At 36.1% G+C, this 72,089-nt stretch overlaps 1 protein-coding gene and 2 long non-coding RNA genes across 12 annotated transcripts; 2 read left to right on the forward strand and 1 right to left on the reverse strand.

Moving 5' to 3' along the window:
- The first annotated feature begins 17,626 nt into the window (after positions 1 to 17,626).
- On the forward strand, positions 17,627 to 27,147 carry LOC136228620 (uncharacterized). 2 transcript variants are annotated; one of them, XR_010688769.1, is made up of 3 exons: positions 17,627 to 17,963; positions 18,055 to 18,184; positions 27,031 to 27,147. It is a non-coding gene; the product is annotated as an uncharacterized lncRNA (long non-coding RNA). The 2 variants fall into 2 exon arrangements; XR_010688768.1 differs by lacking the exon at positions 27,031 to 27,147 and adding an exon at positions 24,764 to 24,878.
- On the reverse strand, positions 19,458 to 23,800 carry LOC136228573 (uncharacterized). 9 transcript variants are annotated; one of them, XR_010688747.1, is made up of 6 exons: positions 23,489 to 23,800; positions 22,657 to 22,715; positions 22,475 to 22,565; positions 21,802 to 22,282; positions 21,289 to 21,397; positions 19,458 to 19,573 (listed from the first exon to the last, which is right to left on the reverse strand). It is a non-coding gene; the product is annotated as an uncharacterized lncRNA (long non-coding RNA). The 9 variants fall into 9 exon arrangements; XR_010688746.1 differs by adding an exon at positions 21,580 to 21,696 and having other exon boundaries at positions 22,475 to 22,715; XR_010688751.1 differs by adding an exon at positions 21,580 to 21,696 and having other exon boundaries at positions 21,289 to 21,405; positions 22,475 to 22,715.
- A 31,301-nt stretch (positions 27,148 to 58,448) lies between the features above and the next one.
- LOC136231140 (FBD-associated F-box protein At5g22730-like) lies at positions 58,449 to 63,747 on the forward strand. Its single transcript, XM_066020423.1, has 4 exons — positions 58,449 to 58,582; positions 59,753 to 60,697; positions 60,799 to 60,945; positions 63,260 to 63,747. The coding sequence occupies exons 1-4, from the start codon at positions 58,526 to 58,528 to the stop codon at positions 63,551 to 63,553; spliced, it is 1,443 nt and encodes a 480-aa protein (XP_065876495.1). The 5' UTR covers positions 58,449 to 58,525; the 3' UTR covers positions 63,554 to 63,747.
- Positions 63,748 to 72,089: the final 8,342 nt, after the last annotated feature.

Genomic DNA, 72,089 nt, shown 5'->3' on the forward strand with positions numbered 1-72,089 from the left:
CTGGAAATTCCCAGATTTCCAAAATCGGAAATCTGGGAATTTCTAGATTTTTGGAAATCTGGGAATTTCCAGATTTCTGGAAATTTCTAGAAATCTGGTTTTTTCAGATTTCCGATTTTGGAAATCTGAAATCGAAACAAAAAAAAAACAAAAAAAAAAGAGAAGAGAGAGAGAGAGGGGAAGAAGAAGAAGAAGAAGAGGAGGATGAGGAGGAGGAGGAGGAAGAAGAAGGAAGAAGAAAGAAAAAAGAAAAATAAAAAAAAATCATTTTTCCAACTTTACCCTTTGCCACGTCAACATTTTTAACGGTGTTAAGCCATTTTCCGTTTTTCGGGTAACGGCGTAAACCACGCTCCTTTTTTTTGGTAAAAACAAACTACGGGTTTTTTTTTGCGAAATCCATGAAACCACAGAGGTTTTTTTTTTGAATTTACCCTATAATCATTCAGTGCCATAAATCTAAAGGTAGCACTATTAGAAGCATATCCAATAAAAACGTATATCAAATTTTTTAGGCCATATGTTGGGTTTTCTAAAAGATGGAAAAGCAACTTTAGCAAGACAACCCCAAACCCTCAAAAAATTTAAATTAGGCGAAAACCCCTTCCAAAGCTCATAAGGAGTTTTGTCTAGTTTTTTTTTTATGAGGAACTCTATTTAAAATATAGCATGCAGACAAAACAGCATCCCCCCACATATTATCAGGCATACCAGAACTAATCAACATAGCATTCATCATTTCCTTAAGCGTTTTATTTTTCCTTTCAGCTACACCATTTTGTTGTGGTGTATATGGCACACTAGTTTCATGTATAATGCCATTTTCTTCACAAAAAAAGTTTTAAGGAAATTAGTTCTGTATTCTCCGCCTCTATCAGATCTAAGCCTTTTTATTTTTCTATCTAGCTTATTTTCTACTTCCATTTTATATTTTATAAACATACCTTCAGCCTCATCTTTTGATCTTAATAGATATATTTTGGTGTATCTAGAAAAGTCATCAACAAAGGTCATATACCATCTTTTAGTAACAGAATTCTTAAAGTCAGCCAGATCAGAATGAATCAATTCAAGCAATTCAGTACTTCTTTTAGTAACAGATGGAAAAGGCTTTTTAGCAAATTTAGCTTCTACACAAACAGAACATTTTCTTTCATGCTCAGAATTAATAACAATATCAATAACATGCATATGTTTCAACCTTTTAATAGAAGCATAATTCACATGTCCTAATCTACTATGCCAAACATCCAAAGACCCATAAATAAGCAGAACCAGAAGAACTTGCATTATTTCCAACAGAGTTAACATAAACAGTGTTCATAATAAAAAGTCCATCACGTAGGTACCCTTTCCCCAAAAAATTCTCATTCTTAGTAAGAATCACCTTATCAGCCTCAAAAGTAATTTTTAAACCATCATTATTCAATAAACTACTAGAGATAAGATTCCTACGAAGGGAAGACACATACAAAACATTATTCAATGACAAACTTTTTCCAGAAGTTAATTTAAGTAAGATCGTTCCTTTACCAACAACACCAGCAGTTGCGGTGTTACCCATGTAGACGCATTCTCCATCAGTAGCATCCTTAAAGTGTTGAAACAGCTCCCGGTTCGAACATAAGTGTTTGGTAGCTCCAGTATCCAGCACCTAGTCAGTTTTGTTTTCCACCAAATTCGATTCTACCACCACACAGCAGCAATGATTTCACCGTTCTCCACCAGATTGGATTGTACGATAGGCTTTGTGTTTGCATTTTGATTAGAATTCTGTTGGTCCTTCCTTTGGAAGCATTGAAATGCCATGTGCCTGGGTTTTCCACACACAAAGCATTCAACCTTTCGCTTTTGGACCTTTCCATGCTTGAAAAACTTATTTTGTTTGAAGCCTTTTTGGGACTTATTTGCATGTCCTTTTGATCTGTCTTTTGGAATCACAACAAATTCAACAACATTAGCATTAATAGAAATTGAAATAGAGGAAAGTTGCTTATCTTTCATTCTGTTTGCTTCTTCAGTTCGCATATGACTAACTAGCCCCTAGAGACTGAAGTCTTTCTTTTTGTGCTTCAGGTGGTTTCTGAAGTCACTCCAGGAAGGAGGAAACTTCTCCAGTAGAACCTTGACTTGAAGCATATCACACATACTCATCCCCTCACTGAGAACTTCAGCAATAAGGTTCTCATATTCATGAATCTTGTCAATGATCGATTTTTTATCAACCATCTGATAATGTAGCCACCTACCAACAACATACCTTCTTTTTCCAGCATCATCAGATCCATACTAATCTTTTCTTTATGAAACCCAAATTTCTTTCGCAGAATTTTTGTTCACAAATATATCAAACAGTGGGTTCGACATATGATTAAGGAGATGACCTCTAACTGTTTTGTTATCTTTTTCATACTTAGCAGACTGGTTATCATACTGTGGAATAATAAGTGACATAGCAGGACCGTTTGGGTCGACAGGGGGATCAGAGAGAACAACATAATCAAGGTCTAATTGTTAAAAAAATATAAATATTTTCCGAGACCATCTTTTGTAGTTGAGACCGTCTAAGGGCTCTAATTTAGAGAGACTGGGAATGTTTTTTGAAATTAGAGCAGACATGATGACCAATAGAAAATTTAATCGTTTTCAAATTGTAGAAACAAAAGAGAGAACATAACAACTTATCGGAACAGAATTGCTGCTGTGGACAAAACCACTAAGTTAAAAACGATTACGACAGACTCTGGTGCAATCTGGAAGTCCGATCATCAACCAAGGTTTAGATAGCAAGCATCGACCTAGTGCACTTTAGGCTGAAGCTTTGGAACAACAAAAGTTTAATGTCTAGAGAAGAAATAATATTTGAGAGCAAAAAAGAGAATCGGAAACCTGTGTGTACAGAACTGTGATGAAATCCCTTTTACTTTAGTTTTGAAAACGAACGTTGTAGTGGACGACATTTGTGAGAGAAAAACGTGGTTTGTTGAATAAAATTAGGGATAGTGGAGATGAGAATTCAACTGCTTGAGAATTAGTCAAAAGGGTTTAAAAATATTTAATAGCCAAATAAAAATCGGGTCAAGTCGGGTCGGGCGGGCACGCTAACGAACGAACGAGCGCGCGCGTTTCCACTGTCTCATAAGGCCCAACCCAATATCAACCCTTCAACTAACTCTCAAGTTTCCAATGTGGGATACAAAAAATTACAAAACAGAGGCAATGGCTAAAAAGTCATTTCACATAAAATTTCCAATAAATATATATATATAAGGATGACACTAATCCAAAAATTTGAGGTACTATTGGGAGTTCGATTGATAAATGTTTCGAAATTGTGTTTGTTGAAGGTTAATGATGAATATGTTGAAAATGATAAATACCTTATCACAAATCCTATAACGGTTCAAAACCTGGAAAAATGCTATCCAAATGATTAGAGGTGGTGGAAAAAAATTTGCAAATATATAAGAAAGATTGTTTGAAGGAGGCAGTGGCGGATCCAGGATTTGAGTAAGGAGGATAAAACTCTATGTAAAAAAATTTTAGACTAATGTTTGTAGCAAAGGGCAAAAATACCCCTGTCATGAGCAATTTTACTCCTAACGTCTAAAATTGTGCAATTTTACCCCTAATGTTTGTAGGCAAGAGCAATTTTACCCCTAACGTTGATAAACTGGATCAATTTCAGACACTATTATAACATACAGTCATTTTTTTCTTTATTTTGCACTAATTGCATATCAAATTGTTCTAAAAAAAGATATAATTTTTTTTATAATTTGATAATAAAATTGGAGATTAATATTTATAAATTCGGTGAATTTTTTGAATTTTTTTTGTCTAAATCGTACAAAAGACAATATATTTTTAATATTTTTTTATATCCCAACATATGTTTGTGATTTGTTACTGATAAAATAACGCATGTGTGAAGTGTAGATGACAAGATTCATGACCGAGTAGACAGTTTGATGAATTATTTCTCAAATTGACCCAATTTATCAACATTAGGGATAAAATTGTTTTTGGCTTTCAACATTAGAGATAAAATTGCACCATTTTAGACGTTAGGGTTAAAATTGCTCCTAACCCAAAATGTTAGAGGTATTTTTGCTCCTCACACTTCTTTTTGGACTAATTTTTTTTTAAGGGGGAATGCCCCTTTGACCCCTACATCCGTCCCTGTCCCTGAAAGGAGGAGTTGAAAGCAGTCGCCAAGTTTTATTTTACGTAGAAAATAAATGTGTCTAATATAAAAGATATCATTTCATGTAGAAAATAAATGTGTCTAATATGAAAGAAATTATTTCACGCAATCATAAAATGATTCTTAACAGAGAACCAATGATTCATCTGTATCATTTTTGTGTAGAAACCTTTATCAAGGTACTCAATTTTTCATCATTCCATCTAATAACGATATAATTAAAATACTAACATTTAACTTCATTATATTCTTATTTAATGATGCGAATATCCATCCAAGCAAGGACGGACTTATCTCCACATATCCTTATACTTGGCCACCGAATCCTCCCAACCGCATCTATAGACTCGGAATGACATTAGGCGGGATTCTTCCCTACTGAGTCCATGTTTTGAAGATCTATTCAACAGGTTGCATCAGCAAGCAAACGATACATTTCAAAGTGTTAGGGTTTGGTCTCAGTAAATACTTTTATCTCTGATGAGATAGCGGCAACTTCCAATGATCTAGTAGGACTGGAATCATCAATGGACAAGAAACATTCAATTAGAGAGTGCGAGTGAAAACAGAGGAATAAACGTGGTAGGCCATTTTTTACTGGTTAGTTTGGAAAATGTGAAAACAGATTTTTTTTACCGCGGAAGTAAACATGCATAATATCCATTTGGCTTTCCAAACTAAATCTTTAAAGTTAATTAGGACTTTAAATTATCAAAATCATCAATCAGGTCCTGAACTAAGCAAAAATCATTAAATTATTACTTTAAATCTCATTATGATGGTGATTAGTTATGGCTTATTTTCACATTTATAGATTATAGGGGATGAAGAGACTGAGGCCGGACATTCCAACTAGAATGGCAACCCGGGAACACAGCAACACAATGAACCATTTATAGACTATAGTCTTAATTACTGCAACATTTTTTATTTCTTTAGTGGGATCGATGGAATTGTTGCTGAATTTGGTAGAATTTCTAATCTGCTTTATATTTTACTTCTTGCTTGCTTGTATGGATTAGGGGCGGGATTGAAGATGCATTCCCGACTCCTTCCCTAATACTTGCAGGGATGGATATGGGAAATTCTCATTAACAAAATATAGGATAATGTACGTATGAAAGTTTAGGTTTTTCTTCTTCTTAACTCACAAACCTTAGACCCCTCTTTGTAAACTTTATGTTTGAGCCATTATGCTACATTATTTCAATGCTCTGCATATAGTTTTAGCAGTGAATAACTAAAACTGAAATTCATGGATACGGATACGGAAAACAAAAATAGAAATGGATACCGAAAAATACTATTTATAAATGTTAAAAATATAATAATATATTTAAAAAAACAAGAACCAAGAACAAGAAGCTCAATTGAGATTTAAGACACAATGCTTATAGAAGAAAGAAATATAAGTAAGTTCTTTAAATTGAAAAATACAATGAATATATTATGAGTCAAATAGGAGGTTTCAATTTTCCTAATCTTAGACTGGATAAGAAATCTATATATCTATATATAATATACAACAGTAACGATGGAGCTGAGGTGTCTCTTCCTCATTTTTTACTGATAAAAAATAATATATAATATATTAATTTTAATCTATATATTATTATATTTATATAATATAAAACAGTAACGATGGAGCTGAGGTGTCAACTCCTCGATTTTTGTTGATTAAAAATAATATTACTTTAATATTAATAGAAAATATTGATTAAAAATCTAAAATATATTATTATATTATATATATATAGTATAAAACAGTAACGATGGAACTGAGGTGTCAACTTCTCAAATTTTTGTTGATTAAAAATAATATTACTTTAATATTAATAGAAATATTGATTAAAAATCTAAAATTTAAAATAATAGATCACACAACAAATATGCCACTAATATTAAGCTAGAGTAATTATCTTTAAAGTATACCAATTTATCTATATTAATATTTTTTTTTTTGAAAAATCTATATTAATACTTATCTATACGAATTTATCAACATAATAAAAAGATAATATTAAGCTAATATTAATAAATTGGTATTTACAAACTAAATTATAAATCTCATATAATGTGTAATATATCTCCATACTTATCTTTATGAATGTGATAACTCTAATTTAATGTGCAATTATCCACTATGGCTGAATATTAAGATAGAGATGTGATAAAAATATTTTTGTTTATCAAAGAGTATATTTTTTTGTGATAACTCCAATTCAATGACCCCTTTTACTCCATAAACTCTAATTTAATGTGATAACTAGGGATGACAACGGGTATCGTACCCACGGGTATCCGGCACTACTCGACTCTAATGGGATTATCCGTACCCTGCATAAAAGGGTATGAGACGGGTATGGGATCAAAATCATTACCCGTTAGGGTAATGGGACGGGTATGGGAATACCCCCTAGGGTACCCGGTACCCATTACCCACTATAAAAATTTTATATATTAAAAAATATTATTGTTTTTAGATGTAAAATGTGAGATTTGAACCTAATTCTTTTGTTCTTCAACCATTGAGTAATATGACTAAACTATTTTATTCTTATTGATTAAGGTTCAATTTGTTCAATTTTTAGATGGATGATTTATTAAATTTATACTTTGTTAAATTTGTAATAATTTTTGTTTTATTTATTGATTCTTAACGGGTAAGGGTACCCGCGAATTAAATGGGACAGGTATGGAATGCAAAAAGTATACCCGTTAGGGTAATGGGACGGGTACGGGTAGTTAAAAAATAAACGAATAAAGGTTTGGGATTGACAATACCCGCGGATACCCTACCCATTGTCATCCGTAGTGATAACTCTAATTTAATAGTATGCCATTAACCACTCTCACCGAATATTGAGATATAGATGTGACAAAAATATTTTTTGATTCCATGATCTAATTTTTTAATACTTTCTCTTCTTCTGCTTATCCTATAAACTCTCACAAAGAAGTTGTAATTAAGCTAATAACAAGTTATATTTTTCAACTTTACAATTTCTTCTCCTTTTTTTTTTTTTTTGAGAAGCAATTTCTTCTCGTATTAGAACTCTAACTTCTCCTCTTTTAATTAGCTTCATTTCTAATTGTCCGAAAATAATTTGCACATTATGACTCAACCTCTCTTTCAGGTAAACTCTAGCTTTTCTCTCAACCACTCTCATAAACTATCACATTCATTCTAATTCAACCAAACTAAGTATGAACGGTTTGCTCGAATCAATGTGACTGTTATTTTATGTTGTTAATTTTGTGTGTTTTATTCTCTTTCAGATAAATTTTAGGAGGGTGTTTGTTTTAGCGTTTCGCAAGAGCGCTGGTTTTAGCTGTTTAGCTTTTGACAAAATTAACCTTATTTTTATTTATGTATTCTTAAAAAAGTTTGTAACCAGTGGAGCAAGAACTGAAGGCTTACGAACTACTGAAGTGGACCTAAAGCACCAGCAAAGGAAAGTGATTCTATGTAACCCATAAATTTATATAGTGATTTTTCAAATAAAATTTTGATAACCCGCGAAGCCCAAAACGGGTTATATTCATTTCGCAAGCCCAGCCCATATTAAAGCCCCATGGGCTAAGATCGGACGGGACCCGAATGAAGGAAGCGGGCGCAGCGAGTAAACCGCCCCGAATTCCTAAACGGAGCGCCAAGACTCCCACTCAGAACCACGTTCGTTGCCATGAAAACCACGAAAGGGACATGGCCTAAAAAGGGGTAACCGCCCTCAGAACGTGGTCCACTAAGGAGTAACCGCCCTCGGCGGTTACTCAAAAAACACTTATAAAAGGCCTTAAGAATAAGGGAGGAGGTACATTCACATTTTTTTCCACAAAGCTATTGCTAAATTATAGACTCATTCTTACAAAAACTGACTTGATCGTCGGAGAGTTTTCCCGGAGATCCTGTCTCCGGTTTTGTTTTGCAGGTAACTCCGGCAAAGGATATCAAAGCGGATCCAGCAAGTTATCATTGGTGCGGTGAACGTGGACCTTTTTTACCAACATTTGGTTAAAGGTACACGAAGAACATGTCAGAACCATCACGAACGACCGGCGTTACCACTAGATCAACCAGTATGAACTCCAGGGGACCACGGATTGCGAATTCGCAACCTGCAAGTGCACAGCCTGTGGTGCCTAGCTCATCGGGTCCTTCGGGACAATTGAGTCCCTTATTGGAAGTCCAAGTGCAAGCTGAGATGGAAATGTCCAATAGTGATTTTGTGCAGATGGCAGGATAAGTCTTGGCTTCGAACATGAGCCAGGCGGCTGGAGATCGAATGATTAATTTACTAACGGCCCTCGCCGAACACAATACCGCCGTGGCGGCTGCTCCTCAAGAACCTGTGGTTATCTTAACACAATCACCGACTATTCATGTCATACCTGTCCTTCCGCAGCCATCTCAGGAGCCCAATCAAGTGGGCCAGAGTAGTCGCACAAACCCACACAGCCACCCGAGCAACTACTCGCATCCAGATCTCATTACGACGATACATCCGACCTGGCAGCCATCCCAACCGTTGCCAGGAGTACAAGGCACTCTTCCGCAACAGCAAGTGGAACCTTTTCCTCACAGACATTCAGAGTTGATGACTCCTGGGCGGGAGCACACATGGAACTTTGATCCTATAACGGGACAGCGGTTAGTCCCCCAACAGGCACACGTCTCAACACCGATGGGCGGGTGGATGCCACCCAGAATTCACCAGCAGCGGATGGAAGAAGTCCGGCGAATACCCGATATTGACTTAGAAGATCAATTACGAAGCATGATGGAGCGAATGGGGTACTCGCCTAGGCCGAGAGCAGAGGTCCAGAGCGATTCACCTTTTGCCCCTTCGTTGCGGGAATTCATTCCAGATCACAGAATCAAAGCGCCTGCCATACCAAAATACTATGGGGATCCAAATTCTGACCCTGAGGCTCATGTCAGGAACTACCGAGAGTTAATGGATGTTGCAGGGGCAAGCGAAAGCATAATTTGCAGGTTATTCTCGACAACTTTGGGCGGTGCGGCATCTGATTGGTTTCGATCTTTACCGGCAGAATCTATTCACAATTGGCAACAATATAGTCGGGATTTCTATGCGAAGTTCGTGGGCTGTAAAGCGGCAGATGTGACAGATAGGCGACTGAAGGAGATCAAACAGAGAAACTATAATTCCCTAAGGGAATTTGTTGTCGCCTTTAACGATATCCTGGTGCGATTGCAGAACCCGGATATCGTGAGTATTCGCAACATCGTGGCGGATGGAACCACAGATTGGAGCATGCGGGAAGAAATCATCCGTAACAAACCACGCACTGTAGCCGAGCTCATGAAGATAGCAAATGAATTCATGGAAGTGGATGATGTCAACAGGGAACATAGGGCCCAAACTCGGCGAGAAAGAGATGCCGCACGAACCACTTCGGACAGTCGGCGTCAGACCCAGTCCAAAAGTAATTTTGTTCGAAGAGGTGATCGTCCCTTTCAAAGTGGAGGACATCACACACCACTAAACACGACTCGCCAAGAGGTGTTACTTTGGATCGAAAAGAGCCCCTTGAAGAAGGATGTGCGGTTCCCCGAGGTGAAAGGCCGAACCAGTTTGGGGCGCTATCCCAGTAAGTATTGCAGGTTCCACAGGTTGAATGGCCATGACACAGATGATTGCTACGAACTGAAGAAGGAAATAGAAAAACTGATCGAGAGAGGCAAGCTGAGTCAATTTGTAAGAAAAGAAACAGCTGATGAGAAAACAACGCTCCCGCATGAGGGAGAAACACGGCCAGAAAAGAAGCAGAAGAAAGGGGTGATAAACGTGATAGCAGGCGGAATCTACGAGCCTCCAACAAAAAGAACTCGCCGTGAACGGCGAAAGAGCAACACACATAGGGGGGATGCCCTCAATTACTCCTTTGCGAGAATCACGGAGCCACATGCGGATGCCCTGGTGATCACGATGGCCGTTGAAGGATGGGACGTCAAACGGGTCCTTATCGACACAGGCAGTTCTTGCAACGTCATTACCCGGACAGCATTCAACAAGTTGGAAATCAACGACGAGCGGGTGGAACACACCTTCATGGATGTAACTGGTTTTGGGGGTCAATCTTCCCAAACAAGTGGGCAGGTGGTGTTGGAGGCAGAAATGGGCGATAAGAATCTAAAATGGCGAGGTGATTTAGAATTCGCAATTGTTGATCTCCCACTGGCCTACAACATAATTCTGGGACGGCCATTCCTGTCGGAGACGGAGTCGCTCATCTCAATGAAGCATTTGACGTTACATTTGCCAACACACCAAGGGCGAGTCATAGTTGAAGGTGATCAACTTGTATCTCAACAGGCCTATACATTATCACTTGAACCAAAACCGGAAGAGGGGGATAAAGTCGAAGAGAAGCTGCCGGCGGAAGCATTGGGAGAAACGGAACTATTCGCCATCTCGAATGACAAGAACGTGCGAATAGCGGCTGGACTCTCAGAAGAAACAAAGAAAGCCATTACCGAGGTATTGGTCCAATGTGAGTCGGCATTTGCCGCCCCAAATGAAGTGCTAAAAGGAATAAGCCCAGATTTAGCAACCCATCGGTTGAATGTAGACAAAAGGGCAACCCCAGTGCGGCAAAAGAAGAGGGGACATGCTCCTGAGCGGCAAAAGGCGATTGAAAAAGCAGTAGCGGACTTGCTAAGGTCGGATGCGATTCGAGAAATCACCTATCCGGAATGGCTAGCCAATGTGGTGCTAGTCAAAAAGCCAAATGGAACGTACAGAATGTGCGTCGACTTCAAAGATCTGAATAAGGCATGTCCGAAGGATATGTATCCGCTTCCTAACATTGATATATTGGTAGATGGAACTGCAGGATATGAAGCCTTATCATTCACCGACGTGAAATCCAGTTACCATCAGATACCCATGGAGAAGGCGGATGAAATCAAAACATCGTTCATAACTCACCAGGCGACTTATTGCTTCAAGGTGATGCCCTTCGGATTGAAAAACGCGGGAGCAACATACCAGAGGATGATGAATAAGATATTTTCAGACAAATCCGGTGAGAACTTCTCGATCTATGTTGATGACATGATCATCAAAAGCAAGAAAATGCAAGACCACCCGCGGGATATCAAAGAAATCCTAGAAGTGTTGATCAAATATGGCCTCAAATTGAACCCAGAGAAATGCACATTCGGAGCAAGAGCGGGAAAGTTCCTGGGTTTCATTGTTAGCGGCAAAGGGGTTGAGGCGAATCCTGAGAAGGTTAAAGCAGTAATGGAGATGAAGACGCTAAGGAACATAAGGGAAGTACAGAGACTGAACGGGCGGTTGGTGGCATTAGGGCGATTCATATCATGCTCAGCTAGGCGATGTCTACCTTTCTACAATGCCATCAAAAAATCCAAGTCCTTTGAATGGACGTCGGATTGTCAAGAAGCATTTGAGGGGATAAAGCGATTACTATGTTATCCGCCCTTAATGAGCAGGCCGGAAGACGGAGAAGATTTGTTTCTTTATGTATCCGTCACCAGCATGGCGATATGCACTGTGATGGTGCGAGAAGAAGAAGGGCAACAATATCCAGTGTACTACGTGAGCAAAGTCCTGAAGGATGCAGAACTCCGGTATTCGAAGTTGGACAAAATGGCCCTCGCAGTGATAACCACGGCGGCTAGATTGAAACCATACTTCCAGGCGCATACTATCATTGTGAGAACTGGCATTCCAATGCGAAAGGTACTGCAGAAACCTGACGCATCCGGCCGGTTGATGGAATGGTCAATTCGCCTGGGCGAATTCGATATCCGCTATGAAGGAAGACCAGCGCTAAAGAGCCAAGCGCTCGCCGACTTCGTGAACGAATTCACCTAGGATGATGATGAATGTCCAAAGGCACAAAAAGAAGAGTGGAGCATGTACACAGATGGGGCCTTATCTGCAGACGGAGCTGGGCTAGGAGTCGTCATCAAGGGCCCGGAGGTTATTCGCCTGTGCTATACAGCAAAATTAACTTTCAAAACTACCAATAATGCCGCAGAGTATGAAGCAATGATATGCGGATTGAAGTTGCTCAATGAACTCACCCCAGAAAGAGTGGTAATCTACAGCGATTCCAAACTCATGATAAACCAGATCACAAAAAATTATCTGGTGAAACAGGAGGAGCTCGTAAAATACCATCAGGTAGTCGGCCGATTGACACAAGAGTTAACACACAAGGGAGTCGTTTGGGAGATGGTGCATGTTCCGCGAGGCCAAAATGCAAAAGCTGACGAATTGGCAAAGGCAACGGCAAGTAGAGAACTATGGAGTCAAAAAGCATGCAGCTTGGAAATAAAATCGGCACCAGCATTCGAGGTTGATCAGATTATGATCATCGAGGAACTGGAAGACGATGAAGATTGGCGGATGCCAATCCGTCAATACCTGGAGCATGGAGATTTGCCGGTTGATAAGAGCTTGGCCAGAAAAATAATTGGGCAGTCGGCACGATACTCAATGCGGGATGGAACTTTGTATCGGAAATCGTACACATGTCCATGGTTGAAATGCGTTAGTCGCAATGAAGGAGACTATGTGCTGCGAGAACTACACGAAGGAATTTGTGGCGCGCATGAAGCTTCGGCGGCATTGGCAAGAAAGGTCAAACTGCTGGGATACTACTGGCCCAAGGTGGTGGAAGATTCCCAGAAGATGGTTGCGGAATGTCGCAACTGTCAAATCCATGCGAATGAAAAGCATGTTCCCGGAGCTGAACAAATCACTATAATGACGGCGTGGCCATTCGCAACATGGGGAATTGATATAGTGGGTCCATTCCCAGAAACAACAAAGAAAAGGAAGTATTTGATAGTCGCAGTGGACCACTTCAGCAAATGGGTAGAAGCGGAGGCAGTAACTGCACAAACACCTGAGCGAATGATCGAGTTCTTACGGGAGAACATTATCATGCGATTTGGGATCCCGCAGAAGCTTATAACCGACAATGGCACCCAGTTCAACTATGCCAAATTCAAAACATACTGCGAAAGCATGGGAATCAAGAATCATTTTTCTTCTGTAAACCATCCCCAATCAAATGGTATGACAGAAGTTACCAACAAGGCCATGGTTCAAGGCATCAAGAAGCGGCTAGGTGACAAAAAAACAGGTTGGGCGGATGAGATACCCCATATGTTGTGGGCATACAGAACCTCTGTAAGGGCAGCAACAGGCGAAACACCTTTCTCGCTAGTTTATGGAGCCGAAGCAGTCCTACCTGTTGAAATCAAGTCGCCCACAGATCGGACAATTTATTATTGCGACACACAAAATCCTATCAACATCAGAGATGCTTTGGATTCTGTGGAGGAACGAAGAGAGAAAGCTTACATGCGAATGGCAATGTACCGCAATAGAATCAAGAAATACCATGACAGAAGAATGCGAAAAGTAATAATCAACGAAAACGACTTGGTCTTGAAAAAAGCGGATAAAATACAATCCAGAGATGGCAAAGGCAAGCTGGGCGTCAACTGGATCGGACCATACAAAGTATCCAAGAAGCTGGGACTAGCCACTTTTGAAATAGAAGAAATGAGCGGAAAGAAGCTCCCGCGCACCTGGAATCTAGAGAATCTACGCCTATATAGAAAGGCCGAGTAGTTCGAGGAAATGACGAGTACTCTTTTTCCTTTTATGAGTTTTTCCCACTGGGTTTTCTGATAAAAGGTTTTAATGAGGCTTCGATCCCGCACAATTGGTGTACATATGTAATAAACTTTTTCTCGTCATCAATAAAAGCTATTACATTCACTCAGTATGTTACAACAAAATGCGGATTCTTTACAAAAACACATAAATGTGTTGCCTCTTAAAGAAAGGCGGATGCATGATTACGCATCACTCGCAAAAAACCTTAGGGTTAAAATCAAAAACACATAAATGTGTTGCCTGTTAAAGAAAGGCGGATGCATGATTACGCATCACTCGCAAAACCTTATGATCAAAACTTATGACTATTTTCGAAAGAAGAATTATAAGTTAAGGCATAAAATTAAGCGAATAAACGAGTACTCAAAATTGCAAAAAGGGTCTGGCCACCCTAGCTATGAAGAAACACAAATATGGAGTCGGCAAAAAGACAAAGGGCACATATAAAGGGCAAAAAAGTGACAATCACACACATATGAAAAGCAACAACCGAAAGAAAATATATATATCAGAACGGTTTGTTACATGGCTTTTACATACAAAAGTCCAAATATAAGTCAAGCTATGCTACAGCTTCCTCTCCTTCGCCCCTAATGCCCTCCTGGACTGCGGCGACTCCCTCATCTCCTCCGATAGGAGGATCTACTTCAAGCGAATCCTCAACCCTTGAATCGGTAATCGCTTCAGTAACCTCTTCGGCGAGAGGTACCTCTTGCACAGGCTGAGAAACGGCTTGGGGTGCCTCTCCTTCCGCGGGCTGAATAGGGATCTCGCAGCCAATCGGAGGATCCTGAAGACTCTTCCAATCTAAGAAGAGTACCTCATCCATATCAGCATCCTCGGCTTCCAGCTTATCCCACTCCCCAGTTAAATCCTTTTCAGGGATGGGAACTTTGGGGCGGTTAAGTACTAGACCCTGATGCCCGTGCTCATAAGCCGCATGAATCCGCTCCCCATACCAGTAGATGCGGGCGCCATCTTCAGCCAAAATCTCCTCAACCCTCTTCTTTTGGGCCTCCTTGAAAGCAGCTAGGTCGTCGAGGGCTTTTTGCAGGTCATCGGACTTGGCCTGAAGGGATTTAAGGGCCTCCTCCTTCTCGCCCACGGCCTTCTGACAGGTGCCCTCTAGGACCTTCACCTTCCCTTGGACATCATCATAAAGCGACTTCTGAGTCGCCAATTCCGTACCAAGACTTTCCAACTCCTTGGCTCGCTCTGCGTCCCTTCGGAGAATGCCCTCAGCGAAATTGATAATCTGCATATAACATGTCTCACAAATAAAAATGGGCGAATAGAAATATGTGGTTACAATGAACACAAGATATTTGAAAGCGAAAGGACAAAGCAATAATATACTTCTACAGAACGCTTCTCGATCCCTTCCACAGCAGTAGGGAGCGATACTTGCTCGCGCACACTGGAGGCAGAGGGAAGTCGCCCGAGGACATTGCATATGGAAGATACAATATCCTTGCAAGAGAAATTCACGGCCAGGCCGAAAGTCCTAGTCCACCATCCGCTAATATCGGGGATTGGCTGCAAAAGCATAAAGAAAAATATCAAGAGAATGGCAGATAGCTCATGAGGAAAAAGTAGCAATACGAGAGGGAGTAGATCAAGATACCTCGTGAATGGGGGTAATGCTCTTTCCTTTAGATGAGGCGGATACAGGTGCGCCGCCAACAGTAAGGGACACAGAAGTGTTCTTCTTTTTAGAACGAGAAGACTCTGTATCCGCACTTATCTTCCGCTTCCTGGTTAAAGGAAGATCCTCAGAGGCAGAAGCGGGACCTTGTGAAGCGGAAGCCCTAACCGGGGAATCCGCCCCAATAGAAGGAATCGTCCCTCCAGAAGGATCCGCCCCTACAATGGAAGCGGTTTCCGTCATCCGCTTCTTTCTTCTCGCCAGGGCTTTGGCCTCCCGATCTGCAGCGATTTGAGATAAAGGATCACCCCTGCAAAGGGTTAAAAGAAACCATCAACTTGGAAATAAAAAGTACCTTGCACAAAAACGCGATAAGGAATATAGACAACACGATCCCCCTCGCGGTATGCAATCGCTACTCGGCTCCTTAGCATATGAAAGGCCTGATCGTATGTCCATACAAAAGGTGGAGTGCTCTTCAGGAACTTGATAACGGCGGATTCTTCCTGGCTGGGATACCCGAAGTTCAAACTCTTTACGTTGGGTCGGCTCCAGCAACGAAGGAAGTTCAGGTTCTCCTCATTAAACTTGATGAAAAAGTAAGATCGATCCCACTCGCGGATCTTGTTCAGCTTCTCGTCAAAACCATAGTATCCGCTCTGGCGGATGAAAGTGAAATACCCCGCCGAGCTTTTGAAATGGTGGAGCTTGGAGAAGATTTTGGGCGAAAAGGGAACCTCCAAACAATCCGCCAAGAATTTGTCCAGAGTCAAATCGGCCCAGCCGTTAGGATGCAATTGCCCGGGCGCGATTCCGTAACCGCCTAGGACGGAAGCAATCTCATCCGCCAGCGGATAAGTGAAGCCGCAGATAATCTGGGCCACGAAAATAGTGAAGTACCCCTTTGGGTAATCGCCCGGTCCCCTATCCTCCCCAGGAATGATAATCTCGAGACCTCGGAGCCAGGGATAATGCTCCCGCAAATCATCGATTGTCTCTTGACAAACCAGACTTCCCGACCTGTCCTTCTTTGGTAACAAACGAGGGGTTGGGACAGGTGGCGGAATCAACTTTTTGGGGTCAAAACCTAAACCCTCGTCGGTTGTATTCGCCAGATGAAGGAAGTCGGCGGGATGAGAATTACACCCAGGAGAGCTGGTCGAAGCTTCCTCAACCATCTCTTCGACCTCGTTAGAGACCTCGCGGACATAATCGTCGTCAAACGGCGCGAAGTCGAGGTCTGACATGATCGATAAAAGGAAAACAGAAGCAAAAAGCTGAACATGGAACAAATGTGAAAAGAAAAACTTACATGAAAAAGACAACACAGTGAAGTGACGGGATTAAGAGGTCAACGCCGGAAAAGAAGTAACGGAATTAAAAGGTCGACGCCGGAGAAAACGAAAGAGGGGAAATGCACAAGTTCAAAACTTTGAAATAATCGGACAAAGACGAAGCGTCCCCTATAAAAAGACCCTAAAAGGGCTCTTACTAGACCAAGGGGGAGGCATGTGATAACCCGCGAAGCCCAAAACGGGTTATATTCATTTCGCAAGCCCAGCCCATATTAAAGCCCCATGGGCTAAGATCGGACGGGACCCGAATGAAGGAAGCGGGCGCAGCGAGTAAACCGCCCCGAATTCCTAAACGGAGCGCCAAGACTCCCACTCAGAACCACGTTCGTTGCCATGAAAACCACGAAAGGGACATGACCTAAAAAGGGGTAACCGCCCTCAGAACGTGGCCCACTAAGGAGTAACCGCCCTCGGCGGTTACTCAAAAAACACCTATAAAATGCCCTAAGAATAAGGGAGGAGGTACGTTCACATTTTTTTCCACAAAGCTATTGCTAAATTATAGACTCATTCTTACAAAAACTGACTTGATCGTCGGAGAGTTTTCCCGGAGATCCTGTCTCCGGTTTTGTTTTGCAAGTAACTCCGGCAAAGGATATCAAAGCGGATCCAGCAAGTTATCAAATTTATAATATAAATTATAGTTACAGTAATATAAAATAACATTATAATTTTATTATGTATATCCGATTAACATTTATTTATATATTTATTAATTATTATTATTATTATTAATAAGATGTTAGTTATCCTACTAAAAAATAGATGTTAGTTATCTGCTAACATTAATTATTTATTTATTTTATTATTATTATTATTTAGTATTATTATTAGTTACAGAGGGGAGCAAAACGATTTTGAAAAGAAGAAAGAGACCTGCACTATCCTATTTTCATTATTTTCTTATTTTCTTTTATTCTATTTTTCTCCGTAACTCTTTATTCCGGTCATCTCTTGATATGAAAATCACACCATTAAATTTCTTATTTCACGAGAAACGTTTTGAGACCACTATTAATATTTTTCTGAGCAAAAAGTATGGTGACCGGAGCGGGTATTTCTCACCGGTAAATTGTTAGATCCCAACCTTTTAGGCGATTTTAATTATGAAAGGGATGTACTTTTGAACTCTCCTAATCGTTGTCTATCTCGTAATAGCCTCCGTTCGCGATTCCGGTATCTCCGGCGAACTTCCGGCGACCGAGCACCGCGCTACGGCAAAACTCCGGGGAGCCAGTAATGGGTCAGTTAGAACCTGAACAAATTAATTAGCATTTTGGGACGAAAGGTAAACTTAATTGCTTATATTTATATATATGTCTATATATATTTATGTGAGTGTCTATTGATATTTTGTCATAGAATAATTAAATGTATCTTGAATGAATGTTGAGTATTTGATTATCATTGATACTTGATTTATATATATGGTGATTTAAGATGTGGATTCAAATGTTCTCGGTATGATTGAATTTATTGATATAAGGATTTGTTTTTCCTGAAATCATTTTTGTTCACGTATTTACCTATTGAGGTATTAGCTGTGAAATTATACCATGATAGAATGGGAATGCCATATGAGTTCAAAAGATCATGAATTATCAAGTATGAAATTGTATTGGATTATGTTTGAGTTAGAACAAAACATAAATAACTAGCTTGGGTGAGTATATTCAATGGTCTGGAGGTTTGTTGATACTGTGATGTTATTTTACTCTAATTGAGTTTGTACTGTGTCTTGAAACTGGGGGCGATAGCAGTACCGTATTATTAAAAAAAAGAAAAAGAAATCATAAAAAAGATACGTACGTTGGAATATTGTTAACCATGAGACCATTGAGTATATTTCACTTAGGTCAGTTGGGCCCTTAAAAATAAAGATAATAAATTATAATTTTGTTGTTTGAAGTAAATCGAGTCACATACGAGATGATATGTTTATATTTGTTCTTGATTGCACTACAAGAAAACAGTTTTTTTGTGGGGAAATTTTTCCCCACAGAAAGTCCAAATTTCGCCACTAAAGGCATTTTGTGGCGAAAAAAATTTCGCCACATGATCGCCACTGTTAGACCGACGTTAAAGATAATTTTGGCGAAAATTTCGTTTGTCACAGTAGAGACAAAATTGTGGCGAAATTTAAATTCGTCACAAAAAAGACATTATTTTCTATGGCGATTCCGGTCCGCCACACTAGACCAACTTTTTATGGGGAAAAATTCTCCACTAATTATCATATTGTTCTGTGGAGATTTGCATTTCGCCACAAATAATAATGTTTTTTGTGGGAAAGATTTCCCCACTAATATTGCTACTTATCTGTGGGGAAATATGAATACCCCACAATTCTAACTTTATATGAGAAAAATAAAATCACTTACAAAAACAAATATCCCCATTACCATTTTTACTTTTATTATTATTTGATTTATTTAGATATGTATTACTAAATATTGTATATATTAAGAATGTAAATAATTTAAATAAATTGTCAAAAAAAATTAATATAGAAACTAAAACTAATAATTATATATCATTAATAATAAAATTATATTAGTTACAAAAATTGAATACAGCTTTACAAAATGGACAAAAAAAATAGTGAGGTTCCAGCAATTTAATAACATCGTTCAACTATACATGATCACGATTTCATTTTCTTCTTGTCTTCATTCACCTATTAAAAGTGAAAGAAAAATAAAAGAAAATTAATTATAATCTTATCAGCTTTAAAGGTACATTTGGTTGTGATTAAACCTACAAATAATTGCAGGGAATGCAATAGTTTGATAATAAATAAAACTTAATGTATTGAAACTCAAATGAATATTTAACTTTAGAAAAGAGAAAACAACGGACCAATATACATTGTGTTCATATAGTGTTTATCCTATAATGTTTGCCTTATTTCTGAAAACATGAAATAAGACTTTATTGTAAAAAGGAAACAGGTATGTAATGAAATCAATCACATGAAGGAAAAATGTCCAATATCCAAAACTTCATAAACTAAATATTTTCAATACTGAGTTAAGAGTTATTTCAAATATAAGCCAATTTTCATATGTCAACAAGACATCAATATCAAATGTACTAGAAAATACCCTCCCAATTTGGATCCAGTTTGAACATCCTACAAAACACAGCATATAGTTCTCACTAAATGGATCCAGTTTGGACATCTGTTACCTATAAGATCAATCCAAATAGCAACAAAAGGCAGAACAAAACAATTATAATAGCAATCGAAATAGCAGAATTTTCAAACAGAGACAACCACTTGAATCACCAAATATGGAAATGGAAGAGTAGAAATTGTATAGATTTTTCTTTATTTGTAGGATTGTACCTTTTATTTTTTTAACTATTAAATTCAACGGAGAAATTATTTTGCAGTTCTAACTCACATAACTTGAAAAGCACTTGTATGAGGCCATTTATATTGAACAATGGGATAAGGTGCAAAAATGCATCTAACCTTTACGGGTAGGAGCAATTTACCCTTAATGTTTAAAATGGTGCAATTTTACTCTTAATGTTGACAGCCAAGAGCAATTTTACCGAGAAGATAATTTAATGAATAATTTCTCCAATTGACTCAACTTATCAACACATTAGGGGCAAAATTGCTCTTTGTTACCTACGTCAAGGGTAAAATTGCACCATTTAAGGCATTAGGGGTAAAATTGCTCCTAGGTGTAAACGTTAGGGGCATTTTTGCACCTTATCTCATTGAATAATCATTGACCATGTTGACATGGAAAAATGAAGAACATAACAATGAAGATTTTGTTGTTAAATCAACAAGAAAGATACTGAAATGTTATTGATAACCATGGTGAAAATTTCTCACCAAATGGATCTGAAGATCAAGTTTGACATCCTACAGAACACGGCATGAAGTTCTCACCAAATGGATACAGGTTGGACATCCTTTAACTATAGCAGCAATCCAAACAACAGCAAAAAGCAGACAAAAACAATTGTAACAACAATGAAATAGCAGACATATTCAAACAGAAACACCCATTTGATTGCATACTCCTAGCATTCCTCCTTCAAACAACTAATAATAAAAAAGAAACATAATCTAGAAATTGTAAGTTGTATATTCTAATAGACATTTTCAGATATTCTCTATAAACATCCACCTCTCATAACCAACCAACACCTAAATAACTTGAAACCTCAAAAGTTCAAGAATTTTGAAATAAATAGTCGTAAAGAAAGTAAAACCAAAGTTAACAGGCAATGGTGTAAATTTCCCCCATTTTTCATATGCAAATTAATTGTAATTTCTAGAACTATTCCTTGTTGGAAACATTCATTTTGCTATATTTTGGAGGAACTCAATTCAATTTCTAATGGAATTTAAGAAATAAAGAACGAAACCTTATGCAGTGAAAAGGAAGCTCCTTTCCATCAGCAACTTGATGTTTTCGCCTGTCGAATCTTTAGCTTAGCCTTAGCCTTCATATGCCTACAAGCTTCATTTAGATACCTGAAAAACTAATCAGCAGTTAATGCAATATAATGTAGGATGAACTACAACTATATCTTATTTCAATGGAAAAACTGAAAGGCTTCATTCATTGACATCTCCTATAAAGGCTTATCAGTTTGGTATTATGAAAATTATATCGAGATAACATAACCACAAAAGAAGGATTTTTAGGCATGTACTTTCTAGCAGCAGTCATTGCCCTCTCACTTTTTGGGGGACCTCGACACAATTGAGCGTTGTACTCGTAACAATTTCTATTTCTTTTTCTTTGCATTCAGAAGATGATTATGTTTCACCTGAACTTGATAATTTCAATATTAGGAAAGAAATAAATACAAGAAATAAGGGTTTTGAGAGCAGCATTTTGTGGAAAGAGAATCCAAATGCTGTAAAGATCTTACCAGATCCACATTTAACTCCATCGTTTCCTTGTTCCTTGTTCTAACTCTGAAATTCTATGTTTGCCCAATCCATAGCCAACGGACTGTTGTTCCAACTCCGAAATTCTGTATTTGCCCAATTTCTCTCTTCTTGTTTCATTGTCGTTAATGTCAATTGGCTCAAGTGCAACAATTAAGTTCCACATGGTGATTTGCTCCTCTTGTTCTTCATCACCTTCCAGCGCCACATTCTCATCAACACTAGAAGAGGTAAGTGAGCTGAGTGCCTGTAGCACTCAAAGACTAGCAGCACCAGCCATGGATCCAGAACTGAGACCCAACATGTGTATTACTCAGGGTGACAAGTTCACTAACAACTGAATTGCTTAAACTATGAGCTAATACTGAAAGTTCAGATGTAACAAACTTCCAGTGTGATGTTGCCACTGAAGCCAACTGCTTCAGCACTTCTCCAGCTAGCATATAAACTTTATCAGACTGCCTAAATCAGTTAACATAAAATATTAGATCTCACTGTCACCTACATTGCATTGTAACAACAAAAACAGAACTGGAGAAAACAGGGCAGGAAAAGAGAAGATACAGAAACAGATGACCGGTGCATTGCTCATCATCACAAGTTATAAAAGAAAAACAAGACAGAATATTCAGATATAAGTAGTCTGAATAGTACCCTTCACGACCAAGAAGGCTGCACAGACTGCGCAAATCAGGTAGTGGCAACTGCAGTAAAATACTGCCAGCATCGATTATCCTCTTCCGATCTAAAGTAGACAACTCGGCTTTAGACTTATTTAGGAGACAATAGATAACACATAAGAACTTTCTCCCCATATAAAGTATGCAGTATCTTACTTATTGTTCAATGAAAATTCTCAAGATGCTGTCCCTCCTTGCAAAACTTTGAGCACCATCTGTTGCCATCAAACAAAATTGATGTCAGCCAACTAATAAATCACTCAAGTTTATCTACGTGACATCTGATTACCATGTAGAAACTTTAAAAGTAAAAGACAATACCAAATAACCATTTTGAACCTTTAAATGCATCAAATTGATCATATAAATGCAATTCTTGGAACTTCCTAACTACAACACATCAAATTGATGAAATAAAATGAAAACTTGACAAGTAGAATCAGATGGAATTTTTATAAATAGTTGGTGGAGTATCTTAGAAAGGATTTTTTAACTCCATAAGTTGTATACTAAAAACTTAAATATCTTTTACTTCTTTGTATATGCAATTAGATTCAAATTACTTCACATGGATCAAAGCTATGCTAGAGAGCATAGCTCTGATGCATGTGAAGTAATTTGAATCTAATTTTTTGGTTCAAAGTGTCATAAAGGGACAAAAGCAAATATTTAGAATATTAGCAATATGCACGTTGATCATGTAATAAAGTAGTTATAGCCTAGAATTACATTTACAATTGGATCAAATGGCATCTCAATAGAAGAAATAAGAAACAACTAGGACAGTTTGTTAAATCACGTGAGAAGAGTTGGGTTAATGCAACAATTTACTGGGTTCGAGTTAGACTATAAAGTACATAAAGACACAAATCAAGGTAACATCAATTGTTTCTTAGATATATGTTTACTCGAATCACCCAGAATTCCATATTTCATGTCAAAATCTCATTTGAAGTCTCAATTCCATAAAATTAGGGTTCATACTTACATGAATGAAATTGACTCGGCTATCTTAAAGGAGAGATGAGGGATCGAGCTTCAAATGGCTAATGGCTTCAATAAAGATCGACGAGGGACTACAGCTGTGATTGCGTTGCGGGAAGCCTCAAAAGGAAAGAAAGCGAGGGCAAGCCAACAAGAAGGAGGGAGCCGATGAACCGAAGTGCTGGTGACTATAGTGCAGTCGAGGCAGATGGGTTATCTGAGAAGAGAATGTGAATGGAGAATTTGGGATTTTTGTTGGCCTAATTGAAAGATGGAGAATAGGGCAAGTAGAAAGGGGGGAGGTAGAAAGGGGAGCGGGAAACGAAAATGGGAAAATTGGAAAACAAGCGGGATAAAGGCTGTTTGGCAAATAGCGTTTTGGGATAAAAAGAGCGTTTTTGACCAACTTTAGCGGTTTGACCACTGAAACTGCTGATTGGAGTGTTTGGTGGAGAGAGGTTTGGAAGAGCGTTTTGGGATGAAAACGCTAATTTTGAAAAAGCTCATTTTAGGAGCTTTTTCAATTAGCGTTTTGGGATATTAAAATTAATGGACTTTTTTGACCCCAATAAATAGACTCTCTCTTATCCTGCGCCAAAATTAATGCCCTTATTTGTCTTTTTGCACAAACCGCTATTATCAATCAGCTAATTTTTACCAAACAGGTCTAACAAACAGCTAATCAAATCAGCTAGTCAAATCAACTAATGTAATCAGCTAACAGCTAACAGCTAATTCCCAAACAGGACCAAAAGGAGGGGTGGGAAAAGGGGAAATAGAGTTTTCAATTTCAACATCTTCCCTATTTTAATATTTGGGTTGTAAATATTAAATTATTTTTTTTTTTATGAAATTTTATTTTTATATTTTTATATTACACTAAACATTAAATTATATTTTATTTTTAAAACATGCTAAAAATGGTAAAAGAACTAGCATTGTGTAATTGTTAAATATGGTTTAGTTATTTTTTCATTAATATTGTTTTTAACTATAAAATTAAGTATATTTTTTCTATTTTTTTATTAAATGCATCGCATGGTATAGTTTCCGTAGTTAATTATCAAGTAAAATAAAAAAAAATCCCGACATTATAGTCAAATGGTACCCATTGTTTTTGTTTGTTTGTTAAAAAAGCCAAAAAAAGGAAATATTTATGGGAAGAAAATATATATATATATATATTTTTATAAAAAACAATAATAAGTAGATATTCACAAAAAAAATTAAATTATATTATTAAAAGTATATTTATATTGTTATTTTTTTTTTTTTGTAGAAAAGGAAAGGAAAGCAAAGCAAAACAAGCAACTACACCGGGATTAGCCTAGGAAAGCTAACCTCAATCCTATCCTCTAAGAGAAGAGGAGAAAGAGCGATAGGGGGAACGGTAAGGGTAGAAACACCTAACACCCCCTCATGGCCTGCCGCTGCCAAGTGATCTGCAACACGGTTTTGCTCCCGGAAAATGTGGCTGAACTCAAGGATATCAAATGAGGGGCTAAGCCTCTTAATAGCTTTAATAAGGTTGCGGCTATGAAGACCCATGGCATGACTACCCAAAATCATATTAATTAATTAACAATATAAATATATATATTTATATTGTTAATTAATTAATTAATTAAATTATATTAAATATTTCTTAAAACTTGAATTTATTAATAAAATTAAAATTGTAAATAATTCTGTAAATTAATATGATATATATATAACAAAATTAATTATTATAAGTTTCAAAAAAAAATTACTGTGAAATATTTATTTTTTAATTTTCTATCTACATAATTTTTAATATAATAATAGTATTTACTAATTAGTTTAAATTTATAATAGTAATAGAGTAAACACTTAAAAAACATATTAATTAATATAATGGGGAATTTATAAACTACCCACTAACATTTTATATTTTTGTGGGGAATTTCAATTTTCCCCACTAATGTATTATATTTTCAGTGGTGAAATATGAATTTCCCCACAAATATTTTAAACTTTGTGGCGAAATTCTATGCTCCCCACAAATATGTAAATTTTTGTGGCGAAATATTTTACTCCCCACAAATATATAAAATTTTGTGGCGAAATATTCTACTCCCCACAAATATGTATTATTTCGTGGAGAATTTATAAATACCCACAAATTTATTGTTTTTAGTGGGGAAACATATTTCCCCACTATTTTTTCCCCACAAAAAGTCAACTTTCTTGTAGTGTTGATTGATGGTTGATTGTTTGATTTATTAAATGTTAAGATGGATGAAATTAATTAATTAATTATATATATATATATATATATATATATATATATATATATATATATATATATAAACTTAGGTAATTATGCTTATTGAGTAGGCAGCTCATCCCTTGCCACGTTGAAATTTTCAGGCTAGGTTCAAAGGTTCTCCTATTTGCTAGATTTTCAGGTTTACCCTACATTCAGGCTGGCCAACACAAGCATCTCGTTCTCATTAGAAATTGTTATTGTTGAACCGGATTACTTTGTTTAGATTAAGTGAACTCTTATTGATCGATTACATTGTTTTATTGGTTATTGAACCTTTTGAATATTGTTTTTTTGATAGGCAATAATAAATAAGGAGGCTTTATTTGATTATATTGCCGTTTGTATGCAATTATGATAATTGCTTGGTTTTTTGTGTGTTTTCAATGTGACCCGAGACGGGGGTTACATTCTATAAACCGCAGCCTATTTCTTTCTCTATTTTTTTTATCCCAAACAAATTTATACACTCACCTCTCCAAATATAAATTTTAAAAAAATGTTGGATCCTATTCCATGAGTGAAATTTTCAGTTTCATCCCTCTTTATTTTTTTTCAATATTCGTACAACATGTTTATTTATACTATTATTTTATATTGTTAAATAATATGAGTATTTTTGTCTTTTCATATATTAACAGCAACAGCTCTTTATAAATTTACCAAACACTAATTGCCAATTAGCTAACTGCAAACAGCTACTAGCTAACTGCAACAGCTAACTGCAACAGCTGTAAACTAACAGCTGAACCAAACAGGCCCTAGGTTTCTCTCCGTCCCTCTCTCTTTCTGGTGAATCTAAATATTATAAACCTATCCTATAGACTGATTTTGTATTTATCAAATTCCTTTGGCTAATGACAATTACGTTTACTTGACTGCACTCAATACAATTTGCATATAATATGACCAGCTTTTGTTATGAATATAAATATGTGATTTTCGGGTAATTTTGCAGCTGTGATTTTCGGATTATTTTACTAACATGATTTTTTTCTGATTTTTCTTTAATTGGAGTTTTATTTCTATCATATTTTACAGTGAGTATCGAAAGTACAACGATTAATTGTTTAAGATCTATAAGTTTGAATAAGCTGTTGTCCATTCTTAGATGTTGAAATCGTTTTTTGTGTGTTATATTGTTCAAAAGAAAATATGTGAAAGTGGACAATTTCAAAATGAGTAGATGCTTTCATCATTAGTGAACCAACACTAATTGATTTTGACTATGTTCCATTTTTTGTTTCCTCTTTTAGCAGAAGCCAAAATAAGAAACATCATGTGAAAGTGGAGAGCTTGAGGTTCATCATTTGGGATTGGTGATTGGTTAGTTTCATAAGTTCATTAATTTATGCAATAAATAATATTAATTTCATCTCTAAATTTTGTTTCATTTCTGAGATAATCTATATTCACCATATTGATGACATGATTTATGGGATTGAGATTAGAGGTTAAGGTATGTGAACATTATGAACTTATTTATCCTCTTTGATTATCAAAATCTGTAATACTTCTTGGTTCTCTAAGTTAGTAGATACTTTCTGTGCTTCACAAACCACTCAATGTCGTTACACATTCCAATATGGGGATGGCACTGCTACATCAAGATATTATGTAGCAGATTTGTTGCATCTTGATACAGTTTCGGGTGGATGTGTGACTAGCAATTCTTCGGCTCCAGTTGTTTTTGGGTAAGTTGTCAGCAGTCTAGAATCTGAAAATTATAGATAGCACTTTTTATCATCTTGAACTTTTACAAGTCGAATTTTGCGAATTTTGCGAATGTAGCATATTACAGATTGGAGATTTGACAAAGTATGATAGAGCAGTTAATGGGATTTTTGGATTTGGGCAACAATCCATATCTGTCATCTCACAACTTGTTTTCGGTTTTTTACTGATTCCTAATGATTTTTTTTCCTTTTTATTTATTTAGTTAAAGATATGGGCTTGGAGCTGCATAGCTTTTGGTTTAAATTGTCACTGGAACAAAATTAAAAGATTTACAGGTTTGTTTACTTAAGTTTGCTATTAATATTATTTTAGAAAGATATATTATTTTTCTCTTTATTGAATTTTTTTTTCCTTCCATCATTAGTATCATATTTCATTTGATTTTCTCACTTGGGCTCGTAATACTTTAGCTTCTTTTTATCTGAATGCAGAAAGTATAATGCATATAATGAATGCATTGATATAAAATATTGGCAGCTATTATTAACTTGATTTTAAGTTGTGCACAGTTTGGTTTTTCACAATATTATTTGTTAGAATTCTACATATTTTTGTCCGGAAAAATTAAATAAAGGAAATTTTTATCTTCGCTTTACAATGGATGAGTTTTGAATGTTATTGATCATTCCTTGCTAGCCTATATATAATCACATATGGAGTATAATATACCAATGTTTATTATTTTGTCTTCACTAATTTTGTTATATATCTTTTAAATGTTTTTTTCTTTCGTTATTTTGATGAATTGAGTTCGGATTAGCTATTCGTGTGATTTTGCAAGGATTCAAGTTATTGAGCCTTTAGAAGAATCCCTAAAATTGATATATAATATTTGTGATCCCATAAATGTTGGTAATTTGATGTGTAATGTATTGAAAGCATCAAATCCTATCTTAAAAATGTCAAAATGGTAAGGTGTAATATTGTAGAGAATTTACAGTGAATCTGTAACACTGGATTATAAACTCCAGCCCACTTATCAAGTTGTTAGATAGTTTGTTAGATGGTTAATCAGTTTATCTTCTTGTATAAATAAGAGAGCTAATACACTGGATTCAATAGGTTGTTATAAACAATATTCAGAAATTTAATACAGATTTTTCTTCCTCATTCTCTTTCTTTCATTCATCCTTCTATTTCTGTACATGGTATCAGAGCCCCAAAAGGAATTTCTTGATTCCTAATGAATTCCTGGTAAAATTCCGAATTAGTTTGGAAGGTTGATGGTTTTGAAAGGAAGAAATAGGAGCAACAACACATTTGCTTCATTGTTTACTAAAGAAGAAGACGATCAAACTGAAGAAATGGTGAACAACACTGAAAATCGCAGCGGTGGTTCCGGAGCAAGAAATAACAATATAGATCCATAAGATACTCAGCAAAATCGTGAATCCTCTTGCATGGATCTACCTAATTCTGATAATCATCCAGGTTTATCTCTGGTGAGTGCTCCTCTGACTTCTAGCAATTATCTTTCTTGGATTAGGGCAATCAAGATAGGATTGTCTGCTAAGGATAAGCTAGAATTTGTACTGCGTGATGATATTCAACCTGATCCTGCAAATGTTGATTTGTATAAGAAATGGAAGAAAGTAGATAATATGGTTTTATCTTGGGTCTTGGGGTCACTATCAAAAAATCTAGTTGAGTCTTTCTTGTATGTGAAAACTGCTCGTGAATTGTGGCTGGAATTAGAAGAAAGATTTGGTGAATCAAATGGCCCATTAATATACCAAATTAAGAAAGATCTAAGCACTCTTGTGCAAGGGAATCTCTCTGTTTGTGTGTACTATACCAAGATGAAGAAGTATTGGGAAGATTTAGCAGAGCTCAATCCTACTCCTGTTTGTGAGGGTTGTGGAAAAGCTTCTAAGAAAATAATGGAAATGATAGAAGCTGATCATTTGATGCAATTCCTTATGGGATTGAATGACATGTATGAACATGCTAGAGATCAACTCTTGATGATGGAGCCTTTACCATCTGTCAACAAAGCTTATGCCATGATACAGAAAATGGAGAGGCAGAAACAAAATGGCAGTGCTGTAGTAGACAAGATGGAAATTGCAAACATGGTGACTGGAAATAGGTCAACATCAGATGAAGGAAAAAGCAAGGAGTATTTGGTGTGTACTCATTGCAAGAAACCAGGTCATCTGAAAGAAAGTTGTTTCAAGTTGAAAGGATATCCTGACTGGTTTAAGCAGAAGAAGAAAGGAGGGAAACAGTCTACTGCTCAGGCTCATCTGGGTTTTGAAAGTGGTAATGTTGAGGAAGGAGCAGGATAGGATCAATCTGCATTATTCTCACAGATGTTCCAAAAAGAATTTCAGAAGTACATGACAAATCGAAATACAAATGAAATAGCAAACATGACTTCTTTTTCTAGATTCGCAGGTAATGTACATCTTACTCAAAATACAAATATTGGTGATCATGTTTGGATTATAGATTCAGGAGCTACATGTCACATGTGTGGTGATATCAAACTTTTTGATAGTTTTGATGTTATATCAACTGTGAGATCAGTTACATTACCAGATGGCAGCAGTAAACAAGTGCAAAGCATATGAGCAATTAGTTTTTCTTCAAAATTAAGATTAACTAATGTGCTTCATATACCCTCGTTCAAATACAATCTGTTATCAGTGGGCCAAATGTTGAAAGATACAGATATTATTGTTAACTTTTGCCCTGGAAAATGTGTATTATAGGACCAGAAGACTAAGGAAATTCTGGCTATTGGATACTTGGAGAATGGGTTATATCTACTTACTAAAAGATCATTTCAGCCTGAAGTTTTAGCACAGTTCGTTACTACACAACAATCTATAATTCCTTCAACAAGTTGTAATACTTCTATTTCACCTGCAATGGATAACAATTTACTTTGGCACTATAGATTAGGTCATGTTTCCTGGAATAAGTTGAAACATATAGAAGGAGTAAAGTATAAGGATAATTTGTCTGTTTGTACTATCTGTCCAATGGCCAAACAACACAGGAATGTATTTCCAAATAGTCAATCCACATCTAATAAAGCTTTTGATCTTTTGCATACTGATATTTGGGGTCCTTATCATAGAATTTCGATTACAGGAGCAAAGTATGTTCTTAAAGTTTTAGATGATTACTTAAGAGCTTTATGGACTATTTTGTTAAAAAGTAAAGCTGAAGTGAGTGAAGCTATGCACAAATTTTTGCTTCTTGTTCAGAATCAATTTTCCTGCAGAGTTAAGGTTGTACGCAGTGACAATGGGACTGAATTTACAAGTCAAACATATCAGAAGGTCTTCAATGATCTTGGCATATTGCACCAGAAATCTTGTCCCTATACTCCACAGCAGAATGGAGTCATAGAAAGGAAACACAGGCACCTTCTCGAAGTAGCAAGGTCATTGATTTTTCAATCCGGATTAACAAATAAATTTTGGGGAGAAGCAATTATAGCAGCCACACACATTATAAATCTTCTACCTGTTGAAAGTTTAAATTGGCAAACACCATTTGAAAGACTTCACAACAGAAGTCCCAATTATGCAAATCTCAAGATATTTGGCTGCTTATGCTACATTACTGCAGTACAACCAGGCAAAGACAAGTTTTCACCTAGAACTCAAAAGGCAATATTTTTGGGTTATAATGGTGGTCAAAAGGGGTTTGTGGTATATAATTGCAGTTCTGGGGTTATTCAGGTGACAAGAGACATTTTTTTTCATGAGGACGTTTTCCCCGGAAAAGAAGAGCCTTCCATGTTTACAGATGAGCAGCATGATGATGATCATGTCATCTTACCCTTACTACCCCACGACTATGAAGAGAATACCCCAAGCACTTACATTTCTAACAATCATGATTGTTTTGATGTTGTTACAGGAGAAGCAGTAAATGTAGAGATGCCAGCGTGGTGAAGCTCTTAGCCTAGTGGTTAAGAGCTTACCTATGCCTTGGGAGGTCATGGGTTCGAATCACATCCGGGTCTGGTGGGGATTTTTCTTTCTTCTTTATAATGTAAGCGCATTGCGCAAATTTTTTTAAAAAAATATAGAGATGCCAGTAGTTCCTGATGAGAGTTCATCACTTCATAATGCTGCACCTGTTGACACTCATATTGACAGGCCTCAACGAGTTATTAGAAAGTCGTCTTGGCTGAATGATTTTGTAGCAGCAGTAGAGGAGACCAGTGTTGAAGGGTTGTGCCTAGTGCCTAAATTTACTCATTACTATGCTGCATTCATGGCTAACATAGCAAAAGAAAAGGAGCCAAAGAATTATGCAGAAGCAGCAAAAGATGCAAGGTGGCTCAAAGCTATGAACATGGAGCTTAAGGCATTAGAGGATAATAAGACATGGATCTTGACAACTTTGCCTGAAGGGAAAAAGGCAATTACATCAAAATGGGTTTTTCGAATCAAGAGAAATCCTGATGGCACAATAGACAAGTTTAAAGCTAGACTGGTGGCAAGAGGATACAATCAAGTATATGGGATTGATTACACTGACTCTTACTCTCCAGTTGCAAAAGTGGACATAGTAAGAACTTTCCTTGCTATAGCAGCAGCTTTCAATTGGCCAATCCACCAAATTGACATCAATAATGCCTACTTACATGGCTTTATTGAAGAGGAATTATACATGACACCACCAGATGGGTATGAGAAAGCTCAGAAAGACCAGGTTTGCAAGTTAAAAAGATCATTATATGGTCTGAAACAAGCTGGCCGCATGTGGAACAAAGAAATGTCCTCTAAATTGCTACATTTTGGATTTGTTAGATCTAAACATGACTATTGTTTATATACAAAATCCACAGGTAAAGGTTATCTTGCCCTTGTGCTTTATGTGGATGATCTTTTAATCACAGGCACCTTAGAAGAGGAAATGGTCAGCCTTAAGAAGTTCTTACACCAGGAATTCACTATCAAAGACCTTGAATATGTGAAATACTTCCTTGGTATAGAGGTGACAAGATCAAAAGCTGGCATGGTAATTTCACAAGTGAAATATGTAAAAGACCTCATAGAAGATGCTAAGTTAGAACTAGCCTCAAGTGCAAGATCACCTCTACCATATGGTTTTCAAAATCATGCAACTTCCGAACAATTGCAATCACCAGATAGTTACAGAAGATTGATAGGAAGATTATTATATCTAGGCTTCACCAGACCTGATATTTGCTTTTCTACTCAACAACTTAGCCAACATATGGGCGAACCCACTAAAAGTCATATGGAGGCTGCTTTGCATATTCTAAGGTATCTAAAGGGTACTATGGGTAGAGGCATATTCTATCCTACACAATCTTCATTGGAAGTTCAAGCATACTGTGATGCTGACTGGGCAGTTTGTAGAGGAACTAGAAGATCTACAACTGGTTATTGTGTGTTCATCGGGAAGTCAATGGTGGCATGGAAGAGTAAAAAGCAAACCATTGTGAGTACTTCTTCAGCAGAAGCAGAGTACCGAAGTTTGTCAACAACAGCAAGAGAGGTCAAATGGATATCTTACTTAATGAAGGAGTTCAAAATTCCTATTAAATTCCCAATTTCAATCTTCTGTGATAACACATCAGCTATTGCTATTGCAGCCAACCCTATTGATCATGAAAGAACAAAACACTTTGATATTGACATTCATTTCATAAGAGACTATGTCGAGCAAGGATTCATTAGAACACCTCATATCTCTACAACGGAGCAGCTCGCAGACTTATTCACCAAAATAATGACTGGGGCTCAACTTGATACTTTCTTGTCTAAACTTGGTATTGTTGATCACATACCAGTTTGAGGGGGGAATGTAGAGAATTTACAGTGAATCTGTAACACTGGATTATAAACTCCAGCCCACTTGTCAAGTTGTTAGATAGTTTGTTAGATGGTTAATCAGTTTATCTTCTTGTATAAATAAGAGAGCTAATACACTGGATTCAGTAGGTTGTTATAAACAATATTCAGAAATTTAATACAGAGTTTTCTTCCTCATTCTCTTTCTTTCATTCATCCTTCTATTTCTGTACAAATATCAATTTATAATGTTTAAAATTGTGCAATTTTAAAAATCAAAAGTAATTTTACCTCAACATGGATAAGTTGAATTATTTTTAGACAATATTATAAAATAATGAAAACTATATTAATTTTATAGACAATTTTTTTCTTTTCGGAGTGATTTTAGTAATTGATATAAAATAGCTATTGTATTAATTGTAAATTGTTTTTATATTTGATTTTTGATGTAATTTATGCTATATGAATGTAATATATGATGGTTTAAAACCGAATCCTGATTATACAAAATTATTATATACACAGTAGACCGTGCATCGCACGGGTAGAAGACTAGTGCAAAATATAAAGTTTGAATTTTCAAAATCGAAATAGGTAAAAAAACAGTTTAAAAACGTGTCTATAAAATAAAATAAAATCTCTGTCTTTCCCCGCTAAATTTGTGAAGAGGTGCACAGAATTAAAATGGTAAACTGAGGCCTTTCTAATAGACCTACATATGTTGGGGATCTGGATGACACTGGACATAACGAGTTCAAATAATCATCCCTTCAAGAAACAATATCAAATTAGTACATCCAACGCTTTATTTAGAGATAATAAGAAAAAGATTTTCGCAAATATTTCAACTAATAGATTTAAAGCCTAATACATTACCAGCTCCTTGAACTTGTCCATAATAGTAACTTGGCTCTCTGAACTTTGCAAGTGTTTTATCAACTCTCTAAACTTGCTTATTTCATATCGCCAACTTCCAGATTCAGCCGTGGAAAATCAATGAATATAAGATCCATTCCCCCACTTGGTACCATGTACTTCAAGGATATCAAATTAGGAGCTCCACTCAAGTCACACTTGACAATATCAATATCTGAAATCAGGGTTTGACAGCTCGAGTTCCTCCAAAAAACTCTCAGGGTGGACCAGGAATTTCTACCGTCAGAGGTAAGAGATGAGGCTTAACATTTTAGGAAGTACGGATAGTTATGTCCAAGGTTTTTAGCTTTCCTAAAAACGAAATCATGCTTTTAAGGTTAATTGCTAGACAATCCATATTATGTAAGATAATGGTTTCTAATGAGCTCAATTGGTTGGTGAAATTTAGTCCAAATTTGCAAAAACTCAACTTAAGATGCTTCAAGTTCATCACTATCAAAAAAAGCTCAGTCCTAAAAAGGTAGCCAAAACCACAGAGACTATATGATGGCCTTTACAACAACTAAACTGTCAATGTATGAACAATGTTAAACTTTCAACACCTTTCTCAAGTGCGAACTTAATCCATTGATCAATGTTATCATCATTAAAACAGAAATTAAGTTCAAACAAGTTTATGTTTTCACCTCTATAAAATCTTATGTAGTTGTTAATTGTTCCAATAATCTTTTTCTAAAAGTGATGCAAGGTCTTTCTCAGGGTTTTCCAAAATTCATAATTTCTTGGCTCTGTAATAAACATCGCTTGCCAATTAAACCAAAACAATGGAGTAAATGCTGAGACGTGTCTCCATCTATGTGACAAAACAGATTCTTACAGCCTCTCTCAAACTACCGTAAGATAAAATATTTTGGAGAAGCTCATCTGGCAGTTTGCTAATGAAATCAACATCTTTCGTTAAACTTTTTTTTCAGTTACACTTTTTTTCCCTACCACCCAAAATTAATAAATGCATTAGCAAGAGAAACAATGAATATGGATCAAAATCAATCCAATCTTTAACATTGTAAAAAAACTTCACAGAGAACACAGTTAAGAAATTATGATTGTTAATCACGGTGAAGGGAATTTTCGGGAGAACCAAGCAAAGCATTCAGAGCTAATTAAACAAAACTCAGGAAACAATAAGAATATGCATGATTCAGACTCTAACCAGCATTACAATGTTCTAACATAATTAAAGACATTATCTAAATTCCTAAGAAATTACAAACTAAATTCTTCCTAAATTACTATTCATACCATCAAAATATCTCTCTCGATACAGAGCATCATCCATAACTAATTAAATACTTCTCCTGTCTTCATTTACACTCTGATTAAAAATGATAATCATCATATATATCTTAACTATTCTCCCTCGACTTAACAAGAAAGGACGAAAAATTCTCACAAATTCACCGCAGAAATTGAAATCAAATATAATAAGAAAGCTAAAACAATTCAAGAATATAGTAAATACCTTTGTCTCGACCTAGCGGCAACTTTCCATGATCTAGTAGCACTGGAATCCATCGATGTTCAAGAAACGTTCAATTAGAGAGAGCGGAATAAGGGTGGTAGACGATTTTTGAAAAATGTGAGAAATTATGTTTTTACCGTCGCATTTACCGCTTGATGTCGCTTTTATTTTTATTTTTATTTTGTTATTATTAATTACTTTTTACTTGGTTTTTTTTTCTAATCAATCACTAAAGGCCTATTTAATTTATATGTTCATTTTTTATATTTGGTATTAGTTTATTTTTGAGTTAAAAGCAGTTAATTCGAAATTTATGAATATTTTTTATCTTGACAAAAAAGTTAATTTCCAACCATGAAAACAAACAATCACTAAGTACCATGATTTTTAATCCAAATCCATTAAATAAATAATAAAATAGACAAAAAAAAAACTTGAATTGGAGGTTGAATTAAGTAACTTCATAGATATTAATAATATTAATAAAAAGATACATTATTAAAAAAAATTAATATTAATTTATAATATTTTGATAGCACGATAAATTAATTAATATATATAAAATGAAAAACTTACATGCTTTCAAGTAAATAGTTATTATTGTCCAAAATTTAGTATGTCTTAAATAATCCTTCCATAATAGAATACGATTTTGAGTATGAAAGAGAAAAGTGTTTCTCTTTCCTTTCTTACAAGTTTGAACCCAATAAATAGGGATTAATCTTTTGTTTATGGTAATTTTTATAAAAAATTATCCAATTAATTGGGAAATATTTCTTAAAATGGGTTGTTTCCCAACCAAGGTTAAAAAATATATTTTTTTTTTAAATTAAACTACCCATTACGGGTATGTTGACAGGAATCGATTCCTATCAACTCCAATGCTCAAGAAAAATATAGAGTAATTTTAAAATATAAAAATTATTATATTAAAAAAATATTATATTATAAAAATAAAAATAAAATTATATAAACTATAATGATTGATTGAAGTTTTATTTTATAGAATTTTGATTAAAATTTAAATTTGATTTTGCTTAGAAACATTAGGGTTAAATTTACACAATTTTAGATATTAGAGATAAATCTAATTTTTGTTTCAAAAAAAAAGAGATAAATCTAATTTTAGAAATTGGTTTTCTATGAGTAGATGAACTTAGAGACGGGTTTCATATTTTGGATAATTACGGAAAAGTTTGATGTCATAACCATCATGACTAGAACCATTAATCCATCATGGGCGGATATAGGGGGCCGGTCCCTCCGAACCATCATGACAAGAGGTAGTTTCGGCGCCCTGTCTCTACAAAATTTGAGATCGTGAGGTGCTAAATTAAAGTTCGGAGTAGTATTTAATTCATTAAGTTTGTATTTAATTAAAGTTCGGAGTTGTTAATTAATTCGTTGAGTTTGTATTTAATTACAAAATTTAACTAGATTGACATATAATACGCGATAAATTTCTCAAAGTTTATTAAAAACGACCCAATCTTACTTTTATAGTCCAAATCTAACATAAAAAAGCATATGTACTATTTTATCACAAAAGTAGGACGGTCTAACCCCCGAACTCCCGAATGTTTAGTTTCTGGCTCCGCCACTCCTTGCTTCTGGTTCATATTCACACGAGAATATTACGCTTGTCAATTTCCAGCAGTTTCGTTTTCATATGCTTTTCTTTTCCTTCTCCAAATAGCTTTATAGTTGGTAAGGACATTTTCTCAAGAGCACCTGCATTTTCCAACAGGTAGATGGCAAACTGCACTTGCTTAGGGGTGTAACGAAATATAGGAATATTAACTTCCCTAAGATATTCAGGTACGTATGAGAGTTCGGGCTCTTCTTCTTCTTCTTCAAGGTCCTTTGCACAATACATCTACAATCATCAAACAATATTAAACTTTAAGGATATGAAGAAACAGAGAATCTCCAAAAGAAATAGTTGAGTCTTACTTACACTGAATACTAAACCTTGAAGAAACGGAAAAGCTTTAAGGATTGCAATAACCCTCACCAAGCTGAAATCTGAGGGCTCGAATTGTAGGTTCAGTTCTGTCACTTGGCTGAACATCCCAACACTTCTTGGTGGTGACCAATTGTCCTGTGAAAAATCACAGTGACAATCCATTAATCCATTAATCAAATTAAAAACTAAAAATTAACTTATCTAATCACACACGTACCAAATTATCTAACATGACAAGAGTAAGATTCTTGAGTTCAGGATTCTGGCATGGAAAATCAGTGAATACAATATCCATTTCCCCGATTGGTACCACATAAGATAAGGATATCAAATTAGGAGCTCCATTCAAGTTACACTTGACACCATCTTTAGTTAAACACTTCAATTCAATCATATCAGGGTTTGACAACTCAATTTCTTGTAATAAAATATGTTTGTGAGCCAAGAATTTCTGCAGCAGAGGTAATGAGACGAGACTTAACTTCTTAGGAAGTGAAAAATTAGTAATCTCCAAGGTTTTAAGTTTCCCCAAAAATGGAAACATGCTTTCCAAGTTAATTTCTAGATAATCCACGTTATCTAAGCTAATGGTTTCTAACGAGCTCAATTGGTTGGTGAAATTTGGTCCTAATTTACAAGAACCCAACTTAAGATGCTTCAAGTTCATCGCTATGCTATCAAAAAGCTCAGTCTTAAAAACATATTCAAAACCACCCATATATTGTAGGTCAGTCCCGAAGTAGCTACCACTTATTCTATTTTGGCAACAATCAAACATACAAAAATTTGTGAACAATGTTAAACTTTTAACACCTTTGCTGAGTGCAAACTTAATCCATCTATCATTATCTCCAAAGATCTGCTCAAAGCCACTAAAATAGTTTCTAAAAGGAAGTGCAAGACTAAAACTACGAAAACAGAAATTCAGTTCAAACAAGTCTATATGATCCCCCTTATAAGACCTTATGTACTCATCAATTGCTTCCGTAATGCTTCACATGTAAGCGATGCAAGGTCTTTCCTCGGTTCTCCAAAATTCATAATTTTTTGTCTTTATAACAAACATCTCTATCCAATTAAACCGGACTACTAGTTTATATGCCGAGAGATATCTCCATCTATGTGACAAAATAGATGTTCTCACAACCTCTCTTAAACTAACATAAGATAAAATTTTATGGAGAAGCTCATCTGGCAGTTTGCTAATGAAATCTGCATCTTCTTCTGTTAAACCCTACATTAGCAACAGAAATAATGAATTTGGAAAGATATGATAACTTCGATGGAAATCAATCAAAAGACAACGAATACAGTCTCCGAAATATGGAAAAAAACTAACCTGAGAGTCCGAATCGATAAAGAGATTGCAAAAGACATCAGAGGGATTCATATCTTCTTCTTCTTCTTTGTGTTCATCCAGCTTCCTAACTGCTTCAACATCCATCTTGGCATCAATTTCCACTTCCAATATGGAGCGATTTGAGGCTCGGTTATGGCAGCTAATACCGATTCCTCTTATTCTGATTTCGAAGCTGAATTAGGGTTTAAATGCCTTATGGATCACTGAATGTATATAATTATCTTAAAATGGTGATTCAGCTTCCATTTATTTTAATAAAATCAGTTACCTTCGAGTTTTGTTTTAAGCAGGAGGTGTTTAGTTAGGTATATTTTGAGTAGGGATTGGAAATCAAAATAGTTAATTACCTTTGCTAATGTTTGGTTTTACAAATCTATACTATTTATAATAGCGAAGTAGAGAAATACTATTTATAATAGCGAAGTAGAAAGAATTTGTAAGATGTGTTTTAGAGGCCGTTTCGCTTAGTTTGCATTGTATGAGAAAATATACAAGTTTAAATTATCTATATTAATGGTAATTAAGAAATTGAAATATTATAACTAATATATTAATATCATAGATATTATTTCAGTTTTATCGTTAAAATAAATTTATTAAAATAAATACTATTTCAAGTTTTTTTATTCGCATATTAAGTATTTATATTTAAATCTTCAAACAAGTTTAGAGAACATGGTACCCTTTAAAGTTCAATGCCAGTTAATTTTGTCTGGAAAAGTTTAGCGGATTAATATATTGAGTCTATTATTAATAATTGCTAATTTAGCTAATCTTTGGCTCCAAGTTTACTTGGAGCCAAGGATAAACTAATTGTTGGGAGCTCCATGCCTATAAATAGGATGAAGCTCAATGCACAAGGGAGGAAAAAAAGGAGACCCGAACCCCTGGAAAATTTTACCGAGACCCGAACAAAGCAAAAAACACCAAAAAAAAAAATTAGGGTAAATAATTATAAGGTCCATGTGTTTTTACTTAATACACCACTTAGTCTCTATGTTTTTAGAAATAATTATATAGTCCCTCAGTTTTTATTTTTGTTAACTCATTAATCTTTATGCTTTGGTCAATGGTCAAACTATACTAAATAAATTTTAAAATACCAAAATTACCATTTACTTTATGTTTTAATAATAAAACATCTATTTTTCTTATTTTATATTTGTTTCTCTTTTTTCCTACATAATTACAATCTCTCCAATATAAAGTAATTGATTTATTAATTTTTATATAACAAGTATAGAACTTTAATTTAATAACGTAAAATTTATTGACTAAAAAAATGAATGAAAAATATTTCAAAAATTATTAAAATAGGAGTAAGACTATCATTGTAAAAAGTTTTTACGATTCTAATAAATTTTACGAATGAAGAAAAAAAAATATATGATCTTTTAAAAATTTATAATAATGTTTAATGTTAGTTTAAAGATATTATATTAAAAAATAAAGAAAAAAATAATTACAATTTAAGAAAATTAATAACACATTTTTTAAAGTATATTAATTTCGATGTATATGTAGTTCAAAAACTTCATTAAAATTAATTATATTAAATTTGAAACTAAAAGATAAATTTTTTTTTATGTATATAACTATGGGCAAATTTGGACTTTCATTTATAAAAACAAATGGAAGGACTAAAGAATTGATTAAGGTAAAACTTAAGGATCTTATAATAATATGATGGACTTACTAGTGTGTTAAGTAAAAACATAATTATTTACCCTTATTATTATTCTATTTATTATTATTATTATTTAGCTATAGAGTACCCAGGTTCATTAAGTTGCTTTTATAAAATTATTTGTTTTAATTGATTAATTTATGGGACGAGTTCAACTTAATGAATTCAGAATTGCAGTTAGTGAAAATTAAATCTATTAAATCTAATATTTAACTTCTATACTATCTATAATAGCGGAAGCAGAGAGAATTTGTAAGATGCGTTTTAGAGGCCTTTTCGCTTAGTTTGGATCGTATGAGAAAATATACAAGTTTAAATTATCTATATTAATGGTAATTAAGAAATTGAAATATCATAACTAATATATTAATATCATAAATACTATTTCAGTTTTATCGTTAAAATAAATACTATTTCAAATTTTTTTTATTGGCATATTAAGTTTATATTTAAATCTTCAAACAAGTTTAGGGACTAACATGGTATCCTTTAAAGTTCAATGCCAGTTATTTTTTTTTGAACAAGTTTAGCGGATTAATATATTAAGTCTATTAATTTATTTATTTTTGAAAGATATTATTATTATTATTATTATTTAGTTATAGAGTATCCAGGTTCATTAAGTTGCTTTTATAAAATTATTTGTTTTAATTGATTAATTTATGGGACGGGTTCAACTTAATGAATTCAGAATTGCAGTTAGTGAAAATTAAATCTATTAAATCTAATATTTAACTATATAATTTTGACATGTACAAATATATTATAGTTGAAAAACTAGAAACAAACAAGAGAATCTAACATATTTATGTACAAAATCAAGATACAAATTTATCAAGAGTTAGAAACACATTATTTACAGTAATTAAATGAAATGAAAATGAAAGTTATAAACTATAATTTATCAAAGACGTTTCAATAATTAAGTATTTATAAATAGGGTTATAAAAATGTTTCAATAATTAAGGACGTTTTAAAGGTATTTTGGATGAGTTGTAGTAATAAAGGAAAATTGAAATGACGTTTTAAAGGTACTTATGTAAGGTTTTTTTATTGTACTTTGATGTTTTTTATCTATGAAATGATGTACTTATTTTATAAAAAAAACAAAGGAAAATTAAAAAGTCATTTATAATATATATATATATATATATATATATATATTTATTTATTTATTTATTTATAATTTATAATAAATTGAATTCATTCCCCACATATTAGTGTTGGATCAAAATTGAAAAATCATTTATTCATTCCTTATATCTATACTATAGGTGCCTTTTATGCTTACTTTGTTTTTCACAAAGTAAGCATAGAAGGCACCTAAACTTTTAACACTTTTGCTTCTGTTATTGGGTTAGGCTATATATAATAACAGAAGCAGATAGAAATAAACAAAAAGAGTTTTATATGTATTTTTGGTGAGTTGTCTAAATAGTAACAAAGGAAAATTGAAAAGCGATATATATATATATATATATACTATAATATAGTATATTCATTTTTTTTTAAAGAATATAGTATTATATAATATAAGTAGGGCTGTAATCAAGCTGAGCCGAGTTTTGGTCTGCTCAAGCTCGGCTCGCTATAGAATTAACGAGCTCGAGCCTGGACCGAGCTTTGGCTTACTCAAACTTGGCTCAACTTATTAGAAAATAAAGGAGCTCGAGCCGAGCTTCGAGCTTGTTTCGAGTCTCAATCCTCTTTGATCTTGGTTCATTAAAAAAGTTATCTAACCATGAAGTGTTTGTGAGTAAATCGTTAATTATATTTATACAGTTTCTCGCAAATAACTTTTTAATTGTGTACATAAAGAAGCTCACAAGTAAAATTCGTGAATAAATAAACAAGATATTTACAAATAGTTCGTCTATTACTCATTCATTATGTTTGTGAACGAACTCATCTAATAGCAAATAATATTAAGTTTAGATATTCGTGAACTAACACAAAACTATATAGTTTTATGCAAAACTAAAATTTGTTTATAAATCTTTTAATCGAGCCTGCTCGCGAGCTTTGGCCTGCTCAAGCTCGGCTCGTTTACGAAGCGAGTCAGTAAATCGTGCTCATGAACGGTTCATTTACAAATCGAGTCGAGTCGAGCCAAACTTTTATCGAACTGACCACCGAGCCGCTCATGAGCGGCTCAACTCATTTACAGCCCTAAATATAATATAGAATTTTTTTAGAATAATAATTTCTATTTACTATAATATAGTATATTTATTTATATATTAATTTAATTTATAAATATTTTTATAATTAATTTTTTCAGGTGGCTTATAATTAATAGTTTTCATATTTTACTTATTTATTTATATTAATCTAATTTATAAATATTTTTATAATTAATTTTTTCAGGTGGTTTATAATTAATAGTTTTCATATTTTACTTATTTATTAAAATTTAAGAAATTTTAATTTTGTCCAATTTTGATTTTGATTTTGATTCCAATTCTGAAATTTGAACCAAACACTCTTAAAAGTAATTGGATTCCGAGTTAAACCAAACAAAATAAATAAATAGTCATTGTGATTCTAATTCCGTAACATTCCGATTCTGATTCCAATTCTGATTCCGAAGTTTGAACCAAACGCCCCCTAGGTGTATATGGTTATCTTAAAACTTTGATTCAACTTCAATTTATTTTAATAAAATAAGTTAACTTCGAGTTTTGTTTCAACTAGGTCATTTTGGCGATTTTAGTGATTAAAATGCATCAGAATAATGTCATGGCCGAATGATTTTATTGAGAACAATTGAAGTTGAGTGACCATTTTGAAATAGTGACCAACGATGCATTTAACACTTTGATAAGTACCCACATCAACTGAAACATAGTCATTTGCTTTCGTCTTATAAACGATGTCATGCCGCTTACTATTTAGTAGTTTTCATCAGCTAGCCTACTATTGTATGGTCTCTAAACTAAAACTTTAAAATCAATTAAGACCTTAAACTATCAAAATTATCCATTAAATTCTTGAATTAAGCAAAAATAACCAATTCAGTCATTATCTCATCATAAAATCAGAAAATGTCACTATTTCACATGTATTATAATGATTTTTATATTGGCTCCAAATGGATTTGAGGAAAAGAATCTGAAATTGTTCAAATGATTTTCTTAAAGGATTTTGATGATTTTTACTAGGATAATGACTCAATTGATAATTATTATCAATTGTTCATAGACCTAATTGATAATTTTGGTAGTTTTAGTTTGAATACTCAATTGGATACTATGCCTATTTTAACTTGGATAATTAATTTATTAGTCCCTATATTTTGATAAAACACACTGTTTAGTCCCTATATTTTCAAAAACACACAGTAAAGTCTCTAACGTTTTTCTCGGTGAACTGTTTAGTCCCTGCCGTTATAATCTCATGAAGATTCTATTAGTCAATTTGGATTTGCGTTCTTCTTTTCTTTTATTTTCCTTTCCTTTAAATTCTAATGCATCTGAAATCAACTTTGAGTGTTCTTCTTCTTGATTTTCTTCTTAATCATTCAAATTCGTAAGCATTGGGTTTGTTCTTTTTCTTTTTCTCCATACAAATAGCTTCTTCTTCTAAATTTGAATTCCTCTTCTGAAGTTTGAAGGTAAATAGTAAAGGGTAATTTAGTCATTTCTAAAGTCATAAACGGTAAAAAAAATCTAACAAACAGACGGAATGACTAAACAGTTCACTGATGATAACACAAATGAAACTTCTGATCGGACCACGTCCCTGTGAGGCGCCGTTGGGATCGGCCGGGGACACTCCGATGCCAAAGTCAGTAACAAATATGGCGAATACACTGAATGGACAAAGCTTAGTGAAAAGTAAGTATGAGTGAATGTACCTTGATAGCCTAGACGTAGGCTATTTATAGTAGATAGATTTGTAACTCCTAGGTAACCAAAGAGTCTCCATTAATGCTCATTTAATGGCGGTTACAAGTTACTCTTAACCTGACGGGTTAAGACTATTAATGATTCATTTAATGATCGTTATGGCCGAGTTGACGGTTAGCCGTTATTTAAGTAAATGGAGAGATTCGCCTTAGAGATCCGCCAGCGGATCTCTTAGAGCTATCCCAGGGGGATCCGCCGGGCGGTTTCTTATGCCACGTGGCATATTTGAGGCGATTATCTCCTTTGGTCCTTGCGATAATATTCCGATGTTATCAGAAGCCCCCCCAAAAATGCCTTTAAAGTCCTTTAGGGCTTTTAGACTTCTGCGCGCCGTCACACGCTTCCGCATTAATGAGCGCTCTGTTCGAGGTTCTTTGATGGTTGACATGTGTAATCACACTGCCCTAGGAGCGTTTTAAAAAGCCGTCTTCCTTCTCCGGAGTTCTCTTTCTCCCTTGCTTTCCATTTTCTTCTGTTTTTCGGAGCTTTTTCTCAGAAACCTCAAGCTTCTGCATTTCTATGTAAGTGTTCTTTACATCATTTTTTGAATGTTTAAAAGTTCATCTTCGTCTTCGGGGTCAACTTCAGAACTTTTTAATTTGCCATCTTCTCCTCGCATTGAAGTAGATTTTAGTTGGTCCTCGTCTTCGTTTTCGTCAGAGGATTCCCAATCTCTCGCTGGAGAAATTAATTCCGATTTAGCTGAGTTCAATAACTCGGCGCAGAGCCATTATCGGACTCGTTCCTCTGGAAATCCTTCTTCTAGTTTCGCTCCGGCCGGTGCCCGTAACCGGTTTCTGGGTTCAATGGCTTCTTCTTCTGTTCCTGTTAGGAAGAAGACACCTCGAGCAGAATCCACTTCGTCTCGCATGAGTGCCGCGGATTTGGCGAACCTATCAGATCGCTTTCCATGGATTAAAAACTACGAAACCCAACTCCCTGCTTCACATCAACGCCCTTCCAATCCGTCGACAGGCTTTTTTACTGTTTTTTGTAGTTATGTTGAGAGAGGGTTTCGCCTTCCTCTTCCCAAGATGATGGCGGATATCCTCTCGTATTTTGACATCGCTGTCAGCCAACTACATCCTAATGGTTGGCTCGATATGGCCTTGGATTGCTATCTGGCGTCAAATTTAGGCGTAACGTATAATGGCCGTATCTTCAGAGCCTTTCACAAACCTTCTAAGAGGAAGTCAGAGTCTTATCTTACATTCGCCAAATTTGGTGTTTATTCGCCCTTCTACCACAAAATGTCTAACGTGCACAGCTGGGATGAGAGTTTATTCTATGTGAGGATAAAGGAGGACGAGCCATTGGACTTTCCTTTAGTCTGGAACTCTCGTCCACTACACATGGCGGGAGACATGCGAATCTTAACGCTTGGTGATGAGGCTGTGGCGGATCTCATGAAGCAAATTAAGGCAGATGCCTGGACTTATGAGGATGCCTTAGCCTTCATGATGAGCGACATTCCTTTGATCCGCCGAGTGGAGGATCAACTTGTTTACTCGAAAATAACTCAATTTGATCAAGGTACCTTATTTATTTTTGGAGCTTTAATTTATTTTGATATCTTCTTTTGGCAGGGCTGCATCTAAGGCAAATCGTGCTCTTGCAGAGACGCGCATGCAATTTCGAGAAGAGGAAGCCCGCAAGAAAAATCAAGAGGCCATCCCTCAAACTGATACGGGCAAACGCCCTATGGAGACGACTGCTGATCCGCCTCTAAAGAAGAGGCGGCCCAACACCGTTGGGAGTACCAAGATAATGGCGGATGCCATTAAATCCGCCAAGACTACTGAAAAAACGGTTCAGGTAATGCATCTCTTAATTCTTTTGCCTGCTTGTCAGATTTTGAAGTGGCGTATGGTCTTTCTTACTTATGCAGTCGGTGAAGCCCAGTACTGGCGAATCTTGGTCTGCCAAGTTGGCTGGACGAACTTTCGAGGATGAATCGCTTTTGAATAACCTGGACGAAGCTCTAGGACAAGTAGGAGAAGTACAAAGGGGCTATGACCAAATCCCCAGATCGATCCACGTCCAAAAGGGGAAATCGAAGCTTCTTTCAGTAAGTTTTTTGGAAGAACGTGATGATTTCTTTGTTTCTGCTTTTTGGCTAACTTGTTTTGCTTTTCTCAGCTGTACGCTCGCCTTCGTACCTTAGAGAACGGGCTGCTTCAAGATAGGGTTACTGTTGAGAAGCTGGAGAAAGAGTTGGCAAATGCCAATTCTTCCTTTGCCGTTGTCAATGCCAACCTTTCTTCCGCTAACGCGAACTTGGCCTCTGCCACAGCTGCTTTGATTCTCCGAGACGAGGAGATACAGAAGTTAAAGGCAAAGATAGCCTTCGATGCTAAAAATCATGAAGATGCTCTCGGGGAGGCGGAATACACGGCAGGCGAACAAGCATTCTTTTTATGGCGAGATGCTTATGGCGTATTTCTCCTTAGCTCATCCCGGAATCGATTTTACAGATCCTGAGTTCGCCGTTCCTGAGCCGGAGGATGTGGCGAGGTTCAAGAAGATGCTTGATGCCAAGGGGTATCTCCGCGATTATGTAAGAAGATGGATGAAAGGAACCTTGCCTGAGGCTAAGCCTTCTACCATAGCTGTGGAGGATGATCTTCAGGAGATACCGTCTAAGGCTGATTCAGAACCAAAAGGAGACAAGGAGGTATCTCTTGGTGGCGAATCTACAACTGTGGAGAAAAAGGATCCTCCAGTGTGCCCTGTTGGTGAGGGAAGCGTAAAAGGGGATGCCCCTTCTATCATTTAGTTTTTGTTTGTATAAGTTTTTGTAAAAACCAGTATGATTCCAAACATTGCTATTTAATTCACTTTTACACTTTTGTGCCCGATAGTGTTTTGAATGTGAATATGTTCAGGATTTTTGTTTGAAGTAGGTGGCCAGCCATACTTCACCGTATGAACCTTTGTGAAGGTTTGAAGCTGTTCTATTCCTCCTTAGAGGAAGTAAAGCTGCCCAGGGGTTCGTTTTGCCACCTATCTTTGAGGTGAAACGATCCGCCCGTAGGACTTGTAAGTCCTTCTTAGGGAAGGACAAGAGAGTGTAAAGACCTTGCGTCCAAGGATCGTTTTAACTCTATTGGTGACCATGATCTGCCAAGTGGCGGATCTGTTGTGATTGTGAGGAGTGTTGGATGCCTCCTTTTTATGACTGGAATATTGATATTGCAGTAGTGAATCATAAAAAAGAAAATGGATAATAAAACCAACAATCTTTATTAATGGAAGAAACACCTTATTACAGGAAATAGGTCTTTGCAAATGAGCCTCATTAAAACCTTTAACAAGAAAAACCTCGTGGGAAAAAGCTTGTTAAAGAAAAAAGAGTACTCAAGACCATAGGTGCATTTCATTCTCTGACTAAGTGTTCACGTCGGCTCAAGAGATTCGCCATGTGTGGTAATGTATTGTCCTCCGCATCATCCTTATCCACTGCTATTGTAGTGCATTCCTCTTCTGTTTTCTTTTTAGATTGAGGGCGAATCATTAACGAAGCCGAATAAGTTTCTTGAGCCACTTTTTGACAACCTCTAACCATCACTCCCCCCTTGACCGTAGGAATGTAAAGTGTTAGATGGCGAATAGAGATAAGGGCCGCAACTTCGGAGATAAATGGTCGTCCGAGAATAATATTGTAGGCCAATTGTCTATCTAGGACTGAGAACTCCAGATCTCCTTTCCAAACTTGATCATCCCCAGCAAGTTCGCACTCCAAAATAACTTGGCCTTTCGTCTGAATGGTATGACCAGTGACTCCTAGAATATCGACCATAGTTGGTTCCACTTGGACAGGATCAACTTTGAGTTTAATGAATGCTTCTCGAGTGATGACGTTACATGAACTTCCCGTATCAATCATCACCCGTCTAATTTCCCAGCCTTCAACCATCATTGTGACGACCAGTGCATCCGCATGGGGTGCAATCTCCGGACCTGCGTCTGAAAAAGGGCGATTTAACGATATCCCATCAAGGTTGATCATTTTTGTCTTTTTTGATGCTGGCTGATAACCAGGTCCGCCAGCTATGACATTAATAGTGCCCTTTCCTTTCTTCTTTGAATCCTCCTTGGATCTATCATCGTCTTTTCCCTCCGTTCGGATGAACCGATCCAATTTACCTCTTTCAATGAGTCGTTCAATTTCTCGAGCTAACTCCCAGCAAGCATCCGTATCATGGCCATTTTTCCTGTGATATTTGCAATAATTTTTAGGATCCTTACCTTTATTGGTATACTCCCCCCCTTTTGGCTCGGGGTATGAAATGCTCCGTTTGTGCTGGCTGTTCTCGATCCACATAAGAACCTCACTTTTAGAAGCATTAAGAGGTGTGAAGGAGGTGACAAATGTTGATTTGTTCCTGGAATCTCTTCGTTTGTTTCGAGGAGAATCTTGACGTTTGTCTCTGTCCCGATCTCGGTCTCGAGAGCGGGATTCGCCTCGATCCTTCTTTGGCGATGATGGTGAGCCTCGGCGAATATCATCTACCTCTATAAAATCTTTGCAACGTTCCATTAATTCCGCCATGCTAGTTGGTTTCTTGCGGATGAGGTCTTCTTGCAAACTTTTACAAGTAGTGTTTCTCACAAAGCATTCCACAGCTACGGAGATGTCTACGTCAACGATCTGTATACACAATTGATTGAAAGTGTCTACATAGTCTCGGAGGGATTCATTCGCCTTTTGTTTTAACTCAAAAAGCTTTCCGGATTTCACCACTGCAGGAATGCAACCGGCGAATTTAGCACAAAATTCCCTGCTCAATTGATCGAAGCTATTTATTGAGCCTGGAGGTAGGGATTGAAACCACAAATAAGCCGGGCCTCCTAACGTGGTGATAAACATTTTGCAAAGCACAGGTTCGGTGGCTCGATTGAGTCTGGCCATGATTCTGTATTTTCGAACATGAGCTTCCGGATTGTCTTTACCTGTATAAATTGCCAAATTAGGGATTTTAAACGCTCTTTCAGTTTCCTCTGCTTCAATCCAAGCCGCAAAAGGCGAATCCCTATTGGCGAATGGATTATGCCTAGCATTTTCTTCATTCATTTGAAGCACTAGGGCTCTGACTCTGTCATCAAAATTCTCCGGCTCCGCCCTGGGACGATCTCTTCGTGGCGATCTGCTCGGAGAAGATGAAGAACTCGATTCGGACGATGAATCCGATGGCGAATGTCCTCCTCGTCCGCCTCCCCTTCCTCCTCCATTGCCTCCTCCCCCACTTCCTTTGTTTGGAGGATTCAGCTCGTTTCCTCCTTGTTGACCTCCTGTCAGAGTGTGTCCAACAGTTCCCGAAGATGGATGGGGTGGCGGTCCTCCTAAATGAGACGTTTTTTCCGGTCTCTTACTCCTTTTACGACTAGTAGATGGAGGAGATCTGCCACGGCGTGAAGATTTTGCTCGCCGGGGCGAAGGAGATCTTGGTTGCTTATCTTTGTTCTTTCTGTGCTTTTTGCGAATGGGCTCTTTAAATCCCCCAAGGGACGAATTCGTTCGTGGTCGTCTGGGTACATTCGGCCCATCAAGATTAAACCTTGGAACTTCTGATCCGCCAGGGGGGACCACATCATTCATACGGCTTCCTTCGCCAGGAAACAGCTCCCTCATAACTGGTCGTGATCCACTTGGCGCCGTGGTAGTTACCGTAGAGTCAACATTATGAGCTTGAAGGAATGAAGAGCTACGAGCCCCTGGTCCTAGACCAAAGTTTAACGGAGGTAGAGACGAGACCACTGACGTAGAAACCGTACTACTATAAGGAATAGTTGTGAACGCTCGAAGGCGGTCTCCAATTTCAATCCCATATCGCGCCTCGATATCCAGAACACAAATATCAAGGAAGGATGCTGGGGGCATATTTCCATCGATATTCATTGTGGGAGCGGTCGTACCCGTGTGCCCGACACTGGATGGTGTGATTACTGGTGACTCGATCCCCGAGGAGGGATTTAGTATTTCATCATTCATGATGTTTCAATGTGACCGAAAATCCTTTATTGGGTTAAGGATTCCACGTTCACCGCACCAATTGATAACACAAATGAAACTTCTGATCGGACCACGTCCCTGTGAGGCGCCGTTGGGATCGGCTGGGGACACTCCGATGCCAAAGTCAGTAACAAATATGGCGAATAAACTGAATGGACAAAGCTTAGTGAAAAGTAAGTATGAGTGAATGTACCTTGATAGCCTAGACGTAGGCTATTTATAGTAGATAGATTTGTAACTCCTAGGTAACCAGAGAGTCTCCATTAATGCTCATTTAATGGCGGTTACAAGTTACTCTTAACCTGGCGGGTTAAGACTATTAATGATTCATTTAATGATCGTTATGGCCGAGTTGACGGTTAGCCGTTATTTAAGTAAATGGAGAGATTCGCCTTAGAGATCCGCCAGCGGATCTCTTAGAGCTATCCCAGGGGGATCCGCCGGGCGGTTTCTTATGCCATGTGGCATATTTGAGGCGATTATCTCCTTTGGTCCTTGCGATAATATCCCGATATTATCAACTGAGAAAAAGGTTAAGGACTTTACCATGTGTTTTTGAAAATACAGGGACTAAACAGTGTGTTTTGTCAAAATATAGGGACTAATAAATTAATTACCCTTTTAACTTTAAGCAAAGCAAAAAAAACAAAAAAAAACGAAAAAAAAAACATGTGATTTATAAGGGGTGTGGTTTAAAAGTTTATAATAAGTGGTATGCTAATTTGCAAAATCAATAATTCGTAAAAAGATATTGTAGCTATTTATCTTAAATAGAAGTGATTTGTAATAATTATAAAAATTGATTTAAAAAAGTTAAAAGAAAAGAAGAAATTTTTTTTTTTTGGGAAAGCTTCAGGGTATTCACGTTTGGCATATGCCTGCTCTGACCGAGATCTTTGGAGATGATTCCGTACTACAACTATGGAGGAACTTTAGGGCACCCCTCGGGAAATGCACCCGGTGCCATAGCTAATCGGGTAGCTTTAGAAGCATGTGTACAAGTTCGTAATGAGGGATGTGATCTTGCTCGAAATTTTTAATCACTTCTCAAAACCGATACAAGAAATGGAGGTGTAAAGCGCTCTAATCTCCGTAATCTGACATAGAATTAGTCGTCCTAGCTAAAGTATGAGCTATTAAATTCGTAAATTCTTGACAAACTGAACATAACAATTATGAATTTTCCTTACAATCAGAAATAATAAGAGCTAACATAGAATTCACATTCTCTTGATCGTTGCTAGTATTAACTAAAAGCTAAGAATATGATTCCGTAATGAAAAGAGGACTCATATCGCTTATGGGAGAAAAACTCCACACTTGTTTAGCAATCGAGCAAACTACAAGAGTGTGATAAATAGTTTCATCATAAACACCACACAAAGGATAGACCTCAAAAATAGGAACATGGTGCGCTTTTAGAGCAGTTCTTATTGAATGATATGAAGAAATTAACAGCCAAATGAGATCCTTAACTCATGGGAGGACTGCAATCTTCTAATAAAATTTCCACAAACCAAAATTAGCTTTACCTTGTTGTTGAACTTAATTGGAGATCCCTCCTTCATAGCGTAGCACCTTTTTTTTTATATCCTAGTTAATACCGAACATCCATACTAGCTTGTCTATTCAAAGGAATTTGCAGGAATGGGATTATGAAATGAAAAGCTTACCTGCAAACATGGTAAGCTTCAAAAACTCCATATTACAAATAGTTAAATGAAGAGCTATGTACCCATCAAAAGGGTAAAATTTCATCCCAGGCCTATAAGTGCAAACAGAGTATCCATATATCTGCCCCATTATATATTACAGGTTTTGCCCGATGGACTGAATGTCAGAGATTAATATAAGATATATGATTGGACCTTAACTATCAGTTCGAGCTTTTAGTTCAATCGGTTCCCTAACATGATATCAGCTGTCAACCTCATTAATGTGTGGAATTAAAAACAAATGGCGGGATGGGTCTGTGTTGTGCACCCTGCAAGCCCAAAGGGTATTTACGTGTGGAGATGTGTCAGAAATTAATATAAGATATATGATTGGACCTTAACTAATTTTAACTAAAACGGTTTCATGACACTGAAATCCCTAGATTGATGTCCATAAATAGAATAAAAGAAACATAACACAATTTAGCATATCTTCTACTTTAAAGATAAAATTTTATGCTAAGTCGACTAAATATCAACAGTTTCAGAAATGATAAATAAATTCCAATAGTTGTATCAAAATGTTAGTCAGAACTGGACCGGATTTATAATTGGGTTAAGGGTCACTTAGTCGGATCAGATGATTTGGATTGGTCGAACCGAATAATTTAATAAAGAAATAAAAATATTTATATATATTGAAATATTTTTTATAAATTATATATAATCTGATACATCAATATGACATATAAGATAAATTATATATAATTTGGGGTATAATAGTAATATATTGAAGTCAAGTGTGTTTATTTGATCCCCTCTCAAAAGAAATAATAAAAAGGTTGGTCCCTTTGAAGAAAATGAAAAAACTGTTTTTTATAAAGAATTGTGCTGTTTTCATAAAAAAACAAAAATTGGCTGGATTATATTGGTAATTTTTCAATAATATATAATCCCACATCGGAAATATAAGTAGAACCAAGGATACCTAGGTACTATAAAATCAACTAAGTAGAACAAGTGGAGTAAAAATTGTAAGCTGCTTACAGTTATTTTAGTTCAAATTTTTATTAAATTGGAGTCACATTGGTTATTGGTCAGACCACTGGTTTTTGGTTCTGACTGGTCTATTGCAAATGCAACAAACCAATCCAATCGGTAATCTAGCCGATTTCTGGTTCAACCGATTGGTCCGATCCGAGTTTTATAACAGTGATGAAGTGGAAACTTTAACAAAAAATGACAAAAAAAAAACTGGAAACTTTAACAAAAAATGACAAAAAAAAACTCCAAACCCACCGCACAATGGCGGCAGTTATGTATTGATTTCACTTATCTCGATAAAGCTTCCCTAAAGGATTTCGATGCCCTGTATAGATATATTGGTAGATTATATAAGAGGTTATACCGTAGTTGCTTGGTATGCAGTGGCAGAACTAGGATTTGGAATGATCCGGGGTTCAAATACTCAACAAGTTTTGTAATGTAAAATATGATGAAAAAAATTAATAATGTTGTAAGTTTTGTAATGTAAAATATGATGAAAAAAATTAATAATGTTGCGTTGTGTGTGTGTGGGGCAAATTCACTCAAGCCATAGTAGTTAATTAGTTGTAAAAAATGATGGAAGGATTTTTTTTTGTTTTGAAGGGTAAGCAAGATAATTGATTTAAAACTTGGATAAATTGCACCTATGGGTGAATTTTGATTTTTAATGGTATAATCATTAAACTTTAAAACTTAACATAAAAGTTACTTAATTTTTACTTTCTAATATATGTGGTCACTCAACGTCTCAAAACGACTATTGACGGTTTCAAATTAAAAAATTCCAAGAATTAATGATACTCAAAGAAATTTTGATTCTTGAAATTTTTCGTTTTGAGGTTATCTAGGTGTTGTTTGATTAGGAGAGAGAGTGAAATCTTAAAGAGAGAAAGTTCCAAAAAATGGTGATTTTGAAAAATAAATAATGTGGTTTCATAGTAAATGTTTTTATGAACAACTTTAATTCTTGAATATTTTCATTTTGAGGTCGTTAATAATCATTTTGAGAAGTTAGTTAAAATTCAGTGGACATTTTATGTTAAATTTTGATGTTTGATAGCCATACTGTTAAAAAAATAAAGTTCAGTAGTCATAGATGTAATTTATCATTTAAAACTTTTTATTATTTCAAACACCGTTGTTGTTTAGGATCATATTGGTTCATTAAACCAAAACGGCGCCATTTCATCTTAGCTTTTTAGAAAACAAAATTACGAAAAGACCCTTCTTCAACCTTGACCTAATATACAGAGTAGATTCCTTGCTTCCACGCCAGAATAAATATAGTGGCTGAGAAAACTTCTACCACCATTTTCCGGCGGCCATCGGTGGCTCCAGCCGCGGCAGGGTTCCGCCACTGTTGGTATCACGTCAGGTGTGGGAGTTTTCCCACAACCTCCTAAAATCAAGGGAGCATTTGGATGGTGGGTTGAGACCTGATACACGAATTATCAAAGGAGGGTGGTTCAGAATGATGGGACCGGAATTTTCAGAAAGAAAAAAAGAATCCTAAAAGCTACATAGAGTTCTAGAGAGAGATTAGTGAGAGAAAGTGAGAAAAGTAGAGTTTTCTTGTGTGTTGTCTTGGGTAAGCACCAAATTAAGGGTAAATTCTTGGGTAATTAATTTATTAGTCCCTATATTTAAACACATTGTTTAGTCCCTGTATTTTTAAAAACACATGGTAAGGTCCTTAACCTTTTTTCAGTGAATTGTTTAGTCCTTCCGTCTATTTGTTAGATTTTTTACTGTTTATGACTTCGAAAATGATTAAATTACCATTTACTATTTACCTTCAAACTTCAGAAGAGAAAATCCAATTTAGAAGAAGAAGCTATTTGTATGGAGAACAACAAAAAGAACAGACTAAATGCTTACGAATTTAAACGATTAAGAAAAAAATCAAGAAGAAGAACACTCAAAGTTAATTTCAGATGCATTAGAGTTTAGAAGAAAGGAAAATAAAGGAAAAGAATAATCTAAATCCTAATTGACTAACAGAATCTTCATGAGAGTCTAACAACATGGACTAAACAGTTCACTGAGAAAAACGTTAGGGACTAAACAGTTCACCGAAAAAAACGTTAGGGACTTTACCATATGTTTTTTAAAATACAGAGACTAAACAATGTGTTTTGTCAAAATATAGAGACTAATATGGTAATAGGCAAGGAAAGGTTTCTAATCATCAAATTACAACCATTTTATTCTATTTTGTAATCTATTCTCAAACAATCAAGTCACTGTCTGCGGGTTTCGGTTGCTAGTTCCCTTTCGATTGCGTTTGTGAGTCTACCTCTACTTAAAAGTTGCATTGCATTCATGAGTCTACCTCTACTTAAAAGTTGCATCAAAGCTCAGAAGATAACTCTTTGAAGTGGTTAAAAGCTTTTCTTAAGATGTATATATGTATTTGAATTCGTTCCATTTCGTTGTTGTTTTCAAAATTCTAGTAAAATTTCTGGGCTTTTGTGAAGATGGCCAATCGCCTACCGACATGGCCGATCAGCCACCCGTAGCCGATCGGCTACAGTACCAGAAACCCATAAATTTTGCTTGTTTCCCTTTTGTTCGGGTTTGGGTTGTAGTTGTTGTTTTAATTATTTTTCAATTCCAGTAGATTAAAATAACATTTTAATTGTTTACATGTAATATTCAGTTAATCATGGGTTAAAGAGTAGTTTAGGAATAAAATTAACCCACTAGAATAAGTAGATCTAGATTCCGGATCGAATACCATGCTGATGTGCTAGAATTATAGGATCTATTTGAGTTCTATTTTATCGAGTCCGACATCGTAGTGTAAATCCAAATACAGGTCCCAATGTCTCGCAGCTAACGTTTATTTATTTTGCATGTTCAATAGATTTATTTTTAGGACTAGAACAGTTGCATAACTTTTATGATGTGAAAATTAAAATGTAATTTATAATTTCGCATTTATTTCGCGTTTTCTACAATTGTGTGATAACGAATAAAAAACAGGGAAAAGCACTAGATTATAGTTAGTATTTTAACCAAAAGCCAATTGTATAAATTTATTAATCAAACCCTTTACCATGTGATAATTCACGAACCTATCTCTGAAGAGATGACATTATGTGAGCGTGTGCGTCATCTGTTTACTTTTTTCGGACTTCAATCCCGAGTGGCAACTCTGATAAATGTAACATTAAAACATGATAATAAAAAGGATAATAAAAAAAAAGCAGTTCTAAAACTGCTAAAATAAAGCCTACGTCGGAAAGGATCCACCAAGTGGCTTCATAAGACAACGTTAAGCGACGGTTTACAACACGTGGCGCTTATAATAGCGTCTCTGCCGGGGACAAATTAAAACGAATTACACTTACTTAAAGGTTTGAAAAATAAAAATATACAATTGAATTTTCTTTAAAAATATTATTGTTGTATCGCACCACTGCACTTGCATAGTGGCACATTTGGTCCCGATTAGCTCTGTTTTACATGTGTATACATTCCATATGTTCCTAAAGCATTCAGGTGTGCATATGTGTAAAACACTCATTAGATGTACCCCCATAAATTGCTAGAACTCCTAAACAAGGAGAGACATAGGTATATTGTGCTTGAGAATCTTTTAGTACCCCAAGTCAGGTGAATCTCAAGCTCATATAAGCAGCTATAGTGATTTTCCTTTAGGATACCAAAATGTTGCATTGGTTACTTTGAGAGACGGGTTTATTTGTCCCATGTTGACAAATAAATTAAGTCAATATCTAGGAAAAGAGGAATTCTTGAACCAATACACTTATGGAGGAATAAGGTTGGGAGTGGTTTTTTTATTGCAATGTAGGTGTGATTGCTTATATTATTTGTTCGTGTTGTTGGTTGGCTCGTTCTCACGTTTGTCTACCGTGTCAAACATCATTTGGCATTATACATCTCATCAAATATGTATCATAGAGTCATATGCATCACATTGATGTGCTTTACATGTTTCAGGTGCTTCTAGTACCTCCATTTGGACTTGTACTTCAAAGGGCCGATTGGTTAAGCAGACAGTCATGACGAAACATTTCAGAGAGGGTTTGTGTTACAACAGTTCACACGAAAGCACCGACTCAAATCAGAATTGACCAATTGTGCAAAGTAAAGCGCCAGTTATGTCTACCCCTGAAGATAAGATGGTTGAAATAAAGATGATGCTAGAGATCATGTTTCGGTACGACTCAGTCAAACAATTACTAGCTTACGCAGTAAAAAAGGCTCCTCATGCTCAAATTGCGTCCAATACCAGTATGGTCAATAATGGTGCTGCTTATGATGCAAGCAATGTTAATGCATCAACGTCCAAGGCAAAAAAGGTTCTGGATACTGAAGATGAAGACCTGCTAATAAGAGAGGATGAGGTTATCTTTGTGAACGGAGATAAGAAACACAAGCAAAAAAAATGGATGAACTATCCAAGCTGGTAGAGAGGTTAGAAAGAGGAGAGAAGGCTCCTTCATAGGCTTATCTCCATGTGGACGCGTTATATGAAAAGGCATCGAAACCTTTCCAGTGAAAAATTCTACTATGGTCCTGGTCCATTGGACCTTGCCAATAGAAATTTGATAATTGTGCATATGATTCTCTTTTTTCGTTGGTTGTGTCCATTGCACTCGGTCCATCGTAGAAGTTCTCTCTTCCCAGTAGGCTTTCAGATATTAAAGTTGTCCACGTATAAAGGCAAGGGCGAATCCGCCTCCTATTTGAACCAGTATTAGAGGATGAAATTTTATTATTAATAAAAAAAATATGTAAATTTTCAACTTAATTAAGTGGTAAAATAATGGAAGTTAAGAAAATTGCGTCAAAACATGAAAATGTATATGAAAAAATCCCATAAACAGTAGGTGTAAAATTGACTTAAATTAAGATTGTATGGTTTTATTTTATCAGAAATATACAAAAATAATAAGTAAATAAATAGGAGCAATGTTTATCCGACACAAATTACAGTGAGATTCCAAAACCTACACATCTACCGTAGATTATATATTCCATAGAGACAATCGAACGGTCAAAAACATTTCTCTTCATGTGCGTGTTTATAGCAGATAAAACCCCAACTGTATGACGCATCAATATGAAGTAACTGCCTTCTATAGTCTCAACAACTCACACTCTCCTTGTTGACAGCTCGACTTCCCCTGCCTCACTCTCTATTTGAAGGTTTCTTCTCATATCGATGGATTCCAGTGCCGGCAGACTATCGGAAACCGCCGGCGGTCCACCGGAGAAGAAGGTATTTGTTCGTGTTCTTGAATTGTTTTAGTTTTCTTTTATGATTGATTTCAGGTTTTGTGGTGGAAATGATGGTTGAAGTTGTTAATCTTTCATTTCGTCAAAACGAATATTAGATTAGATATGCATATTTATTTTGATTAGACTGCTAATGTATAGAGAGGAGTTTACAGCCAGTTTGTTGTTTAGTTGCTATGATTTTAACAATTTCTGAGATTTTTCTTTCTACTTTGTTTTGATTGATTTTATCAATGCTATAGTTTGTTGTGTAAAAATTTGAAAGATAGAACTTGATCCCTAATTTGTGTGTCAAAGCTGTATGGCAAGTAGCAACACTAACATCTTTATATATATGTAAGTAAAAGATATATCAAAGCTTGTCTTGAACATCTTGAAATTCTAGAATACTCTCTCGTAGTGGCGAAAATGGAATTGCTCCGCTGGGGCCAATTTTACACAGTCTCGGGCCAATTCTGCACATTGCTAAATCGAACTTGGCTCAGTTTTTTTTTTTTTTTTTTTTTTTTGGCTGGTATGTATATACATTTTATCATCTAAGTGGCTTAGAACTAGTTTTTCCATGTGGCTCAGAACTAGTTTTTCCTTGCCACTGTAAAACCTCCAAAATTGAGCTAGAATTACCAAAGTAAGACAGAGTCTTTTTGAACAAAATTAGAGAAATTTATCCCCTATCATGTATTAATCAAGTTGGATTTTGTAATTAAATATAAACTGAATTAGCTAATTAACTACTCCCAACTTAATTTGCTGGAGAGCGGGGGCCGAAATCATCCATGCTAGAAGTAGTTTCAGCGACGGGGCCAGAACCATCAGTGATAGGGGTGGTTCCGGGCCAGCCCCCCTGTCTCTGCCCCTGCTCACTCAGAGCATTTTCTCAGTAAAAAGAAATGGTGAAAGGGTTATTGCTAGTTTTGAGTCTAGTAAAAAAATGATAGTTTAGTTTTACTATAAATTCTCTCCTTGACAAGCTGCTGAGCCAAATTGTTATTCAACTGTATTGAATTTGAATGTATATGCTAGCAAGTTATCCTGTTTATACATGGCTGTCACCGAAATGATCTCCAATAACTGCCTGTTGTTTTGGTATTGATGGTGATAACATTTTCTTTAAGTGGATGGCATGCTGTCTTACATTAATTTTGGTTGATAGGGAACAAGCACAGCCACAGGAGATATGGATCTTATCAGCAGACTGCCAGATGAGCTTCTCTGTAGAATTTTATATTGCGTTAGTTTGAGGGATGCTGTAAGAACAAGTGCCTTATCACATAGATGGCAATATATCTCTGCATGTGAACCCTTGCTCCAATTTAATTTTGAAGAATTGTTTTTGACAGATTCAAACTATGAGTCTTTTAAAACCTGCGAAAAGCCTTGCATCATTTACACAGAAAAATTCGTGGAAGCAGTTAACCAGTACTTACGATATTATAAGAGCGAGAATGCACTGTCATTTAAACTTGATTTTTGTCTCGATGGAGAAATTGAGGAATATATTGATCGATGGGTGAAGTTTGCACTTCGCAAGGGTGTGGAAAATATAAGTCTTTCGTTACAATGTAGCAGACATTGTCTCAAGAATGGCAAAGCCGGTGAATACCATTCTGGCTATGTTTTCAGGACAGAGCTTTTTGATAACGTGGAAATCAAACTGAGGCACCTGGAGTTGAATTTTTGTATATTGGGATCAAATTTTACCTACCAGTTCAGCTTGTTAAGCTCTATTAGTTTTTCTCGTGTACATTTTCCAGTAGAAGACATGGATATAATGCTTTCGTTTTTGGTAAACCTTAAGAGATTAGATATTACTAAATGTATCCTTCCTGAAAAATTAGGCCTTGGCTCAGTACCTCTGCTACAGAAATTCGTGGTTTACAGATCGTATGGATTAGAAGAAGTTCAACTGTCAAATCCAAATCTCACTGACTTGAAGTGTTTTTGTTCTAATGAGATCAAATGTAACTTGAGTGGAGCTCCCAAGTTGGAAAAATTATCTTACGCCGTATCAATGGAGGATTTTGAGCGCATATTCACTAATCTTCCAGAACAGAATGCTCAGCTCACGACTCTTACTGTTGTCAGCTTAGATGATTGGGTATGTGCTGAATTAAGGACATGATGGAAAAAAATACATTATTCCTAATTTTTGTTTTTAATTTAACAACTTATCAACTTCACTGTGGTCTTTCTCTACAGATTGATTGGGCACCACCAACAAGATTACGCACGCTCAATCAGGTGACTTCCTTGGACCTACATTTTATCTTGCCCTCAGAATTCAGCTTGGTGAAAACTATGGCAATCCTTCAAGCTTTTCCCCATCTCAGTTTTTTCTGTTTGATGGTAAGTGAGACAACTATCTTTCGAATTTCTAGGTGTTTCATGTTTAATGCAATTAGGCTTTTTGGTTATTTATACAATGCTACTCTACATGTCCGGTATGTTATTCGTAACCCCTGTCTAATTTTCATCGGCGAATTAGGATGAAAAGAAATCTAAAAAAGATTTTTCCAAGTGATGAACCTAGCTTATCCTCTTAATACTTGTCTTTGGCTTCAAATCCTTGTATTTACAGTGGCACCTGAGTATAATGTTGGACTTTGCAACTTCCGATGTTGTTAACACAGCATGAAATAAGAAATTTCAATCTTTTTTGAGCCTTCAATCATGCTGCATAGTTCAATGCTAATTTTGGGAGTGAAATGAGAAGTAAAATTCATGCAGGATCATGTTAGCAATTAGCCTGGGTAAGGAACAATTTTTTATCATGGAAACAGTTAACCACATTAACATATGATTAATATTAGAGACTATCTTATTTATTTGTAAAGCATATATTATTTGTATCTGTTACCTTATCACTAGCCTAGAATGTAGGAATAGACATTCACTACAACGTGAACTGTATTCTGTATATAAACATAATTACTTATCAATAACAGTCACTGAACAATTCAATCTGTTACATAGTATCAGAGACATAACCCTAACCCTAGTCTTCCTCCTCTTCCCTTCCTCTCTACACCGAAACACCTATCCCCCTCTCTCTCATCTACTGCCGTGGCCGACGCCGGCAACCCTCCTCCGAACCAGAAAAACCAAAACACCTACTTCCTCTTCCGTCGCCGTCATGAGCACCAACACCGAAAACTCCACCACCGCAACACCTCCTGCCGCAAATTCAAACACCAATAATACAGACATAAACCATAATCATCATCCTTCTCTCACCGTATCCAACATATCTACCTTCATCAAAATAACCCTAGACATCGAAAAAGGGCATTACCCTACTTGGGCTACCCTATTCAAGCTTCATGCCAAAGCATTCCAGGTCCTAGACCATATCATTCCTTCCCCACCCACAAACACTTCCGCCAATTCCCTACAGCACTCAAACCCCGACCTCTGGTCTCGTATCGATGCCATTGTTCTACAATGGATTTATAGCACCATATCTCTAGACCTTCTCCATACAATCATTGAAACCGATTCAACCGCCGTCAGGGCCTGGAGTCGTCTAGAGGAGATTTTCTCAGACAAGAAAAATTCTCGCGCCCTATTCCTGGGAAGATGAGCTGAGCCCTTTGTATTAAGTGTGGTTTAATGTTGCTGTCAGCGCATAAATGGTAGAGTTGACGGTCATTGGATTTTTTAATCTTTTAACCTTTTTTCACATAGGTTACTCAATTTCATTTTCTTTCTAAAATCATTGAACTTGACATTTGATTTCAATCAAGTCATTCTGGTTAATTTGTGTACAAAACACGGAAACTCTTCTTTATTAGCAGTTCTGCGTTTTGTATCCGTTTCAGTTTCTTTTCCGTTTCCTAGCTATAATTTTTTAGAATAACATTTTTCAGTGTCCATTTCAGTTCCAATAACAGTTTCAGTTTCTGTTTCCGTGCAACCTAGGTAAAACTCATTAGATGTTGATGTGACACATAAAATAGTTGACTATATGTCAACTAAATGCAATGCTGGACATGTTTGACTTTTATGGTTTATGTGGTAGAAACGTGACAGTCACTTGTCATATCCTAAGCCACAATGTTTTTTTTTAATAAGTTGCATCCTTGTCCAACATATGTCTAACATGACTCTTAGTTGACATAGAGTTAAGTCTCCTGTGTGACTTCAACATTCCATCAAGTTTTTATACAAATTGGATAGAATGAATTTATTGAAATTAATCGCGGAGTTCACATTGAAAGAAAATGAAGTTCAGTCACCTTTATGAAACAGACCTGAACTTTAGACCGTCGATCCAATTTACCCAAAATGTACAGCAAATGCAGTTTAGCTAGATTTCTGAAATTCCGTCACAAAAGAGTACATTGATCTAGGATTACAGGATTACATGTTAAGTCCTAAGTTACACGCCCTAAGAATGTTCGGACAGATTTGTACCGATAGGCTCTTGGCAAATTCTACTGTGGTCCCGGACCAACCACTCAGCTGGTGCTCTTCGGACAGATTTGTACCGATAGGCTCTTGGCAAATTCTACTGTGGTCCCGGACCAACCACTCAGCTGGTGACACATCAGCAGTTGTGCTGACGTGTCATCATCTGAACGGTCCAAGACAAGTTTGGTCCGGGACCATTCTAGAAATCTTCTTCTATTTTGACACCAATACAATGTGTTAATGATTGCAGATGACTTGTCCAATAGACCTAGAAGGAGAAACTATTCAACTTTCATATGTACCTCAATATCTGAAGCAAATGGTAATTGCTCAGTTCTTTTACACCCCAATGCAAATGGAGTTTGCTATTCACTTGCTGAAAAATGCTTCTGCTCTGGAGAAGATGTCAATTGCAATCACACCCGAATCGATTCCGATCGGAATGACATTAGAAGAAGGACACCGTCTGATTACTCAAAAATTGCAGGCATATGATAAAGGTGATGTTCTGGAGATCCAGATGTTTCCAGAAATGCCACAATGATTTTTCTTTGTTGTTTAGCCATGGCTATCTGAAATGTTTGCTTACAAGTAAGTTACTCAATGAATGTTCACTTTAGAGACTTGCATAAAATTGTGTATATCTGTGTTTGAGCTGATTTTTATGGGCGGTCTTCATCGAAGTTAAGCTCAAGTTTTTGGATAAATTTACACCGAGGTTCATTGAAGTTTGGGATTTGTTAGGGTCATTGAATTTGTTTTATTTTCAAACATATGCAAAGGGCCTAATGCTCATTTGCCGTTTTAAAGTTAATTAGGATCTTAAACTATTCAAATAATGGTAAGAAAAGAATCTATAATGGTAAGAAAAGCATCATTAGATTCTTGATCTTTCATTTTTTGGTTATTGAGTCTTAAAAGATGAATACATTAAACCTTATTTTTGGTTTCATTAAGCCCTTGATAACCAAATTAGTAAGTTATGAACATTTAATTCTGTTAAAAACACGTTATTAACTTTATCTGTATTTAAAATTATTAAAAATAATATTTTTTACATTTTGAATTAAGACTTTTACTGTTTTTCAGTTGCAATGAAAAAAAAAACCTGTTAACAGAATTAGATATTCATAACTTACTAATTTGGTCATCAAGGGTTTAATGAGACAAAAATAAATGATGAGGAGCTTAATATATTCAAATAAAAAATTAAGGGCTTAATGAATCAAAAAAAATAAAAAATCATGAATCTAATGATGTTTTTTTTTTTTTTTTGTCTAAATATCATGTCTTTTGAACTAAATAAAATCATTAATTGAGCCTTTCCCTTCTTATACTACTTACCATTCTTATACTACTTACCATATCATATTATTATATTTATAAATATGTGTTTAACACTTAATTTTCAGTTGATCAGCCGGTCATCGTTAAATCTAAGTTTATCAAATCTAAATTATGTGATTATTTTAATATTTATTGTAGAATTTTAATAAGTTTAGATTTAATAATAACCGGTCAAATTCATGATAAGATGAAAATTAATAATTTATTTATAAATAACAGATTAACTATCCTCAAAATTGTCAAATTTAGAATTATCATATTAGAATTTCAACTCAATTTATTAGAGTTAAATTAATACTATTCTTTTATTCTCTATAAAAAAAAATAGACTTAATACATCATCAGCTTCCTGAACTTGTCCAAAAGAGTAGATTGGCTCCCTGAACTTTGCAAGTGTATCACCTGCTCTCTAAACTTGCTTATTTCGTATCACTAGCTCCCTAAACTTGTCCATAAAAGTACATTAGCTCCATGAACTTTGCAAGTGTCTCACCAACTCCCTAAACTTGCTTATTTTGTAACAATTAAATACAAAAACCATAATACTAACTCTCGATCCTCATGCATTCAATCTCTCAAATTTGCAACACTAACTCTTATATTAGATTGAATGGTAGGAGAAGCGAAAAAATTACATCTCGAATAGATGAAGACGTATTTTTAGAATTTAGGTTTAATAAGTTTTTGTATTTAGTTGTTACATAATAGTAAGTTTAGGGAATTTGTGAGACACTTGCAAAGTTCAAGGAGCTAATATATTTTTATGGACAAGTTTAGGGAGCTGGTGGTACGAAATAAGTAAGTTTAGGGAGCTAGTGAGACTCTTACAAAGTTTAAGGAGCCAATCTATTATTTTGGACAAGTTCACGGAGCTGTAATATCTTAAGCCAAAAAAAATACTTTCATTTTTCTTTTTAAAATGAATTTAGTTATAAAAGGTTGAAAAAATATCATCCATTCCAATTACAACTGGACAAACCAATAAATCAGCACCGAATGACTTGAAAAAGAAATCACACAACAAAAGCTTGACTTAAAATTTGACATCTAGCATAACATTATTATGGGTAACATGGGACCCATTTCAATTTTGTGTATTCTTATTAAACATATGGTCTTTATTGTATGATAAAATAGGTGATACTTTATGACTATGACTTGTCAATACATAGTAGGGGAAAGTAAGAAAAATAAAATTCTGTGGGTGATGGAATGATGTGCTAGGTTTAGGTTTAACGTTGGTTTTTTTTACCAACGGTTGTTATTTGCTGTTGGAAAATACTGAAAAAAACAGGGATTTTTTGTTTTTTTTAAAGACCACATTTCAGATTTAGAAGCTTCCTAATCAAACACTTAAAACTTTCCATTTTGAAGTGAAAAGACAAATAAGAGCACGAAAAGTAGCAACCAAACACACATTTAATTGTGTGAATTTTCATTAAGAACAAAGTTCCAAATCTTATTGATTTAAGTCATGCATCTTAAAAAACGTAAAACGATCGCGGTTATATGCGATTCTAATGTTAGAGAAGAAAAAGTTTTAAAGTTGAACAAGTAAATATTTCTTTTTTTAATATGTTTTAATCTATTTTATGAATTATGTAATAACATTTTAAGGTATGTGCAATATATTTTCCGCATTTAACTTACTTTCTTACAACCGAATGATTAATTGATTACATTTTATGCAAGTTCATGAGGCTAACTTGTCGTAATGCCTTGAATCAGTATATATTGTTTCCTATTTGGAGTAGTATTGGGTTTTGGATTTCTAGTTGGATTAGAATCATGGGTTCCTAGTTGGATTGGGATTGGGATCATGAGTTCCTAGTGGGATTAGGATCATGGGTTTCTAATGGGATTAGGTTAGATTGGGTATTATAAATACCCCATTATGTAACCTAATCATTGTAATCTGATTTTCGCCTCCTAATAATACTATTCTCCTTCTGCTCGTGGACTAGCCAACACAACGTTGGTGAACCACGTAAATCTGTGTGTTTTCGATTGCTTGTTTATTTATCTTTCATTAATTCTGCACAACAAACTGGTATCAGAGCTTTCGGTTTCCGATCGGGGTTTTATTTTTTGGAGAGAAAGATGTCTGCGATGAACGTGAAAATCGAAAAGTTTACTGGGAGAAATAGTTTCAGTCTATGGCAGATCAAGATGTGGGCTTCGTTAAAACAATAAGGTCTGTGGACGTCGTTGAAGAAGGCAACGGGAGAAGTCACTGCTGAGATGACGATTCTAGAAGAAAAGGCACATTCAACAATTATATTATGCCTCGCAGATGACGTCATCACTGAGGTCTCAGACGAAGAGACTGCTGCCGGTCTGTGGATGAAGTTAGAGAGCTTATACATGATGAAATCTCTAACGAACAAACTTCTTCTGAAACAACGTCTGTTTGGCCTGCGAATGCAGGAAGGTATGCAACTCAAGGATCATTTAGATCAATTGAACATATTATTACTAGAATTACGTAATATTGATGTGAAAATTGAAGATGAAGATGCTGCTTTGATTCTGTTGGTGTCTTTACCGCTTTCATATGAGAATTTTGTTCAATCATTTATTGTTGGTAAAGATTCTGTGACTCTGGAAGAAGTTAGGTCATCTCTTCATAGCAGGGAGTTGCGCCATAAGGCGAGCAATACAGGTGCAGATAATCAGGCCTCTAGACTATTTGCCAGCGGCAGTAAGGGAAAGGGAAACGGTGGAAAGAAGAAGTCTAAGAAGCCGTTCTTAAAGGGTCCCAAGCCAGACGACACCTGTAATTACTGTAAGGAGAAAGGACATTGGAAAACTGATTGTCCAAAGAAGAAGAAGAAATCAGAAAATCAACCAGATTCTGCTGCTGTAGCAGATGGCGACAGCATCTCTAAAAATGATATTGCTCTAGTTGCTGATGGACACACTCATCACTCTGATGTGTGGGTTCTTGATTCTGGAGCATCTTATCATATTTGTCCAAGGAGAGAGTGGTTTTCAACTTATAAGCAGGTAGATGGAGGTAGCATTTCAATGGCTAATAGTCATGTCTACAAAGCAGTTGGAATAGGCTCGATCAAGCTGAGGACATATGATGGTAAGTTTTGCATGTTGAACGAAGTCAGGCATGTTCCATTGATGACAAAGAATCTGATATCTCTGAGTCTGTTAGACAGTAGAGGTCTCAGCTGGTCAGGAAAAGATGGAGTTCTACATGTCTATAAAGGTCCTGATGCGATTCTGAAAGGTGTGAAAGCATGGTACTTTGTATTTCCTGCAAGGTTCCACTGTTACAGGTTCAACTAATGCTGCATCGCCAGAGATTGGCCAGGAGGATATAACAAAGATATGGCATATGAGTCTTGGTCATATGGGCGAAAGAGGGATGCAGATTCTATCAAAGGATGGTCTTCTTGATGGTCATAAGGTCAAAAGTCTGGAGCTTTGTGAACACTGTGTCTTTGGGAAACTACATCACATCAAGTTTCCCAAAGCTATTCACATAACAAAAGGCACACTTGATTACATCCACTCTGATTGTTGGGGTCTATCTCGAGTTGAGTCTTTGGAAGGTCAAAGATATTTTATGTCTCTGATTGATGATTATTCAAAGATGACTTGGGTCATCATGATGAAGCATAAAAGTGAAGCTTTCAAGAATTTCAAGCAGTGGAAAGCATTGGTAGAAAACCAAACAGGAAAGAAGATAAAGAGGCTGCGAACTGATAATGGTCTGGAATTCTGCTCGTCTGAGTTTGATCAGTTCTGTAAGGATGAAGGGATTGCTCGGCATCACACAGTCAGGAATACACCGCAACAGAATGGTGTAGCTGAACGAATGAACTAGACATTAATGGAGAGGGTGAGGTCCATGCTCTCTAACGCTGGGTTAGAAAGAAGATTTTGGGCTGAAGCGGTGAACACAGCATGTTATCTGATTAACCGCGGACCACACACCGGCATACAACTCAAGACTCCTACAGAAATGTGGTCAGGAAAGGTTGCTGATTACTCAAATTTGAAAGCTTTTGGGTGCACAGTTTACTATCATGTTAATGAGGATAAGCTAGAGCCAAGAGCCAAGAGCCAAGAAGGGAGTGTTCGTAGGCTATGAAGATGGAGTTAAAGGCTTCAGGATCTGGTCTCCATCAGAGAAAATGGTCATTTTGAGCAGAAATGTAGTCTTTGACAAAAAAATCTATGCTTAGACCCATTGTGAAGCCTACAACTGCAACAGAAACTGATAGCATTGATAAACAGGTGAAGTTTCAGGTCATACAGAGTGAGAGTGGCTTGAAGGAACAAGAGTTAGAAGCAGAAATATAGCTACTAGAGTCTACACCATCAGTTTCTCAACCATCTGAAGCTACACATCGTAGCTTAGCTCAAGATCGACCAAGGAGGGTTGGAGTTAGGCCACCTAAGAGGTATGAAGACATGGTGGGCTATGCACTATAGGTTGCTGAAGAGGTGGACACTCGTGAACCATCAACTTACCGAGAAGTTGTTTCAGGCACCGATTCTGAGAAATGTCTTGCTGCTATGGGAGATGAGAAGGAATCCCTTCATAAGAATCAAACATGGGATTTAGTCATACCACCTCCAGGGAGAAAGATTATTACTTGCAAGTGGGTTCTCAAGATAAAGGAAGGGATATCACCTGCAGAGGGAGTCAAGTATAAGGCTAGAGTTATTGCTAGAGGTTCAATCAAAGAGAGGGAGTGGATTATAATGAGATATTCTCACCAGTAGTCAGACACACCTCTATTAGAGTGTTGCTAGCTATAGTTACACATCAGGATTTGGAGCTTGAACAACTTGATGTAAAGACAACTTTTCTGCATGGACATTTGGAGGAAGAGATCTACATGACCCAACCAGATGGTTTCCAGATTCCTGGGAAGGAGAATTATGTTTGCAAGTTGAAGAAGTCCTTGTATGGACTTAAGCAGTCTCCCAGGCAGTGGTATAAGAGGTTTGACAGCTACATAATGCAGTTGGGCTACACCAGGAGCCCATATGATTGTTGTGTCTATTACAATAAACTGGAAGATAAGTCTTTTATCTATTTGGTGTTGTATGTAGATGACATGTTGATAGCTGCAAGGAAGAAGCATGACATTCAGAAGTTGAAGGGTCTTCTCAGCGCAGAGTTCGAGATGAAGGATTTGGGTGCAGCTCGAAAAATTCTGGGAATAGAGATTTACAGAGACAGGAGCAAAAGGAAACTTTTTCTATCACAGAAGGGCTATATTCAGAAGATCTTGTCAAGATTTGGCATGTCTACGGCAAAGCCCATAGATACTCCTACTGCTGCAAGTGCACATCTGTCTATTGCTTTTGCACCTAAGTCTGCTGAAGAGAAGGAGTACATGTCTCGAGTTCCCTATGCTAGTGCAGTAGGAAGCTTGATGTATGCAATGGTCTGCACTAGACCTGATCTTGCACAATCTTTTAATGTTGTTAGCAGGTTTATGGGTGAACCTGGCAAGGAGCATTGGCAAGCTGTGAAGAGGATCTTTCAGTACCTAAAAGGTACATCTAACGTTGGTCTCATTTATGGAGGTGATACAGAGTGTTTGGTGACAGGTTTTTCAGACTCTGATTATGCTGGAGATGTTGACAGTAGAAGATCTATGACTGGTTATGTTTTCACTCTTGGCGGTTCAGTTGTCAGTTGGAAAGCTACTTTGCAGCCTACAGTAACTTTGTCTACTACAGAAGCAGAGTACATAGCACTGACTGAAACTGCTAAGGAGGGGATTTGGTTTAAAAGACTGGTTAGTGATCTTAGTCTACATCATGATCAGGCTACAGTGTATTGTGACAGCTTGAGTGCAATCTGTTTAGCCAAGGATCAGGTTCATCATGAGAGGACCAAGCATATAGATGTGAGGTATCATTTTCTGAGAAGTGAGAATAGGGTCAATGTGAAGAAGGTAGGCACTGCTGACAATCCGGCTGACATGTTTACCAAGCCTGTTCCACAGAGCAAGTTTCAACACTGTTTGGACTTTCTAAACGTCAGAGATTATTAGTTGTCCTGTGGGGGCGACTTTGAGGCAGAGGGAGAAGTCTGCTCATCTGGCACTGTCATTGGTGCATCTGTTATGTTTTCAGGAGGATTCAAGTCAAGGTGGAGATTTATCGTAATGCCTTGAATCAGTATATATTGTTTCCTATTTGGAGTAGTATTGGGTTTCGGATTCCTAGTTGGATTAGGATCATGAGTTCCTAGTTGGATTGGGATTGGGATCATGGGTTCCTAGTGGGATTAGGATCATGGGTTCCTAGTGGGATTAGGTTAGATTGGGTATTATAAATACCCCATTATGTAACCTAATCATTGTAATCTGATTTTCGCCTCCTAATAATATTATTCTCCTTCTGCTCATGGACTAGCCAACACAATGTTCGTGAACCATGTAAATTTGTGTTTTTCGATTGCTTGTTTATTTATCTTTCATTAATTCCGCACAACATAACTGAATATTTTATGCAATTCAGAAGGCTATCGAGACACTTTAAAAATTCAGAAGACTAATCAAACTTTTTGAACAAATTCAAGGGACAAATGATATATTAAGCAACCACATCATGTAACAATTGACTAATATACCTCCCTTCCCAAGTTATCTCACTCTCTACTTTTGTCATTCATACCAGTGATACTAATAACTACTGTACATACATAACCACGCCGTCAACAAGGTCATAGGCGATATATGAGTTTGCCTTCTCAAACCACTAGTAGCAGTTATTATCATATTTTTGGAACTCGACCATGACAAACATGTGATTGTTTTTCAATAATATTATAAACTCGTTTGAAGTATGTTATAAAGGTTTTAATTTCTATCTTGTATACTACTTAATTTTATGTGCGTGATGAGTCTGGTTAAAGTTTGATAAAGCTCAGCCCGATAAAAGTTATGTTTTTTCAAAACTCGGTTCAAAAGTGTTTTGGCTCGAAACATTACGAGCCAACACCGGGCCTATCCAAATTCAATCTTCCTACGGCTTGTTAATTAATATCCTTAGTCGAGAGCAAATGCTACCAAATACTAGTTTAGTAGGGGCAAAGAGACTAACAATACTTGAATTAAAGGATCAATTTGGCTTTTACATTCGGAGGTAAGTTCAGTTTAGTACAAATCAAAATTTAGGTATCAATTGACCTTTTGAACTTGATAAAATTTGACAAATTAGTCCAAATACAATCAATTTCAATACCTAAAAGTTTGTCGAATATTACCGACTTAATGGCTAAATAGATACTTGAACTTCGATTTAAGCTAAACTAAATATGTCTATCTTACAACTTCATGCAAAAATGACCCTGAGTAAGGGGCCGAGCCAGAGAGAGTGGAAAGGTTGGCCGACGCTCCTATCCCGCGGAAAAACTCCACATTTAATTTTTCTGAAATAGCATTTAATTTTTTGACACGGTGTAACCCTCAGCATTTAGGTTCTGCTACGCATTGCCCTTAATTCAATAGTAATTTAAGGGGTTAAATACACAATTGGTCATTGAACTTATATGGTTGTCTCAAAATAGTCACTCGACTTCAATTTGTCTCAATAAAATCACTCAACTTTGAGTTTTATCTCAATTGGGCCACTCTTGCGATTTCAGTGATTAAAAATATAAGAATGATGACATAGGTGACACGTTAGTATGAGACAACTAAGATTTCAAACCGAAATGACACATGATATCCACGTATGACTATCACGTG

This window comes from Euphorbia lathyris, chromosome 5, assembly GCF_963576675.1.
Source record: "Euphorbia lathyris chromosome 5, ddEupLath1.1, whole genome shotgun sequence".
NCBI classification, from domain to species: domain Eukaryota; kingdom Viridiplantae; phylum Streptophyta; class Magnoliopsida; order Malpighiales; family Euphorbiaceae; genus Euphorbia; species Euphorbia lathyris.

Bases quoted from the DNA above. Each gene is read 5' to 3' on its own strand.
- LOC136231140 (XM_066020423.1), top strand. From the start codon at position 58,526: ATGGATTCCAGTGCCGGCAGACTATCGGAAACCGCCGGCGGTCCACCG. The intron at 60,698-60,798 runs GTATGTGCTGAA...CTTTCTCTACAG, and splicing joins TTGTCAGCTTAGATGATTGG to ATTGATTGGGCACCACCAAC. The intron at 60,946-63,259 runs GTAAGTGAGACA...TAATGATTGCAG, and splicing joins TCAGTTTTTTCTGTTTGATG to ATGACTTGTCCAATAGACCT.